The sequence below is a fragment of the Phascolarctos cinereus genome, unplaced genomic scaffold (genome assembly GCF_003287225.1).
Source record: "Phascolarctos cinereus isolate Bilbo 61053 unplaced genomic scaffold, phaCin_HiC Scaffold_2;HRSCAF=192, whole genome shotgun sequence".
NCBI lineage: Eukaryota > Metazoa > Chordata > Mammalia > Diprotodontia > Phascolarctidae > Phascolarctos > Phascolarctos cinereus.
The window spans coordinates 320,754,736-320,826,824 of NW_027555625.1; the positions used below are offsets into that span (position 1 = coordinate 320,754,736).

General features: G+C 41.1%; 1 long non-coding RNA gene across 1 annotated transcript; it reads right to left on the reverse strand.

The window, feature by feature from the left end:
• Positions 1 to 6,357: 6,357 nt before the first annotated feature.
• Positions 6,358 to 16,100, reverse strand: LOC110211336 (uncharacterized). The gene is made up of 3 exons (XR_002325363.2): positions 16,020 to 16,100; positions 13,581 to 13,651; positions 6,358 to 7,800 (listed from the first exon to the last, which is right to left on the reverse strand). It is a non-coding gene; the product is annotated as an uncharacterized LOC110211336 (long non-coding RNA).
• Positions 16,101 to 72,089: the final 55,989 nt, after the last annotated feature.

The following is a 72,089-nucleotide window of genomic DNA, read 5'->3' on the forward strand; positions in this document are numbered from 1 at the left end:
TTTGATTCTGCTCTGGACCTTACCTATTTCATAGGCTCTGCCAAGAGGTAAGTCACTTTCACTTATTTTTACTAAATCCAGTCACTAAATCTAAATATTTTCAGCCTTTACTTTGCTTTGAGAAATAATATCTGTTCTGAAAGTATTTCTGTATTTTTTTTACCACCTTATCACGTACTCTGAGAAGATCCATTAATCTTCCTCCTTTTTGAGGAAAAAGTATTATTGGGATGATGAGCCCTGTGTTTCATTAATATTGTATATATTTTTGTTTAGATACCATCTAAATCTGTTGCCATTCAATTTAGCATGCCAGGTGTATGTTGTCTAGTACTGGTTATGTATTAATTCCTCCAAATTTGTTCATCCCATTAAGCTTTGACTTCAGGAAGTCAGTCAGTCTTTTAACATGCACAGCTTTAGCTTTCTCCTTGAGTTCAAAGTGTCCTTCCTAGAGAAGACCAACATAATTGTATTACCTTGATCTATTGGTTCAAGTTTATTTCTACATTTAAACTAAAAGCCTAATCTTTATTCTTACTTGATAAAACATTAGGAATTTTATATTTACTGAGTTTGACATTTTGATGTCATTAGTAAAAGTCTCCATGAAAGGAAATAGTTGTTTTAATGTGTTTTTTAATGAAACCATATAGTGTGATGTCATCTATGTACATTAAGTGATTAACACAGTGCTTTTGGTATGATACTCTCTTTTGACACAAAGCTACTGCTCAGTTCTACTTGGGAATGATAATAATGGATTTCTGACTAAGCATAACCATACATGTCTTAAACTTGGTAGATATTATGTTTGATAACAATTGTCCTTGACATTTTTGTGTTCACAATGTATTTTAAATAGAGAACCATTTCCCATGTGGATGTCAAATACTCTAGAATTCTCACTATACTTGTCTCTGCTTTATTTTTTTAATGTACTACTTTGTAGTATATTCTGAAACTACAAGTGGAACTGAGTTACAGTACCATGATACTTTGACTGCAGAATGTTTGGGTACTTTTGGCTGTCTTCTTCAGTGGTCAATAAATCCATAAAAATGGGCTCTTTCCACACCTAGGACTTTTGGGCACACCCCTTTTGGCTCTTAAGCCAATATATTGGGGGGTTTGTGTGTGTTTATAGATTTCTTGAGCTTTTATAAGCTATGAATGCTTTATATAAAGTACATAAATATATAATTTCCCTGTATTTGAAGGAGTAACTTATTATAAATAGGTGATACCTTCAGTTCAGAAAGATAAGATCACTACCAAAGCGGGAAAAATTCCTGGTCCTGATGGATCCACAGGAGAATTCTATCAAACATTAAAGAACCATTAGTACTCATACTACACAAATTATTCTCAAAAATTGAGGAAGAAAGCACTCTACCAGATTCTTTTTATGAGACAAATGTAGTCCTAATCTCTAAACCATGGAAGGATAAAACACAAAGGGAAACTATAGGCCAATATCATTAATTAATATTGATTCAAAAATTTTAAATAAAATTATATTGAACAAATTATAATGTTTCGTCCAAGTAATCACGCATTATTATGAAGTTGGATTTATACCAGGGATACAAAGATGGTTCAACATTAGGAAAACAATCAATATAGTAATGTTTTAAAAATCTGAAATTATACAATTAGCTCAATAGATTCAGAAAAGGTTGACAAAGTGCAACACTCATGCTAAAAAATGCTACTATAGGCACAGAGGGACCTTCTTAATATCATTTTTAAAATCTATCGAAAACCAAAACACAAGCACCATATGCAATTGGGAGCACAGTAGAAACTGTCTCAATGAACACAAGAGTAAAAGAAGACTGCCCACACTATCCCCACTACTATTTAATAGCACTCCAGTAATGCTATCAATAGCAATAAGAGAATAAAAAGAAATTAAAGGCATAAAGATAGGTAAAGAAGAGAAAAATTATCCCTATTTTTTTTTTGCTTTTTGATAAGGCAATCAGGGTAAAGTGACTTGCCCAGGGTCCCACAACTAGTAAGTATCAAGTGTCTGAGGATGGATTTGAACTCAGGGCCTCCTGACTCCAAGGCCAGAGCTCTACACACTGTGCCACCTAGCTGCGCTTATCCCTATTTTCTAAGATATGATCATTTACTTAGAAAACCCTAGAGAATCAATAAATAGCTTCAACAAAGGTGCAGGCTATAAAATAAACCCTAAAAATAATTAAAATTTCTGTGTAATAATAACAAATCCAAGAGACAATAATAGAAATGGAAATCCCATTCCAAATAACTACAAAGGGCATAAAGTATCTGGGGATCAATCTAGCAAGGCATAAAAAATAATCTCATATAGATTCAATTAAAATAGGTTCCTTAAAGAAATAAAGAACAACTTACATAGCTAGAAGACTATCCAATAATATTGATATTCTACCCCCTTGTCTTTCATTGGTATTCTCAAAAAACTTCTCTGCAGGTGTTGTATTTTATGGTTATTTTTAGGAGTATTCCTAGATACCTTCTCTTCTTCATATGATCTTATACTGTCAAAAGCCATAGGACCTATGTTCAAGTGGTGAATGTTTTTACATTCTCTATCAAATATTGTGGGAGAATACATTCACTTGTGATGATTATAGCAGATACCAGCTTTTTAAATAATTCTCCATTGATATAGTAGGATTCATGTCATCAGACTCAAATAAGGTCATTTTCAAATTCCATTCTAAGTAGGCCATCTCCTTTTTAAAATCATTTAAGACGTGAGCTTTATTTTGTCATCTGCCTCATTATTAGGTAGCACTTCTAGAGTTTGAATTAAGAGTAGATGTTCAATGCCTTCAGGTTCTTTTGCTTTTCTCTCTTTAGATTCTAGTACTGCCCAATTTCTGCTCTTATTTTATCTAATGTGGTTTTAAGAATGGAGTTAGTTGGGGCAGCTAGGTGGTGCAGTGGATAGAGCTCCAGCCTTGGAGTCAGAAGGACCTGAGTTCAAATTTGACCTCAGACACATAACACTTACTAGTTGTATAACCCTGGTCAAGTCACATAACCCTGATTGCCCCCCCAAAAAAAAAGAATGGAGTTAGTTCTCATGATTCTCTCAAATCTTTATACAACTTGGAATTCAGAATGTAATAATAATTTAATAGCTAACATTTATATAGCACTTACTACCTATTTTGTACAGTTTTGATCTTCTTTGATCCTCTCAACAATTCTGGGAGTTAGGTGCTATTGTTATCCCTGTATTACAGATTAAGAAACTGAGGCAGGCAACATAGAAATTGAAAGAATCCACTGATCACCTCCTGAAAGAGATCCCCAAAAGAAAACTCCTAGGAATATTGTAGCTAAATTCCAGAGTTTCCAGGTCAAGGAGAAAATATTGCAAACAGCCAGAAAAAAGCAATTCAAGTATTGTGGAAACACACTCAGGATAACACAAGATTTAGTAGCTTTACATTAAGGGACTGCAGGGCTTGGAATATAATATTCCAGAGGGCAAAGGAGATAGGATTACAACCAAGAATCACCTACCCAGCAAAACTGATCATAATCCTTCAGGGGAAAAAATGGTCATTCAGTGCAGTAGAGGACTTTCAAGCATTCTTGATGAAAAAGACCAAAGCTGAATAGAAAATTTGACTTTCAGATACAAGACTCAAGAGAAACATAAAGAAGTAAACAGGAAAGAGAAATCTTAAGAGACTTATTAAGGTTGAACTGTTCACATTCCTGCATGGAAAGATGATATTTGTAACTCATGAGTCCTTTGTCAGTATTAGAGTAGTTGGAGGGAATAAAATATATGTATATGTAGATAGATAGATAGATAGACAGACAGACGGACATAGATAGATAGACAGAAAGACAAACAGACAGACAGACAGATAGATAGATAGATAGATAGATAGATAGATAGATAGATAGATAGATGGCACAGGGTGAGGTGAAGGTGAAGGGGTGATATCTGGAGAATAAAATTAAGGGACAAGAGAGGATTATACAGAGAGAAGGAGAAAGGGAGAGTAGAATGAGATAAATTATCTCAGATAAAACAGACAAGAAAAGGCTTTTACAGTGGAGAGGAAATGGGGGAAGGTGAGAGGGAATGAGTGAATCTTATTTTCATAGGATTTGGCTTAAGGAGGGAAGAGCATACACACTCAATTGGGTATGGAAATCTATCTTACCCTACAGGAAAATGTCAGGGGGAAGGAGACAAGAGAGCCAAAGGATAATAGAGGGGAGGACAGATTGGGGGAGAGGGTGTAATCAGATGAAAGCACTTCTGAGGAGGGACAGGGTCAAAAGAAAGAATAGAATAATTGGGGGGCGGGATAGGATGAAGGGAAATATACTTAGTTTTTCACAACATGACTACTATGGAAGTGCTTTGCATGACTACACATGTATAACCTGTATTGAGTTGCTTGCCTTCTCAAATGAGGGTGGGTGGGGAGGGAGGAAAGGAGAAAATTTGGAACCCAAAGTTTTAAAAACAAAAGTTAAAAAAAATTATTTTCACATGCAACTGGGAAATAAGATATGCAGGAAATGGGGTATAGAAATCTATCCTTCCCTACAGGAAAATTGAAGAGGAAGGGGATAAGAGAATGGGGAGAGAGATAGAAGGGAAGGCAGATTAGGAGAAGGCGTATTCAGAATGTATGCCATCTTGTGGTGGGGGAAGGGACGAGATGGGGAGAAAATTTGGAACTTAAAAGCTTTTGGAAGTGAATGTTGAAAACTAAAAATAAATTAATTAATTTTAAAAAAAGAAACTGAGGCATATGGAGATAAAGTGACTTGTGAAGGGTCATGCAGCTAATGAGTGTCTGAGGTTGGATTTAAACTCTGGTCTTCCTTATTCCAGGCCTTGAACTCTGTCCATTATGCCACCTAGCTTCCTTATCAACAAGAAGCATTATAAGGTCATACCTTCAATCGCAAATATTTCCAGTTGTGGTAGGTTGTAATGCTGGTGCATAACAAAAGCAGTCGCAGTCTTATATCTCCAATTCATTTCATGCACACTCATGATTTACCTGATTATGTGGTTAGGGCTGTCAAAATCAAAGCATTTCCAACCAGTGGAATACTGGTGTTTCAGATTTGGTCCAAAGTAACACAACTTCTTTTAGTACTCATCATGATCACCATGACAGTTCTAAAAAGAGCCAACCTGTAACTCTTTGCTGTCCCATCCATTTCTTAGATTTACAGAAGCAGTTACATCACACTGGATAAGGTGTTATCCCAATCAATCAATGACATCACCAAAGCCCAACAGGCTGACATTTCAGGGTTTCTGCAGGTTTTCATATATATACTGTAGCAGCCTCAAAACACACAGAGTGACTGTTGACATTCCCTTGCTTGACCATTGAGCATCTTGATGACTAGGACTGTTTGCCTTTCTTTGTATCCTCAGCACTTAGCACAATTCTTGGAATATATTATTAACTGTTTGTTGACTTGACTTGACTTGACCTCCAAGATATGGATGATGCATTAAGCTTTGAGAGGGTTGTTATTATTGTTATTTTGCCTGGAATGAGATGCAGCTTATTGACCTAGTCCATGAGTACAGCATTTTAGACGGACACAGAAGGAGGAAAATAACTAAGCCCAGAAAAAAAAATAGGAAAAAAATGATCTGAATCTCATTTAGGAAGTTGTATAGCATTTTCAATGATCCTCCCTACAAAAGCTCGTCTTTCTCCCACCAATGTTCTCCTGGTTCTGTTATAGATAGTACTGAAAATTCTGAAACATTGTGATCTCTAAAGAATCAAAATTGCCTATGACCCCAGAGGTAATGGGAGGACCTAGGGTGGGTGTAATTAGGCTAATTATTATATTACCAAAGAAGATTTGCTTGGGGGAAGAGTGTAAAAGGTGTCTTCCAGGACATAAATGACCTGAAAAGGAAGCGGGTGAGTCATGTCAGAAGAATGAAGAGATAACAAATGGACAGCCTCAGTGCTGTGCTGGTGTCAAAAAAATATTAAAGAAACCAAAGGAAGATTGCCAGCATTTTGGACAGAACTTTTACAGAGAACTTATGAATGAATGAATGAATGAATGAATGAATGAATGAATGAATGAGTGAATGAGTGAATTAATAAATTAGTGGATGAATGATTGATTTTTATTTAAAAAGAAACTTTCTAGCTTTCATTAAGTACCAAACATTACGCTAAGCACCAAGGATACAAATAGAAACACATGACCATTGCTGCTAACAGAGCCCACTTTCTAAAAGAAGGAGACAGCACACACAGGAAGGTTTATTTATTGAAAGCTATAAACAAGTTTTACACAAGATGAGAAAGCATAGAAGGGTTGTAATCTGTACCTGTGGAGAAAAAACCCACAGCAATAGATTCCCAGCTCCATTGATATGTATCAATATCATAATTGCTAGCATGCCATTATCCCTGCAGGTAAACACCTCAAATCATCCCAAAATGGTAGCACTCTCAGGGGATTTCTACTCCTTTTTTGTCTTTTTAGAATTAGTTTGGAATGATGCAAAGGCACAGAATGTCAGAGCTGAGGACAGTCATCAAATTTAATGTTTCCCACTTATAAAGGAAGACTCTGAGGATCAGAGGGTTGAAGTCACTTGCACAAGTTCTGGTTACTAAGTGGAAGAACCTGAACTCAAAACTAGATTATGAAACTCCAAAATCTGTGGTTTTTCCACTGTGCCACAAAGTAAGGTGTTAGGAACTTGTATTCCCAGATGATGCTTATGTCTCAGATGCATTTCATCTTCTGCTCTATTGAGTTACTGAGTGCGACATAGCACACTTATCTAGAACATGGGGAAAGGAACTATTTCTCCAAAACTTCAGGTCTTTGTTAACTCTGTTAATTCTACCCCACTGTGATTCCACCTATGTTGAGAACTCCTCATGAAGAAACTCCTTCCAAATAGGTACAAACCCAACTCTTCTGCAGTTGTGCTAGGCTCTTGGGATATAATGATATAATGATAAAAGTTGAAACAGTCCCTTGCTCTCCAGTTTACTGTTTCCTTGCCTATTACTGGGATGAAATACACTATGTCAAGCCTTGCTCTCCCTCCCCAGCTGACCTTACCCATCTACCTTCACTTAGGGTTTCAGGCTTTTCCACATGTTGAGGCTTGGGGAAGGCAATAGAAAGTGCCTGATTTAATAGCATTCAGTGTCAAGCACTTTTTCTGGTCCTTGTGTCTAATATCCTGATTCATCCCAGTCACCCAGATTTATTCTGTAGAGGCTTGGTTTCCATTTCTCTGTGCCTCCTTTAACTATCTCCAGTCCTGTGGACTTTGTAAGTCAGAATATTCCTTAAATCATGCCTCAGAGGTCCATTTTGATGTGTTTATTTTTACCAGTCAGCCAACCGACACATTTAGATCTCAACAAAGGCATTTAATTAAATGGCAATGTAATAATATCAACAATAGAACTTTCCCCCCATAAACCTTGAGCTCATTCTCCCACAAATATACACATACTCAGTGGGAAAAGTTAACTTGAATAGGATCACATGTAGAGCATCCATACATAGGGAGCAGCCAGAAGAAATATGCAAAGGGGCTATTCATGCCTCTGGTGCTGCAAAGTTGCTGATGTCTTTTCCTGATGTCATTGTTCTATTGTGTGCTGGATCTACTCCTGGACAGGCACTATTTCGTGGTGCTCTTTGGCAGGCGTGTGTCTCAGCTGCTTCCCTCTGGATACCTTTGCTGCTCCCTCTTAACATCAGGTCTCTTCTACTTGCTCTTCAGCTACAGTTATCTTATCTTTCCTTTGAAAATGTTTTAGTAATGGTAATTTTGTTTTTATATCACTGTCACTTGCCACTGTTACTATCCCCACTCCACCAATACAACCCTCCCCCATACCAAATAAGTATAATCAGGCAAAGCAAATTACTTCACAGACCATTTCTGAAAATTTTGGTCTTTTTTCAATTCCTATGGTCCACGTCTTTTCTACTGAAAAGTTAAAGGTATTTTTAACATCAGTCCTCTAACATAATGACAGTATGCTAGATGACCCTCAAAATAACTGAATAGAATTCCACACAAAATAACTGAATAAGATTCTATTCAGTTATTTTGAGAGTCACCTAACATACTGTCAATTATCCACTAGGGATAATGTGGTTAGTAAGCCTTTCATCTGTAGGAAAGACTACAGCTCTGTTATTCCTCTTTTAGCCATCTCTACCATCTATAAGGGAGCATAGTGGTTAGTAAAGTTCTCTTTTGAAATGTATGGACTTTACCTCTTTCTTCCTTCTATTGTGCTTCAGCTGTAGTTCTCAGCTGAACTTAAGGGCCACCCCCCTCTATGTGCTCTATTTACTGGAGATGCTATGATTAGTAAGCCTCTCAATTCATCCTCCCTACACCTTCCAAATAGCTATTCCTAAAACATAAATATGATCATGTCACTCTCCCTACACAAAAACTTTCAGTAGATACTTATTGGCTGTAGGAAAAAATACAAATTTCTTTCTAAATTTTCATTTTAAAACCTTCACAGTATGACTCCAGATAACTTTACAACTTTATTTCATATTGCTCTGCTTCATATAGTCTATATTCAGCCAAGCTAGACTACTTAGCAGCTCTTGAACTTAATATTCCAGCTCTCACCTGTGCAGTCTCACATGTCTCACAGACCATTCCCCATGCCTGAAATCACTCCTTCCTCAGCTCTATCTCTCACAATAGCAATCTCAGAAAAGGACCTTATAGTCCTTCAATGTTCATCTCAGATACCACCCTTTCCATAAAGTCTGATCTCAATCCCACCAAATATTATCATTCTCCTCCTCCTCAAATTACTTTAATCTCACTAGTGTGTATATTGAATGGCTGCAAAAGAATGTAAGCTCACTGAGGGCAGAAACTATATCATTTTTGTCTTTGTATCCCCCACACTGAAGATGGTGCCTTGAACGTTGTAGATATTTAATGAATGTTTAATTGAATTGTTTGCTTAGGATCAAGTTGGCTACCTTACTATTCCCCTTTAGTTTCCTAGCCTAAGTTCCTTATGTTTACTTCCTGATCTGACCTTCCTGGAATTCTGGACCTGTTGTCTATATGGACCTAGTTACGACCCACTCCTACTGACCTTGTTGAAGCTTCAGGGCTTGAGCTGATCAGTCAGTCAGTTAGTCAATAAGAATTTATTGGCAGAGCCAAGATGGCAGAGTAAAAGCAGTGACTTCCTTGAGCTCTCCCCTAAACTCCTCTAAATACCTGTTTACAATGGCTCTCAACAAATTCTAAAGTAGCAGAACCCACAAAAAAGACAGAGTGGGACACATTTCCTGCCCAAAACAGCCTGAATGACTGATCAGAAAGGTATACCATATCGGGTGGGGAGAAGAGCACGGTTTGGCATGGGCACACAGGCAAACCAGGCCTCAGCAAAACTGGAACAGGCCTCAGAAGACTGAATCACAGGCAGCTGTGGAGGTTTCTTGACTCCTCAACCCACAAATGCCAAAGACAACTTAGAAGGTCAGTGGGAAAAGTCTGTGACTGCAGTGAGAGAGAAAAAATCTCGGTCTCAGCTCTAGTTCCCACACATGTCCCTGGGGTGACAGCTGCTTCCTAAGCTTCCAGCCCACAGACTGAGGTGGAATCAGGTGGCTGATCAGAGGGGGATTACAGGGATCTCTCTGCTGGTGCAGGATTCTCTTGCTTTGCCCATGCTTGGATCTGGGTCATAGCTCTGGGTGGTGGTCCTGGGGCGAGGAGGAGTGCTGGCATCGTGGAGCCTGTAGTGGTGGTGCAGAGAAAATCCTCCTCACAGTTCCAAGGCAAAAAAGAGTACTTGTGGTCACTCATAGACCAGAGCACAGGCCAGGAAAGGAATAAACACCTCACCCTTGATCATGCCACCTTGGAAGAAGTGAAAATTTACAGGTCCCTAGAAGTGTCTCTGAAAACAGCTACACAAAGCCCCTGAAGCTTGGGACAGTACATTCTCCACACTGAAGCAGACCCCTACCTTAACAAAGAGTTTGTAACTCAACTAATTGACTGGGATCATGAGCAAACAAAGGCACAAAAAAAGTCAGACCATAGAATCTTTCTTTGATGACAAAGAATATCAAAATATACCACCAGAAGAAGACAACAAAGTCAAAGCTACTACATCCAAAGCCTCCAAGAAAAATGTGAATCATTCCCATGCCATGGAAGAGCTCAAAAGGGATTTTGAGAAGCAAGTAAGAGAAGTAGAGGAAAACTGGGAAGAGAAATGAGAGTGATGCAAGAAAATCATGAAAAACAAGTCAACAGCTTGCTAAAGGAGACCCAAAAAAATACTGAGGAAAATAACACCTTAACAAATAGCCTAACCCAAATGGCAAAAGAGGTCCAAAAAGCCAATGAGGAGAAGAATGCCCCAAAAAGCAAAATTGACCAAATGGAAAAGGAAGTCCAAAAGCTTACTGAAGAAAATACTTCCTTAAAAATTAGAATAGAGCAATTGGAAGCTAGTGACTTTATGAGAAATCAAGACACTGTAAAACAAATCCAAAAGAATGAAAAAATTAAAAACAATGTGAAATATCTCATTGGAAAAACAACTGACCTGGAAAATAGATCCAGGAGAGAGAATTTAAAAATTATTGGACTATCTGAAAGCCATGATCAAAAAAAGAGCCTAGACATCATCTTTCAAGAAATTATCAAGGAAAACTGCCCTGATATTTTAGAACCAGAGGGCAAAATAGAAATTGAAAGAATCCAACGATCACCTCTTGAAAGATATCCCCAAAGGAAAACTCCTAGAAATATTATAGCCAAATTCAGAGTTCCCAGGTCAAGGAGAAAATATTGCAAGCAACCAGAAAGAAACAATTCAAGTACTGTGGAAACACAATCAGGATAACACAAGATTTAGCAGCTTCTACATTAAGGGACTGCAGGGCATGGAATATAATATTCCAGAGGGCAAAGGAGATAGGATTACAACCAAGAATCACCTACCCAGCAAAACTGAGTATAATCCTTCAGGGGAAAAAATGGTCATTCAGTGAAATAGAGGACTTTCAAGCATTCTTGATGAAAAGAACAGAGCTGAATAGAAAATTTGACTTTCAAATACAGGACTCCAGTGGAACATGAAAAGGTAAACAGGAAAGAGAAATCATAAGAGACTTATTAAGATTGAACTGTTTACATTCCTGCATGGAAAGATGATATTTGTAACTCATGAGACCTTTGTCAGTATTATGGTAGTTGGGGAAAAAATTATATGTGTATGTATATAGATTCAGATATATAGATAGATAGATCAATAGATAGATAGATCAATAGATAGATAGATAGATAGATAGATAGATAGATAGATAGATAGATAGATAGAGGGCACAGGGTGAGTTGAAAATGAAGGAGTGGTATCTAGAGAATAAAATTAAGTGGTGAGAAAGGATTATACTGGCAGAAGGAAAAAGGGAGAGGTAGAATGGGGTAAATTATCTCACATAAAACAGACAAGAAAAGGGTTTTACAGTGGTGGGGAAGTGGGAGAAGGTGTGAGGGAATGAGTGAATCTTATTCTCATAATATTTGGCTTAAGGAGGGAATAACACACACACTCAATTGGGTATGGAAATCTATCTTACCCTACAGGAAAATGGCAGGCAGAAGGGGACAAGAGAGGAGAAGGATGATAGAGGGAAGAAGAGATTGGGGGAGGGTGTAATCAGAAGCAAACACTTCTAAAGAGCGACAGGGTCAAAAGACAGAATAGAATAAATTGGGGGGGCAGGATAGGATGAAGGGAAATATACTTAGTTTTTCACAACATGACTACTATGGAAGTGTTTTGCATGATTACACATGTATCACCTGTATTGAGTTACTTGCCTTTTCAGTGAGGGTGGGTGAGGAGGGAGGAAGGGAGAAAATTTGGAATCCAAAGTCTTAAAAATACTTGTTAAAAAAAATTGTTTCCACATGCAACTGGGAAAATACAGGAAATAGGGTATAGAAATCTATCCTGCCCTACAGGAAAATAAAAGGAGAAAGGGGATAAGAGAAAGGGAGGAAAGATAGAAGGGAGGGAAGATTAAGGGAAGGAATATTCAGAATGCATGCCATCTTATGGTGGGGGGAATGATAAGACAGGGAGAAAATTTGGAACTCAAAATCTTGTGGAAGTGAATGTGGAAAACTAAAAATAAATAATTTTTTAAAAAAAAATAATTTACTAAGAACTTACTAGGTACCAAACACCATGCTAAATGGTAATGACTTACAGTAACTGCCGCATTCCTTCATGTCCTGCCAAACTCTCACTTCTGTTCACTTTCCCTACAAAGTCCCACTGAACTCATTGTCTTTCCCACTAAATCCTTCCCCCTTTCCAAACTTCACTATCCCTGTCCAGAGCACCACCATCCTCCCAGTCCACCAAGTTAGACATCATCTTTGACTCATTACTGTCTCTCACTCCCCATCTGTTGTTAAGGCTTATCAATTGCACATTTGTTATCTCTCTCAAATATACCCCCTTCTCTCTTCTGATACAGCCACTACCTTGGTATAAGCCCTCTTCACCCCACACCTGGACTATTGCAATAGCCTGCTGGTTGATCTGCCTACCACAAGTCTCTCCCCACTCTGGCCCATTCTCCATTCAGCCACAAAGGTGATTTTCTTGAAGCTCAAGTTTGACCATGTCCACCTCATACTCAGTAAACTCTAGTGGTTCCTTATCACTTCCAGGATCAAATACAAAATCTTCTGTTTGGCATTCAAAGGCCTTCTAAATCTAGCCCTCTCTTTCCCTCACCTTTCTAACCTTATATTTTATACTGCACCACATACTCTTCAATCTAGTGATCCTGCTGGCTTCTTTGCTATTCCACAAACAAGACACTCCATCTCTAAGCTCTGGATATTTTTAATGGCTACCCCCTCCCCATTCCTAGAATGCTCTCTCTCTTCATCTCTACCTTCTCCTTTCCCTGACTTCCTTCAATTCCTAGATGAAATTTCACCTTCCACATGAACCTTTTTCCAATCCCTCTTAAATCTAGTTGCCTTAAATCTATTTCCTACTTACCCTATATACATACATATGTGTTTGCTTGTTGATTCCTTCATAGATTATGAGCTCCCTGAGAATAGGGACAGCCTTTTGCCTTTCTTAGTATCCCAAGTGCTTAGCACAGTGTCTGGCATGCTTAATAAAGACTTAATAACTGGCTGACAGGTGTGTGACAACTTGGAGCTTTAGATTAGGACATACTAGGAAGCAAAGGCCAGGTACTCTACAAGACTTAGCATGGATAGACACTCAATGAGAGTGATTGGCACAATGTTCAAGCATGTTGGCTCTGCCAGTCAACTGTAGAAGGCACCATGAGAATGGGCAGCTTCATTCCAGTGGTTTTGCCTTCTTGGAAGTAGGGGCTAGAGTTACTTAACAATTTTCCTCTGTTCCCCCACCATAACTTACCTACAGCAAGAAAGAAAAACAGCTTTATAGACTCAGATTTTTTCTAACCTGCAGCAGGGGGGTGCAAGAGACACACTTGGCATAGCTTACCTGGAAATATGGGAATAGGATCCTTGGTTGGCATGCTGAATATGATACCCAGTAAAATCTTGGTTAATAAGCTGGAATAAACAGAGGAGTCTTTAACCTTTGCTTTCTTTGATAAGATTACTTATCCAACTCTGGCCACACCTCCCCTTACCTTAAGACTAGCTGCCTGGAATTAGCCTTCATTATGGGGCCTGTCAGGGATCTCCCAACTCTAGTCTCAGAACTCAGGCTCCAGTGAGATATTCCCTATACATTTGTGAAGTGGTAGGAAGAATATTAGATGGAGTAAAGAGGCTGGGAACCAGATACTGTTCAGACTGGGTGAGATGCTCCCTAGATATTTGTGAAAGGGTGGAAAGAACATTGAAGTTAGAGTGATAATTTCTGATACTGATGAAAAGGTGAGTGAGTGGAAAGTGGCATGGCTCTTTCCTGCTCCTCACTTATCTGTGCTGTGATCCCTGTATGCTAGTCTGAAGGGTGCCCTTAGATCTCAGATATGGATTCTGCTTTGTAGCTGCTGCTGGACCTCTAACCTTTATCCAGGGAGAAAATAAAAAGTATGGTTCTTGACTTCTAGGAGCCCATATTCTAAAGCAAACCACTATATACCATACAAGATACATCAAGAAGGAAGAAGGGAATCTCAGAAGGAAGGCCCTGGGTGGGGGAGTTGAGAAGAAAGAGGGAAAGTGATTAGGAAAGGTCTTTTGTAAAAGGTAGAATTGGTGTGATATTGACCATTCCTTTCATCTCTCTAGTCCTGTTTCCTCTTTTATTTTATTCCTCTAAAATAAAAAGGTTGAACTCAATGATCTGGAAGCTTTCTGTAAGCTCTCAATTCTCAAATACAAAGGTAGTCCTTTGGAGGCCTTTCTTTTCAGGGCTCCAGAATCAGAAACCAATGGGCCAATGGGCCCAAACAATCTTTTATTAAGCACCTATTATGTGCCAGGCACCATGCTAGGAATGCAAAGAAAAACACAAACAGCCTCAGTCCTCAAGGATCTTCTGTTCTAATGAGGGAGACAACTTATAAAAAACTGGACAGCCACAAGACACATACAGAGCAAACAGACGTAACCTGAGAAGGAAGGACTTCAGAAGATGAAGTCAGGCTTTCTGTACACAGGTCTCCTCCCTCTTTGAATGTGGGCTTCCCTCACTTTCCTTGTCTAAACAGAATGAGATATCTACTGCCTTTGGCTTGTATCAGTCTTCAGAGGTTGCAGTTGCCCCAAGACAGGAACACCCTCCTTTTGCCAAGGGATTCACTTCACCCTCAATCTGTTTTGCTTCAGCCTGGAACTGACTGTACATTTTTTAATTAAATTTTTGACATAGTCTTGGGATTGCTCCAAAAAAAAAAACAATTCTAAGCTTTCTGGGAGGGGAACACAACTTGGTGGGGACAGGAGGAGGCAGGCATGAGGGAAATGAGGGAGTAGTCCCTTCTCTTTTTCCTCACTGTAAAAACAAAGGGCTTTTGGAGACTGTTCTGAGTTGGTTCTTTTTCTTTTCCTTTTCACACTAGCAGGACTCACCCTTCTGGGTTCTTCTGCCTCCCAACCCTGACAGGCTTTAGCTCCCCTTAGGGACTAGTGGAGAATGAAAGAAAGCCTGCATTCAACAGATCCAGCTGTCTGGGTAGATGGACTTAATGGGTTACAGAGGATCATAGATATAGAGGTGGAAGGAACCTTGGAGGCTATCATCAAGTCCAGCCTCTTAATTTTACAGATGAGGAGACCGAGACCTAGAGTCATTTTGGTCAAAGTCATATGGTAGCAGAACAGGTATTTGAACCCAGGTATTTACCTAACTGTAAATCCAACACTATTCCCACTACATTATACTGTATACCAAAGCCACAGAGTTAGTTCCCTGCTCCCTTGAATCTATTCTTCTGGAACCCATTATGACAGAATACATATGGCATGTAGAAGGAACTAGATAAATGTTGAATTGAATTGGTAGCATAAGGGTCTTTGCCTGCATCCTCTTCATCCCTACCTAGTCCAACGAGGATTACATGCAGGTCTTGTAAGTCTGACACTAAACAGATGGGATCTTAGTGCTAAATTAGAAATCTGGAAGCCTTCCTTGAAGTCTCATTCATAAATCATGTACCTCCTTAAGCTCTGTAATGTGGATAAACAGAGTGATTCCCTCAGAATTTCCAGGAATGAATTCAACTTGTCCTAATTAAGTACTAATTCTAAGCAGGCCTTGCATTCACAGCTATGGAAGACAGAGAGATTAATAAATAATATGGGACTCTAACCTCATGGAGCTTATAGATTAGTAGATGAGATAATAATGTCTTCCATTTATCTAAGGACTTTACAATCTACAAAGAACTTTCTGAAAAGATGTATACAAGTAACTAGTATTCAGTTATGGTATTAATGTAGAGACTCCGAGTTAGAAGGGACCTACAAAGTCATCTGGGTCTTCCTGTAGATGAGCAGGAACTCCTTTACAACCATCTTCAGCAAAGCAAGTAGATTCCAGCCCTCACTTGAATACCTACAGGGATGGAAAATTACTAATCAAGGCAGGCAATTCTACTTCAGGACAATTCTATGTAACTACCCAGCTCCCACCAAAGTGGAGTAGGAAAGGAGCAGAAATAATGCCTAACTGGTAGAGAGAATAGTGAGGAGATACTGTGTAACTGTGTAAGACTTGGAGTGGATGGCAGTTTCCAGAGACTCTTTGGGAGAAAGACATAGTGAGAAGCTGCAGACATGTAACGGAAACTATATCTTCAACATTTCTCTGATTTCCCAGTTGCTTCCCCAGAGACTTCAGAGAACTTCCCCTTGATGAGATCCAGTCTTTTCTCTTAATCTGAGCTGCAATCTCATCTCACTCTTAGCTAAAGATTTCATTCACTCTTGTACATTTTCTGATATATTCTAATCCACAGAACTTCTCTGATTTCAGTTTGCTTTTTTGCTTGGATAAATGAATTTCCTTACTGTCCGCTATTTGTCATGGTCTTTTGTATAACAAGAATTTGGTGGAAAGGAGTTAAACTAGTCAGCATAAGGCCTTTCCCCCTTAAGAATAATTTTTTTGAACTTCAAAAAATCATATCCCTAAACCAGCAATATCTGTAGACACAGACAAAAATAAATCTAGTTCAATGCCCTGTTAGAGATAGGTGGAGGAAGGAGCACATATTCAGCCATGATCCTTCTCTTGATTCTGTCAAAAAGAAAATCTCAGTCTCTATTGGAGAGAGGTAGGCCAAATTCCTAAGATACTTATTCATGCTTCACTTTATACACATATCTCTCTATTTAAACAAGCAATGTGGACAGACATATCTTACATGGGCCCACATAGCCTACATCTAATCATCAGAAAGTTTTTCCATTACTATTAACAAAATCTGCCTTCCACCCCATTGCTCTTCATTCTGCCCACTGAGCCAAGCAGAGCAAAGCTAATCCATCTTTCCCATGATACTCTTTCAAAAAATGAAGACAGCTATCATATCCTCTCCCCACCTCCAACTTCTATTCTCCAGGCCAACCATCCCCAGTTTCTTCAACTGATCCACATTTCTCACAAGAGGGAAGAAATAAGTCACTGCTACCCCAACATAACAGAACATGGCACCCTGGCTCTCTGTGAATGATTGTATCGAATGTTCTGGAGTCCTTGACAGAATCAGAGCCCCAACAGACCTATTCCCTTTCATAAAACTGATCCCCCCCAGACAGCTCAATCCCCTGGAGGGTAGAAAGGGAATGTTGTTGATGTAAAGATTCACGGTGAAACAAAAGAGGGACAGAAAGGAGAGTCCAGGAAAAAGGAGAATCTGACAGCATCTGAGGGAGCTGTCAGAATTCTCAGGAGACAGAAGTTAAGAACTGTATTCTCCATTGCTCATGAGGCACATGAAGTACAATTTCTCTGCAGAAAAAATATACACAAACTCTGTTCCAGTTGAATGTTCTCTGAGCTCTGGATTTATGGTTCTCATGAGGCAGAGTGATATAGTGAGGGTAGGAAGGGAGAACACTAGACACTGAGCAGAGAGACCCAGATTCTAATTGTGATACTGCCTGTAACTCCTGGTGTAATCATGAGCCAATTACTTCTCCTCTCTTGGGCTTAATTTCCTCATCTGTACAAAGAAGGGGTGGTCTGGAATAAGCATAGAAAAATGGAAAGGACACTAGATTTGAGGGCAGAGAACCTGGGTTTGAATCTTACCCTTGTCACTTATTGTATCATCTTGAGACATAATACAATGGGGAAGCCATTTTTATTTCTCTGGTTCTAATTTTCCTCATGAGGAAACTAGACTGGATGACCTATGGGGTCCCAGTCAGCTCTAAATCTATGTTATTGTTGTTGTTTGTCCTTTGTTCTTGAAGAGGACCATGACATCAGAGAGATGATGGCACAACATGCAAGTGAATTGGATTTAAGTGAGAGAGGGTTGCACAAAGTCACCACCCTCACTTTCTCTTCTGGAGCCATCTGGGTCCATTGGCAAGATATAGATCAGGATGACTGGAGATGGCCCAAGATGCAGTGGGAGACCTTGGCCTTTTCAAGCTTAGGTCTTTCCCGGGTCTCAGTTTGACTGAGGCAATGCTCATTCAGTGATTAAGACTAGATAAGAAATGAAGCAGAGAATTAGCATGATTAAAAGATCTAAGATCCTTCGAGTGCTAAAATAGGGTTATTCCATTTTTGTCGTCCCCCTTTCCTCAAGACAGTGTGCTTCTGTTCACATGCCCCAGTTCTCCAAAGGGAAGACTACAACCTCTCTCAGGTGTCTTCCTACTTGAAATCTTATGAGTCTAGAATACTAGGACCCATAGCATTGCTCCTGATCCTTAAGAAAACTAAGCTTAAAGGTGTAGAGTCCAAAGTTCTAATCAGTGCTGTACCTTGCCCCAGAAAAGTACAAAGAGGCTAAGTCTCTCACTATTCCAGTCCGGCTCACCTGGGTCTATGCCCATTGTCCTCTGTGTTAAGTATCAAACATAATCAGAGTTCTGCTTTCGACCACCCCGGCATAAGCCTTTGCTGCCTCACACGAGCCTTCTGATTATCTTCCTGCCTCCGTGGCCCCCCACTCCAATCCATCTGCCACTTGGCCCCCAAAGGGATTTTCCTTAAAGCACAAATCTGACCCTACTCAACAAACTCCAGTCCCTCCTTATTACCTCCAGGTTCAAATATAAAATCTTCTATTTGGCATTTATAGACTTCCTCATGAGATGACCCTTTCCTCCATTTCCAGTGTTCTTAACACTTTCCTTCCTTCCATGTCAGCTACATTCTAGTGACATTGACCTTGTTATTCCTCACACATGAAATTCCACCTCACAACTCCTGTCTCCCACCCATTCCTGGAATGCTCTCTGCTCACCTGTGCCTCTTAGATTCCCTGGCCTCCTTCAAGACTCTGCTTAAATCCTTCCTTCTGTAGGAAGCCTTTCCCAGTCCTCCTTTCCCCACCCCACCTCCAGCTGCAAGTGACTTCCCTTGGGAGATCACCTTCCATACACACTGCATTGTATATACATAGTTATTTCTATGTTGTCTTACCCAGGAGAATGAAAGCTCTATGGTTAAGGGACCACATTGTTGCCTTTCTTTATATCCCCAGCTCTAAGCACAGAGCCTGACAAATAACAAGTCCTCAATAAATGCTTGTTAACTGATTGATTTAGATCCAGGAGGAACTTCAGAGGTCACCCAAGCCAACTCTCTCCTTTTGTAGATGAGGAAGCTGAGACCAGAGACATTCAGTAACTCTGCCGAGGTCACACAGGTTACTAGTAAGCAGTAGGGCTAGAATTTTATCCTGGGTACGCTGACTCCAGAACCAGCATTGTGGCCATTGTGCCAACTGCAGGGCACCGTGCTTGGTGCTAAAGATGCAAAGATTTTGAAAATGGCACAATTCCTGTTCTTGGGGAAATCAGTGAAGGAGATAAGAAGTGAACGCAAACAGATCTGATTCTAACCATCTCTGCTGATGACAGGTGAGGGTGTTCTCTCTGCAATATCCACACCAGGCCAGTGCTTCTGTCAGTGTCCTAGCTCCTCGTCTGAGATTCATTCACCAAATGTTTACCAGCTTGGACAAGGAGGTGATACAGAGTGATAATTAGTGCAATAGAGTGCCAGGCCTAGAGTCAGGAAGACCTGAGTTCAAATCCAGCCTCAGACACTTACTAGCTGGGTGACCCTGGGCAAGTCATTTAACTGCTGTTTGCCTCAGTTTCCTCATTTGTAAAATGAGATGGAGATGGAAATGGCAAACCACTCCGGTATCTTTGTCAATAAAACCTCAAATGGGGTCACGAAGCATCAGATGGGACTGAAACTATTGAACAACAGCAATGTTCCAGTTCTATTCTGGCATAATTCTATACAAAGTAAAGAATTTGTATATTCTATACACAGGCAAAAGCCAAGCAGTTCTTGCCCTCAAGGAACCTGCATTCTCTTATATCCCCTGGGGCCCTCTCACACATTTTGTAATGACCTTCAATTGTTTTCTCAATAAATTCCCTTAGAAAATTTCAGAAAGCTTTTGAACAAGATCCTCCTCCTTGACTTCAACTGTTGGCTTTGACTCTCTCCACTCCTCCCATAAATGGAATGCAAGTCCTCTGTACAATCTGTGCTGTGTAATTGGGACATGGTCCAAGTTGGAGGCACCTGATGGGTTCCATTTGGCCCTTTCCTGCACTTCTGACCATTTTGCAGATTTAGAACAGAAGAGATCCTCTGGAGCAAAGCCTCTTGCTAAAAAAAAAAAAAATTAGCTAAGCCCCTCCAATGACAGGGACTGAGGAAGCCAATTCTACTTGTCCCAACGTGTGGTACAGTGGAAAGAATACTAGCTTTGGAGTCAGAGGAGCTGAGTTCAAATCTCAATTTTGCCACTTGCTGATCTTGTGTAAGTCACTTAATTCTCTGTGCCTCTGTTTCCTCCTCTGTCAAAAAAGAGTTATATTAAATGACCTCTAACTTCCCCTTCAGCTTTAAATCTGACTGTGCCTTTGCAAAGCTCTGTTAGCAAGCCCTTTCTTATACTCAGTGGGAAATCTACTTCTCTGTGATCTCCAACCAATCACTGCTTTTCATTCCGAGATGTGGGGCAAAACTAAATATGTCTAAACCCTCCCCAACTATGGCTGCCCTCCAAATGTCTGACAACAGTGATCTTCATTCCCTAAGGCTTCTCTCCTTCAAGCTAAATATCTTCAGTTCCTTCAACCAAGCCACCAACCCTAGAGAAATCAGAGTCCCGGGAGCTTGAAGCCAGCAGCTGTACTTCTCCGGAACATCAGGTCCCAGGATTGCTTCACCCCCATCTGAAGGGGAACATGAAAGTTTGACTTCTTCCACTGACCATAAGAAATAGTTCTGTTTTTGTTATGTTTTGTTATGTTATGTTATGTTATGTTATGTTTGGTTTTGTTTTTAAAGGAAAGGCCAGAAATGGAAGTAGGACAGAGCATGATGGCCTTTCCTCCACTACCTTCTCTTTTATCTAGAACAGTTGGCCAATCAGAAGTGCACCTGCCAAAAGAGGAAGGTTTGATAACTCTTGGTGTAACAGAGGCACTTCCTTAAAATCCATATCTCACCAAGAAGGATTAGGGGGAGCCATGGCCTTTGAGAGAAAAAGAGAATCAACCCAATAGTAAAACCCAGAGGGATAAACACAGATCAGAACCAAATCGTAGCTTCCTGCACACAACCTCCAATCCTGGATAATTCCAAATTCATTTGTCCATAGAATACTCAGGGAATTGAAATATATTGCCAGAACTTATTGCAGTATCCTCCCCCACTTCTACTCTGGAGCCAGGGGAAGAAGAACATAAATTGTCTCTTTCCTCCACACAAATGACTAAAACTCATATCTGACCACGTCATTCCCTTCCTTGCCTGATCCCTCTAAACTCCAGTAACTACTTATTACTTCACAGAGGGTACTAGTAAATATTTAATAACCAGCCCCCTGACACATGTTTAAGTTTAATCTGTATAATTAAAATTTTTTCTATCATAGAAAATTAACAAAACAATAAATCAATCTCTGATTTATAGCATTTGCCAATTTCCAAGCTGTAAATGTTCACACAGAAATTTAACAATCAACTCTTGCCATCAAGTTTGAGCGGGCTCCAGCATGCCCTTGCTAAGATTTAATACAAACAACTCTGTCATTTAAAGCCCTTTACAACCTGTCTACACTCTCCTTTTCCAGACTTATTATACCGAACTAGCCCTCTTGCTATTCCTTGCTCAGAATGGTCCATCTCCCCTCTCTATATCTTTGCATTATTTTCTGTACCTGGAATTTACCCGATCTTCACCTCTAATCGATGAAATCTGTAGTTTCCTTCAGCGTTCAGCTCAGATGCTGCCTTCTGCATGAGGCCTCTTCTGCTCTCTCTCTAGTTGCTAGTGCTCCCCCTACCTTGTACTGATTTTGTACATATTTCCCATATGCTTATTTTTGTGCATTGTTACATGTGTACATGTTGTCTACCCTGTAGAATAAAAATTATTTGATCATGGACCTGTGTTTCATTTTTGTCTCTGCATCCCCAAGCCTAGGAGAGTATCTGGCATGTGGTAGAGTCTACCTGCAGCCTTGAGAATTCATGTGCCCATCTAGGTCCTTGGGTTCAGCCCCTCTGACTGAGTCCAAGTTTTACGGAACAGATCCTTTTATTAAGGCGCTTTGTTCTGTGAAGTTTAGATTCAGTCAAAAGGCTGCACTTGAGGACCTAGAAGGCCACATGTGACCTTGAGGCCACAGGTTCCCCACCCCTGTGGTAGACCAATCATTTGAGAAGTTAAAAAAAACTCCACAGTTCAGGGTTATGTAAACCAGAAATCTTTCTGAATTCACAGAATACTAGAGCTGAAAGGACTCCTAGAGATCATCCAGTCCCCTTAAAGGATCCATACTGGGTGAGCAGTCAATATTTGGCCAGTAGTATAGCACAGAAGCTACTTGTCGGTGATAAGGTATAACCTAAATATTATTTCATTACAATTTCATTACAAAGTGCCAAATTGGAAAGAGAGGCCCAAAGAGAGGCTGGGCATTGGGGATGAGGACGATGATACATTTTGCTGCAGTTCAGACAAGAAGAGCATCTAAGGAGTGCCCTGTAGTGGGGTTTCCATTGTCCTTCTCTTAGATGCAGCCACTTCTTGTTTTCAATATTTGCGTTTTCCACATGGAAAGGGTTCAGAGCAAAGGAAGGGGTGATGACTCCAGGGCATTTTTACTAGTGATATATTATGTTCATTCTTTTATTCCTTCAACAAGCATTTATTAATTGCCTAGTACATTCCAGGCATTATGATGGGTAAAGTAGTATAAAAATGAAAGCTTTTGCTTTTAAGGAGTTTATTTTCTATTGGAGTGGAAAGGAAGCAGGAGAATGACATGAACTCCTAAGTAAATAGAAAATCTAGACAAAAAAAATTCAGTCATTACCCCAGGGGATAGGAAGGAAGAAGGAACCAGCAACTGAGGGGGTCAAAATTGGCTTTGTATAGGAAGTAGCACTTGGAATGAGCCCTGAATGAAGTTAGCAATTCTATAATGGAGAGAAGGCCAGGCATAGGGAATAGATTGTACAGAAAACTGTACAAATGCATGGAAAAGTGAAAGTCCTGTGAAGAGAACAGAAAGTAGGTGAGTGTGGTTGGAACATAAAGTGTGTGGAAGACAATGATGTGAAACAAGGCTGACGAATTCAGCTGGAAAAAGACAGTGAAGAGCACTGGAGACAGTGGGGAGTCGCCAGAGGAGTTCACATCAGCAGAATGACATGGCCAGACCCAGGTTTTAGGAAGTAGCAGTTATGTAGAGAAGGGATTGGAAAGAGAAGAGATCCCAGGCATGGAGACCAATGAAGTCTCTTCTGCTGTTGCAGTGGCCCAGGTAAGGGGTGATAATGGCATATAGTGGTGGTGCCAGTAGAGAGAAGGGTAGAGATTCAAGAAATGTAGAGGCAAAATCTACAGGAGGTAGCAGCTGATTAGATGGAGGGAAGGGGGGAGGGCAGGGAGAATGAGAAAGAGAGATAAGCTAAGGAAGACTCCTAGGTTGCAAAGCTGTCTGGCTATAAAGAGAGTGGTGACTTCAATAAGAATAGGGAAGTTAGGGAGAGGATCTGGTATTTTGCTTTTTTGGTGGCGTTTCTGTTTTGGTTTGGTTTGGTTTGGTTTTAGCTTTTTTACATTCTTAGACTTCCTTCTTGCCCCAAGCGTTCCCATGAGATGTCTCTGCCCTAAGGCCCATTCTCAGGGTTGACGAGTGCCTACCCCAGACCACCACTTCCTAAGGGAGCCCAGTCGTCATTCTCACTTCACTCCAGCTCAATTCATTATCTGGGTTTCTCTAGCTTCTTACCAACCACCTTGGCCTTCAATGTCCCCCTTCCATCAGTTTCCAGCTCCCTTCTGTGTGCTGTCTTCCTCCATTATAATATAAGCTCCTTCAGGGTAGGGATCTGTCTTATTCCCTCATATTTATATCCCCAGGAGCTAGCACAGTACCTGGTACATAGAAAGCACTTAATAAACTGTCATCTATTTATCTGTCTGTCTGTCTAGCTAGCTAGCTATCTGTCTGTCTGTCTGTCTATCTATCTATCCATCTATCTATCTATTTACCTATCTATCTATCCATCTATCTAAACCTCACAGAATCCCGGAGCTAGAAGACATTTCAGAGATAATCTAGCCCAAAGCTGTTAAGCTTAAATAGAAACAGGGGCCACTAAGCTGTACGTAAAGCTCCTTGTCAGCTGCATATTGATTTAGAAAACCACATATTATCTATATTCCACATATTAATATCTATATTCTGTAGTATTTTTATTTTGTTAAGTATTTCCCAACTACATTTTGGTCCAGTCCAGCTGCAGTCTGGAGTGTTGCAGGCTGAGACAGCCAGTAGGGTAGTTTGATGCTTCTGCTTCTAGCTTGCCCTCCACCTGGACAAGAATCCTCAGTCCAGCATCCCAGACAAGTGACTGTCCTGCCTTTGCTTGAAGGCCTCTTCTGACCATACGGTGTCTCTATATCTGTAAAATGAGGATACTTATTCTTATACTGCCTCCTTCACAAAAGGTTGTTGTGAAGGGAGCCCTTTGTAAAATCTAAAGTGCCAGAGAGGTATGAATGACATTACTTCCATACCCTGGCTCTTGGGCCTCACTGACCCAAGTCAACTTCCCAGGGCATACTTCTTTTATTTTCAAGGCAAAGACAAATATGAGCACATCAGAAGTTTATAAAAAAGAAAAAGCAATCTACCTAGTCCCAGACCAGGGAGCTTTAAATTTCCAAAAATGTGATATTAAGCTATCGTTTGCCTAGAAAATATAGCTTGTGGTCTGGAGTATCTCTGTAGAGATCTAATGGAAAAAGGAAAGACAAGAGTATATACTGGAATCAGATAGGGAACAATCAGATGTGGCAGACCCCTGAGGTCAGAAAACCAAAAAGCTTGGGAGTGAGACTATTCTTCTTTGGACATACTTTGGAGCTTCTCCTTTTCCTATTTTTAAATTTCCCTGGGCCTTGAGCGTAGGGCCTGTCTTTGCTTTTGCCCCAGGAGTTGCCATAGTTCTTCACACACAGTAAGCGCTTAATAAATACTTTTCCATTCACTTCTTCATTCACCCATATGCTCTCCTCCTCCTCACCAAGGAAATGCAACTGCCTCAGTTATTTCCATTGCCTTTAAAATCATAAAAATTCAACCCACCAAAAGTCACCACCAAAGGTCACCAGAGAAAACTCCATTGCTTACCCATGTACTTTCATTTTGAAGAGGGGGAAACTGAGGTCCAGGTAAGAAAAGGCCCATATACAAGTTAATGATAGAATCAGAGCTAGAACCCAGGTCTCCTGAATCTTCTTCCTGGTATATAGTGCTGCCTCCCCCTCCTATTGCTCCCCCATTGTCAGAAGCAGAGAGCAGGGCATGAAGGGAATGGCTCCCAACTCGAGGAGAAAAGGTAGGTAAAGGAAATGTCCAATGGCTGCTATCTGCTTAGAAAAGTGGCCCTAAGTTAGGTCAATGGGGACTTTCCAAGAGGCAGCAGGGCACTAGATAGCTGAGGAAAGTGGCACCAAGAAGAGGGTTAGAGACTTGAAAATAAGCAGTATCTGCCATGCACAATCACTAGGCACTCTGCCCTGCTATACCTCTTTCTACTCACCATTGCTCCTGCATATGCACCACCCGTCTCAAGTAGGCCAATGCCAATTTAGAAATGACTTCACATACCATGGTAGTGAAGAAGTTAGGCAGCATTAGGTTAGACAACCAACCCACTCTTGCAGATGGAGGGGTAAAGCCCTAGACAGAAACAAGAGATCTGTAGATCTCTGTCACTCCTGACCAACATAAGCATAATAGTTCTGTTTTCAAAAGACAAATTTTCAGACCCAATCTTGTATCCTACTCATCACACGCCCATTATTACAATTATTCAGAATGCACTTTCACAACTAAGGTTATAGTCTGCTGAGCATTGGTACTAAATAAGGAATTTCTCAGAAGTCATATGGATGAAATCCAACAAAGTTGGCAGTTATGAAGAACAATAGTAACACAGGGAGTTCCTCCTTAAAGGCTTCACTTCTATTGCTTCTGAATTTTTTTTTCTTTTATGATTACCATGATTATGTCTCAAAGTCAGTTCCTTTCTCTGGGCCTCATTTGCCTAGCTATAAATTGAAGGGGTTGGATCTGATGATCTCCAAGGAGTTTTCTGCCTCTAACTTTCCATGATTTTAACCTACTCTTCTTTCAATCATCTATAATTCAGGGACTCATTTACAGCATAATATGTCTATACATTTCCCCAAGGAAACTATGAGTTCCTCAAGGGTGGGGCTTTATGTCTTTGACTTCCCTAGAGTGGTATGAACAGGGTTGGGTAGAAGGTTGGTACTCAGCAAAGACTTGCTGAAAGGACACGTCCTCTCAATTGCTATCTGCAGATTGCCTCCCAGATAAAGTTCAAATTCCTCTGAATTCAAGGTTTTCTACAACTTGACCATCAGACCACCCACTCAGCCTTATCACTCCATTTTGAATACTTGATACCACAACCAAATTGGACAACTCTCTAATTTCTGAATATGCCCTGCACTTTTGTGCATTTGCCCATGCTGTTCTTCGATCTGGAATGTCCTTCCTTCCTATCTTTTGACAAATTCTTATCCATCTTTTAAATCTCACATTAAATACCAATGAGTTTCCAAAGCTTTCCCTGATCTCCTAAGCCATTGTAGTTACCCATGGGTGGCCAGACTAGTATCTTCCAGGCAGTTTCAAATGGTCAAAGAGGTGAGGAACAGATAGAAAAGTATGAGAAACTCTGAAGTGATTTAATTGTCTCTAAATGACCTATTGCCTTTGATTTCTTCCCACTGCATTCTTCTCATTATATATTATTTGCACCTCTCTAAAGTACATATCTTAAAATATTATTCATTATAGTTATTTATATTTATAGCAGCCTCCTCCTAGACTCTAAGTTCCATGAGGGCAGAGATCATATCTAAACCTCGTATGGAGTCCAGTGTTCTGTACACAAAAGGTGATTAATTAATATCAGTTGCATTTATCATATTATATTAAAGCTATTTTCCAGAAGTATCTTCTCCCAGCCCTCATTCACACCCTCTACTCCTGTATTAACTCCCCACCATCTTTCCCCTCTACCTGTGTCTGCAATGAACCCCTCATTACCAGAAGCTTCCAGTGCATCATGTAATAACATAAAACTGTTTCTCTTTTCAAAAAACTGAAATGCTCCAAAGATGTAAAGGGTGGATTCCGCTTGTGTGGCTATAATCTTAGAAAACATCTGCTACATTTGTGTGGCAAATGAAGTCTCTTTAGAATACAGCCTTTGATTTTGGTAAAAGACAAATCAGGCCACGTGTTTTTGTTCTGAATGCTTCTCATCACAGGAGGAAATTTTCTGCAGCTTAGAGTCTGAATATATGAAAAAATGGATTTTTTTTAAACAAAGAGTTTTTGCTTAAGAGTCAACAAGACTCCTAAAAGTGATGAAACTGGTTCTCTGTTCCTGTCCCCCTCTTTCCCTTTCTCATCTTTCTTCAGAGATTTTAAAGGGGTTTTCCCTAAAGCCAAGGGGTGACCTCAGTTTTTTGATCTGGGATCTGGAACTGGAAGCTCTCAGAACCTCCAACCCCAGAGCCAGAACCTCCCATGTGTCCTGTTGTCCAAGTACTTTCTGAACAAGCTTCTCAAAGATCGGGGGATGCTTCTTTCAAAATATTTCCAGACAAAAATGGATATGAGAAGACCTGTCCCTAGGGACCAAGTCCTCTTCATTCCAGTTGGTTCCCCACATAGGAAGAATGCAGGACATTGTGGCCAGTTCCTCAGATCAGCTAATGTCATTTTTTATAAGAGACCTCATCACCAAGGTCATTGTGAAGAAATGGATTTTATGGAATAAGTAAACAAGTCAATAAACATTTATTAAGCACCTACTATGTGGCAGATACTATGCTAATGGAAATTAGTGCATCTAAATCTGTATCTGTTCTCTTTGACCAGTTATACATATATAGGATCCTCTTGTCTCTCCATCACAAACCAGGGCACACTAGCACTCATGGTCCAGCAGAAAGAACACTACTCTGGAGTCAGAGGATCTGGGCTGAAATCTCGCCTTTAATACTTACAAACTGTGTGACCTTGGGCAAGTCACTTAACCTCCCTAGGCCTCAGTTTCTTCACCTGTGGAGAGAGATGAACTAGATGACCTCTTAGGTCCCTTCTAGGGACCCATAAACCTCAGATCCCAATGTAAAGCTACGATAACGTTCCATAAATATAACCTAGAACAAGAGTTATTAACCTGGGATCCATGGACACTCAAGAGTCAGTAGATAGATTTCAGCAGGTCTGGGATTTTTAAAAACATTTTGATAACTATTTCAATGTAACTGTTGTCATTTGTATTTTATTTTATGTATTTAAAAACATTAGGGCAGGATAGAGTGTCAGGCCTGAAATCGGGAAGAGTCATCACCCTAAGTTCAAATCCAGCCTCCGACACTTACTAGCTGTGTGACCCTGGGCAAGTCACTTAGCCCTATTTACCTCAGTTTCCTCATCTATAAAATGAGCTGAAGAAGGAAATGGCAAACGACTCCAGTGTCTTTGCCCCCCCAAAAAAAAAACCAAATGGGGTCCCAAAGAGTTGGAAATGGCTAACAACTGAACAGCAACCTCAAGTTTACAAACGTTATTCTGAGAAGGGCTCATAGGCTTCACCTACGGATTGCCAAAGGGGAGCATTTTACAAAAAGAAATTAAAACCCCCTTACTTAGAGCTTCATCATCATTTTACGTTTGTACGGTATTTTAAGGTTTACACGGTGCTTTACGTATCAATCATTCATAAGCATTTATTGAATACCTGCTGAACACCAGCCACCACACTATACACTGGACTTACAAAAACAAAAATGAAACAGCCATTGCTTTCAGGGAGCTTTCGTACTCATTGGGAGATAATTGGTACATATAGAAAAACCCTAGGACTTACATGCTATTGGTATTAGCATCCCTACAGTAGATGAGAAAATTAAGGCATTTAGAGGTTAATCGACTTGTCCACCATAGTCATACAACCAATTCATGTCTGAGGCAGGAATCAAACACAGGACTCCCTGATTACAACCCCAGCACTCTTTCCTCTATGGCTTCGAGATTTCTATTTCTAACCCAAGTCTTCTGACTTTTTCCAACAGATGATTTTGTCTTTTTTAATGTATTCCCTCCCCTTCTAACTCTTCCAGACTCACTCACAAGGCAGGGCTTTGGATTATTTGGGCTTGTTCTGCTGCCACGGCAGAAACCGGACTCAGATTCCAATCAAGGGTGTGTGATTTCATCCTTACATTTGACAGACCCTGAGGATACAGCGCAAGGTCCACAACAGAACCCGGCAGCTTCGTCAGATCAAAAATGGTCGCCATGGGGTTGGCCCCAGACGTGGAACCCAAGTCAGGATCAGACCAGGACATTCTGAGAGGCCCATTTCTCTAACTTCTTAGTTGAGTAACTTTAGAAAAGCCTTTCAAATTCTCAGCAGCTAGCTGATGCAGTAGATAGAACACTGGGCCTGGAGTCGTGAAGACTTGAGTTCAAATGTAGCATCAGCCACTTCCTAGCTGTGTGACCTTGGTCAAGTGACTTAAATTTCTGTTTGCCTCAGTTTCTTAATCTGTAAAACAGGGTAAATAATAGCTCCTCAAATGGGATTTGATAGCTTAGCACAGGGCCTGGCACATAGTAAATGCTACATATATGTTAGTTATTATTATGACTATTCTCTGGGCCCATTTTCATCATCTGTGAAATAAAGGAAGTTGAACTAGATCAGTGGGATCAAACTGAAATAGAAATGGGAGCCACCAAATCATACACAAAAATCCCTGTGGATCTCATACTGACTTCACTTTGAAATGTGGTATGATATATGTTTTATTGTATTTGTATCTATCTGTTAAATATTTTTCCATCACATTTCCAACTGGCTAGAACCACACTTGGGACTGTAGTAGGTTACATGTGTGCTGCCCATATGTGATCTGCCACATATTTGACAGCTCTGAACTAGAATATCTTGAAAGTGCCTTCTCACTCTAAATCCTGTGATCCCATGATGGCACCACCCCCATGGCCCTCAGCCCTGGCTCTCAGGAAGTAACCGAAAAAAGGCAAAGTCCAATAGCTCAAGTTTTAACCTTCCAGGCTATCTCCATTGGAGTCTGTCTGCGTCTCTCTCTTCTAATGAAATGAAGTGAAAAGTCTAGTCACTCAACCGATAAGCATTTATTAGGGGCCTACTATATGCCACCACTGAGGCTAAGTCCTGTGGATACAAAAAAGCAAAATATTCCCTGCCCTCAAGGAGCCTACATTCTAAGGGGGAGACAATAAGTACATATATGAGTACACTCAGAAGAGATTTAAGATGAACCCAAGGTAGTGTAGGAATGATGGAACTGGTGAAGGAAGGGGAGAGGGTTGAGTCAAGAAAGACTTCAATGTAAAAGGTAGCACCTGAGCCATGTCTTAAGAGAAACTGGAGAGTCCAAGAGGAAAAAGGGAGGAGGGAGTGCTTTGGGGAATAGCCTGGGCAAAGCCATGAAGACACAAGTTAGCCATCCATTTTTTTTTCTAAATATCCAAATACCTGGTTTCATGTAGTCACATGCATATGACCACCCCTATGAGTATTTATATTTCCCTAATTCTGAAAGTGCATCAACATAGTCACCAAATAGATTAGATCAATTCAATTAAACAACCACTATGATCTGAGAAGGAAAGTATGATCAGTCAAATTAATAAAAGAGTGGAATTGACTGCCCAGATTCAATCACGTGTTCATTTATTCATTCATTCCACAAACATTTATTAGGCATCTCCTTGCAGGGCACTGTGTCAGGGATTGAGAGAGATACAACGTTTACATACGACACAGTCTTAATACAACACAGTCATGCATTGGTATTGTTGATCTCTGGTAGCAAGACTGGTAAATTCCAGGATGTTATTTATAGGAAGTGTTAAAAGGGGGAAGAAAGAGGGTAGGGATAGAGGTTGGGAACCGCTGGGCCTCTCAAGACAATAAATTATTTTGCTTTCTCTAAATGAATGAACAAAACCTTTATTAGATATTTACTATATGCAAAGCATTGAATTAAGTGCTGGAGATACAAATAGAAAAAGTCCCAGCTGGCAAAGAGCCTCCATTCTAATGGGAGAGACAATACATATGGAAGATGTCAGCTGTAAGACGAATGGGAGTGTCCCAGGGTCCTTAGGGCACAGCAGCAAAGCAGATAGTACTGATTCTTCTTTAATGTCATTCCCACTGATAAAAATCGTATCAGTTTCTGATGTTGAGCCAAAGTGCCAAGGACTTTGGGGAAAAGAACTTTCTTTTCTGGGTTTTCAATAGATGTGGTTGCGGCACTGACAGATGTTCCCAGGCTACCTCTCCACCGGGATGATGTTGAGAGCATTGGACTGGAAGAACTGCTATTCCAAAAGCTCTTGGGTTCAGCTTCCTGGGCTGTTTCTATCTGCATCCAAAGGGAGACGGTGGTGAAGGTGATGGTGGTGGTCCTACTTGCCTGGGGCATGCTGCCTCCTTTCTCTCCCTGCCCCCTGCTCTGGCTGGGTTATGCCTGCCCTTGTACCTGCAATTGGTTGGGAATTGGTGAAGGGGAAGGAAACAAGCATTTATAAATAACTAAGTGCTTTACAAATATCTCATTTGATCCTCACAACAATCTTGGGATGTAGGGGCTATTATTATCCCCATTTTATGATTGAGGAAACTGAGGTAAATATAGATTAAGTCACTTGCCCAGGATCACATAGGTAGTAAGCGATTGAGGTCAGATTTGAACTCAAGGTTCCTGACTCCAGGTCCAGCACTCTACTCACTGCACCCCATCTTTCTGGTGGTGTTGGCTGGCTCTTTCTTCACTGAAGTTGCTGCCCCAATAATGGTTGTGAGGGCTGGGCTGGAACATACAGCATTAACTTCCTGGAGGGAGGTGAGGGAGCAAAAAAAAAATCTTTGAAGCCAATGAGAGGGAATTTATGAGTTACAGTGAAAAAAAATAGTTGCTATTTGTTGGAGTCTTTAAGGGAGGATTCCATCTCATAAAAACTTGCGGGGAACCTGGCATTTTCAGGGAAGTGAACATTTCCAGACCCAGACTCCAAGATTGGCAAGAAGGATTGTAGTTGGTGATAGTTTGACCACCCATTTCAAACTGGCGGTTCATTTTATCTCCTTAGTAGTAAGAGCCAACAGTACAGGGTATGTTTTTTCCTGAATGGACTAGATCTAAACATCATTCTCTGATAAACAGCACTCAGAAAATGGCAGACCAGTATGGCGCAACAGCGGGAGTCCTGGGCTGGGAGGAGGCCCAAACCCAGGAATTTTTAGCTTCTTTTGTGCCACGGACTCTGTGGCAGTCTAGTGAAGTCTATGGACCCCTTCTCAGAAAAATGCTTTTAAATGCTTAAATTTAAGAAATGGGATTACAAGGGAAACCAATCATATTGAAATACAATTGTATATTTATATATACGTACACATACACATACACGTATGCATGTGTGTACATATATAAATGTACAATATATAGTATAGTATATATTATATGCCATTAATATGTGATATAAACATGTAATTATATATAATATATACAATGTATTTTGTAATATGTGTGTTTATATACGTATGTATGTGCACATGTGTGCACACATGCCATGCTCTAATCACAGATGTGCCGCTAACTTTCGATTAAGCAAGATACTTCTTCCCTTTGGGCCTCAATTGTCCCTTTGTAAAAGGTCAGGTTAAACTAGTTGAGCATTAGTATTCATTCCAGCTCTACCATTCCATCCTTCCATGAAGCTAGCTTTTAAAATTCTCATCTACTTTTGCATTGGTGTTGTTGAAAGTAGCATTTCTTGACAGGTAAAGTTAAGTGTTCTGTGAACCAGGCAGCTGGCTTTCCACAAGAATGTGTGCCCTCTGATTCGGACTTTGGATTAAGGCAGAGAAAACTCAGCTAGTTACCGGCTAGTGACCTAACTCATCCTCCAAATTGGTAAAGTCTCTTCAAAACTGGGGGCTGGAGGAGAGCCCATAGGAAATTAGCTTCATATGAGGAGAAAATAGATAGCTGAAACAAACTTTTAAAAATCTGAGACTCCCCACAAAAAAAATTTTTTTCTATTTCTATGACAATCAGTGATGTGCTATAATTTATGCTGACTTGTGCTAGGCAGCTAGATGGCACAGCAGATAGAGGATTGGCTTTGGCACTGGGAAGATCTGAGTTCAAATTCTGCCTCACCTACTTTCTAGGTTTGATACCCCTGAATATGTCATTTAACCTTTTTCAGCCTCAGTTTCCTCATCTGTTAAATGAGGATAATAAGAGCACCTATCTCCTAGGGTTTTTGTAAGGACCAAATGAGATCATGTATGTAAAGCACTGTATAAAGAAAATGGCTATAAGCAGCCACTTCTTGCAGGAAGCCTTCCCTGGAATCTCCCCAGTTAGGGCCATCCCTGTCAGGCCTCTCCCAGCACCTGGTTTCCATCCTTCCACGGTATTTATGGGATCACAGACCCAGAGCTGGAAGGAGCCTCAGCAGTCATCTTGTCCATCTCCCACATTTAAAAATAATGCAACTGAGGCCCAGGGAGCAGGACCAAGATCACACGAGTAATAATCCACAGAGACAGGATCTGAACTTCTAGGTCCTCTGACTTTGGCTTTCTTTCCGCTATGCTAGGCTTCCTCTGTATCACGCAATGCGGCATATTATAGTCACGTGTTTGTGTCCCTTCTCTAGAACACAATGAACTCCTTAAACTCATGGACTACGAAGTCCAAGGACTTAGCTTGGTCACTCCATTGGCACCCAGCATAGGCCCTCCCCTTCCTGCCGCACACCACTGTTATCGTAAGGAAGGGGGAGACACATGGGCCTTTCCCTCGCACAGAGGACTGGGCCTTTGGGTTCTGGGCTCGGGCCCACTCACGTTTGGAGGTCAGGGCATTTGGAAACCTCATTACCGAAGCGTTCTCACTGTTTGAACCAGGAATTTGTCAAGCTATCAAAGATAAATTGATCCTGATTTCCCCACTGCCCCTGTTGAATTGAGCAAATTCCATTTATTGTCTTCGAGGACCTCTTGCCAGTAATTTCTTGCTCTGTGTTTTCCTCTTGAGAACTTTGACATAATCAGCTCCATCCTGCAGCTTCATAATCACATTGGCCTTCCCCTGCCTCTCTCCTCCTTTACCAAGAGCATAATCTTTTTTGCTATTGTTGTTGTAACTGCATCCCATAGGCCTGGGAGAGAAGATATGCCCATCTCTTTGTGAATTTCCCTTTCTATTAATAATAATAGTAATGATAACTAACATTTGTACAATACTTACTAAATGCCAGGCACCGTGCTAAGTGCTTTACCAATATTATCTCTTGTTGATCCTCACAATCACTGCTGGAAGTGGGTGCTGTTATTTTATAGATAAGAAAACTGAGGCAGAGAGAGGTCAAGTGATTAGCTAGTGAGTATCTGAGGTCAGATTTGAACTTAGAACTTAGAACCTCCTGACTAGCACCCTATCCACAGTGCTACCTATTAATGTCCTAAGCTTGTGTCTATGCGTGTAGAAGAAATGGAGAACTTGGTGTGAATTGTCTGGCTAATTAGCCTCTATTTCTCATTTCATTGAGCATTGCGGACCCTAAATGGCCCGCTATTTATAACGCTAAAGTTTGTTAACCTGGAGGGGATAGAGAATTCTCAAATTCTCAGATATGTACAGCAGGCTTGAACACACAATGAAATGAAATAGAATTCTCAGTAGAACACCACTGAGCTTCCTAGAAGGGTGTACCTGACTCAGGCTCAGTGCTCCCAAAGTGTCCAAGAAACTACACTGATTTTAATACTTCTAAAGATCCCCAATATCATTAGTGTACATAATCGCTCTGCCCTCCATCTCCATCTAGGGCAAATTACTCCATCTCCCTAGGCATGACTCTGGGGGAAAGTGGAGACCTGTGGAATAAAAAGAGCCACGTCTTAGGGTGTGGAAGGGGCAAGTCTGGAAAAGAGGCTATCTGTCTGATGCCAAAACAGCCATTCATCCCAGGGAAGACATCAATCAAACCAGGTATTTGGCAGCATGTGAACCCCAAAGAGATTCCTGGAATTTTCACTTTTCAATTGGCATTTATGTCAATGGTCTCTGCTTGGTTCATCTAACCACAAATTGCTATGTAGGGCAAGTCAGCTTGGCAGTGGAAGCTGCATAACAAGGCACACACCTACCAACCAGTGCAAGGCCCCAGTACCAGATGCCCTGAACGCCGGACTCCCCCACAAGTCTCTTTAGCTCTTCTCAGGCCCTGACCCGGACAGCCAAAGTTCCCCAAGAGCACAGAAGGAGGGAGGAAAAGGTAAGGAGGAGAGAGAGAGAGAGGGAGATGTGAAGAGCCAAATAGAGAGAAAAAGAAAGAGACAATGAGACAAGGAGAGTGACTAATCAGAGGAAGAGACTGAGACAGGGAAAGTCAAAGAGATTGAGGAGAGACAGAAATGGGGAAAGAGGAAGAGAGACAAGGGATGACAGAGAGACAGAGGAATTGCCAGAGAGGCAGGCAGAACTTTCCTAACCCAGGTTTTATAACTTGGCTTCATTCAAAGACATCTGATTCTGTCATTCTCCACTCTGTAGGCTCCTGGATGTTGACAAAGCCAAACAGTGTCTGTGGTTGCAATCGCTCTGCATTGTGGAACCATCTCCAATGTCTCATTAAGTGAAAAACATGTGAATACAACCACAGACAATACCAGTTACACCCGCACTGCACGGTGTCTCTCCCTGAAAGCACATGTTATGGAATCCACCCAAGTCAAATAAACAAAAGAAGATTACCTCCATAATGACCTAAAAATGAGCTATTTGTTCTCAAAGAGGGATCCCTAAATAACTTCTTCTCCCTTGAAATGAAGCTAAAATCAAAGGGATACCTATACTACCTGGAACTGGGGCACCAGAATTGTTAATATTGATGTGTTCACATTTATTACAATAACAAGATTGGGCTTTAGCTACTGGGTAATAGGATTCCCCCCCACACTTTTTTTTCTTTTTTAGACTATGAGGTCTCTTAATATAAAATCATTTTAGCAAATTTCCAAGATGCCATAATCCATGACATTTTCCAAACATGAAATTTTTAAGAGTTGCCTATATCTGTGATTCCAAGGAGCAAGGCCCCTCCTCAGTGCTCTCCTACCCCTCCCCCACCTTGGCAGCACTGTAACCACCACTGTTGTTGTTTTCATCTTTGTTCCCCAATATCTTGCTAGTAGCCACTACTAGGGGCCAGGACAGGCCACCAGTTGGTAATGGTTTCATGGCTTCTTTCAGTGACATAAACCACTAAGCATACATGGGACGTGATAGTGGAGCCCATGTAGCATCCAATATGACCCACTTTTTCATGGAATTGACCAATGGTCTGGTTAAATTAATGGCATCATATTATTTAATTGAGTTGGAAAGATATAGAATATAATTTCCCATTTATAGCAGGGACTGTTTTGTTTTTATCTTGGCATATCTAATTGTTAGAATAAGGCATTGCAAACAGTAGACACTTAATAGAGGTTTATTGAATTGAATTGAAAAGACCTCAGAGAGCGTGTAGAGACAGTTCTTAACCTACCTTGGGCGGTAAGACCCTTTCTCAGAATGATGTTTTTAAAAATTAAGTGACAATCTTTAGTTAGAGGCCAGTGAAAAGCAAGATGTTATTTTTCCCATCCAAATACAAAAACCTCCTAAAAATCTATCCACACACTCCTTAGGGGTCTGTGAAGGCCCTGTTAAGAATCCTGATCTACAAAGCATACTATTTGCTCTCTCTTTTTTCCTTCTGTTCTGTTTTGTTTTTTCTTTCTTGTGGTTCCTCCTATTGGTTCTAATTCTACTTTACAACATAACTAATGTGAAAACATGTTTCATAGGAATATATATGTAGAGTCTATATCAGATTGCATGCCATCTTGGAAAGAGAGAAGGGGAGGGAGGGAGAGAAAATTTAAAACTAAAAAGCTTATGGAAATGAATGTTGAAAACTAAAAATAAATTAAATTTCTTTAAATGGGCAAAAAAAAAGAATCCTGATCTATGGCAACATCCTCGTTTTATAGCTGAGGAAACTGTGACTCCAAGAAGTTGAATAGTAGAGCCAAGGAGCCTAATTCCTCATCTAATTCTCTAGCTATATTGTTAGAGAACCCATAAAGACATAGGTATGAGTAGAAAGAAGAAGGAATAAATGAACAAATGAATGAATGAATGAATGAAAAAGCATTTATTAGATTCTTACTGTTTGCCAAGAGCCATACTAAGTACTGGAAATCCAGAAAGCAAGATAATCTCTGCTCTTAAAATGATCGCATTCTAATAAAGGGAGACTATAAGTGTGCTTGTGTGCATGCATATGTATATTATATATGTATATGCATATTATTTATGTGTGTATATGCATGTATGTGTATGTTATGTGTGTATATTATATATGTGTGTGCATATGTATATTATATGCATAGTATATGTATATGCATGTATGTATATATAGCCTCCCTTTATCAGAATGATATATATGTATATACACATACATATTATATATTTTATTAATATGTATGTATAAATTTTATTTGTATATGAGTGTGTATATACATACATATATATATATAAATACAGCTATATCTATGTGTATGTATACATTTACACATATACGTGCATGCAGTTAGGTGATATATGGATACAAAACTGGGCCTGGAGTCAGATAGACCTCAGTTCAAATTTCCTTCAAACTCTTACTAGTTGTGTGACACTGGGAAAGTCACTTAACCTTATTTGCCTCAGTTTCCTCATCTATAAAATGAATTGGAGAAGGAAATGGCAAACCACTCCAGTATCTTTGCCAAATGGGGTCACCAAGAGTCAGACATGATTGAAAAAACTGAACAAAAACAAATATATATAGATATGTGTGTGTTTTTGTTGTATCTGTGTGTGTGTGTGTGTGTGTGTGTGTGTGTGTATGTGTGTGTGCATGTGGGTCGTACTGTAAATCATTTGGAAAGCCCCAGCAGGCTTTAGGGTGCAAACAAATAGACTTGTTTTCTAGACCAGTGGTGTCAAACTCAAGTAGAAATACTTGCTACTAATCCATACATAAGAGTCTCTGTGGGCTGCATATCAACTTAGTTTTACATTTTAATACTATATACATTTTATTGTATTTTTATTTATTTTGTTTTAAATTTCCCAATTATATTTTGGTCTGGTTCAGCCACACTCAATGTGGGCCATGTGTTTGATACCCTTGATGCAGACACTGTAAGGAAACAGGCAGCCCAGGAGTGCAGTGCTTAACCTGCAAGCCTGAGCCGGATCAGGACATCTTCAAGAAGGTTCTTCCATGGTGGTAATGCTCCTCTCGCCCCAATCTGGGAGGCTGAATGGAGCAATGAGCCCTTCTCACTTATGTTTCTGCTTCTTCTCCCCTACTCCCTGGCTCCTAATCTCTGTGTTTCCAAATGAAACCCTGGTAAGGTTTATCCCCTTGGCTTTGGCCCAAGGTTCCAATCTATCATGACCATTTTGTCATCCAACATGAGTGATCCCTCCTCACTTTCTGTCATCCACAGCTTTGATGCTTGTGCTGTTCTCATTTAAACCAGTAATAAAACGTGTTGAACAGGACAGGGGCAAGTTAGAGTTCTGTGGCACAACACCAGAAAACTTCATCCAGGTCGGCATCGAAAAATCAATCAACACCCTTCATGTGCTTATTAAACAAATCTTAGCCATACAAACATCATATCCATAAGGATAGCGTGAGAGACTTGGTCTCTCTGAAATTGATCCATAATAGATATGACATTCCCCTGACAGATCACTCTGGAAGTCCTAGTAATAACCTATTAGACTGCAAGCTCCATGAAGGAACAGGCTTTTTTTTAATCTTTGCATCCACAATGCCTAGCACAACATCTTAATATTTGGTACTTAATAAAGCTTGATTAAATTGAATTATACTGAAAAAAGAAACAATATTAGTTTGGTGTAACATTATTCCTGAGTCCTTGATAGTTGCCAGATTACCTATTTCTTATCTAAATACTCATAGACCATTCATTTACTTAACTATTCAAGGGGAAAAAAATCTGTTAGAGAACTTTTTTAGGGATCATTGTCAAGCTTTCTTGTCTACAGATGCCAGAAACTACCTCTTTGAAAAGTCAGGATATTTGCTCAGCTCCCATCTTTTAGCACCACTGATACTTTCTTTCCATAATTTCTCAAAAAAATCACCAGCATTAAGAGGCAACATAGCGTACTAGAAAAGAATCCCAGATTGAGAACCAAAGGACCCGAGTCAAATTTTGGCTTTGCTACTTATACTGGCTGGGTGACCTTGGGTAAGTCACTTAAATCTCTGGTTCTCATTCTCATGTGAAAAAATGATGGGGTAACTACATAATGTCCAAGGTCTTACCCATCTCAGCAGCTTATGGTTCTATAATTACATCTACTTATCCTTTCATCATTCATCTAGAAAGACAATGTTACATAGTGGATAGAACACTGGAACTGGAGTCAGGTACACCTAAGTTGTTTTACCCTAGGAAAATGATTCAGCTTCTCTAAACCTCTAAACATAAGCAAAATGAAAATAATAACAAATAAGGTCAAATGAGATCACTTAAGTAAAGTAATTTGCAAAGCTTAAAGTGTTACATAAATATAAGCTATTGTTATCTGATCCTGGAAATTTAAACACTTTTACTATGGCTAGGTATTCTCTTACCATTTTATCAGCAACTCCCTCTTTGTAATGTTTGGTTTAAACTTCACTTTCTGAAAATTAGTTTCCTCCAAAGAATATGGAAGCAAAATAAGAGTTGAATAGTTCCACTTTTTCTCTATCGATTACTAACATTACACCATCATCCCCTTTCCTTGTTCTTACTCTGAACATAGATTAAAAATAACTTTGTTATGTTTAGCATTATTTTTTTCAAACCTCAGCTTATTCTGGAATATAGACTAATGCTATTCTTATGACTCCATTAAATTAATTTATCCTAGTTGTATCTCATTGCTTTAATAATTTTTATGTTTTTCTTAATCTGAGCTCATCAGAGAGCTTCCTATGTAAACTCATTATGTTCTTAATCTACTTTCCTTTTATCTTCAACATCAAGATTATTCAATATTTTATCATCAGATGCACTTCTTAGTCCTCTTGAGCCTTTATAAATAATGCACCCAAAGTCATGGAAGATGTCCTCTGGTCCTATAATACTTGGGCTTTCCATTGGTTGTCTTTCTCTTTACCTGAGTGACCCACTTCCTTTTCTAATCACACATGTCTTTGTTGTTTACATGCCTCTTCTTACATGCAAGACACCATGGATAACACTTTGCAGGATCTTTATACCTACTATGAATCTTTCCATTGCTTTTTGAGATGTTTATAACATTATTAATTCAGGGATCACCTTATCTTATGATATGCAATCACAGAACATGACTGGGAGGATATTGGTATGAAAAAGGTTTTTGCGCTAGTGAGCTATTTGGAAATTTAAGGACCTGAATTCTTGAAAACTCTGCCAGTAGCACACAAGCACTGATAAGTTTCCTGTAGATATTGGAAGCTTTAAAAAAAAAAATCAGTCTTCAGGAAGTACTGGATACTTGTTTCAGAGACCATAAGATAGCAGTAAGATTGCCAATCTCCTTCCCATCATCTCATCAAGCATAGATGAGAGGAGACTAACATAGCAAAAGAAGTGTCAGTCAAGGAAAAGAGATGAGGCATGCACTGAAGAAGAAAGCAGGGCATGAAGAGCCCACTTGGGCCAAAGGAGATCTCTCACGGCAATAACAGGAAGTAAATACAGAAAGTGTCAAAGAGTAGGATTTGGCTGTTGGGACTGTAGCCAACTATATCAGATTTGAACTCAGGTCTGCCTAACTCCCAGCCCACATGCTATCCATTGTGGCACCTAGCTTCCTCTTGTCTTTTTAACAAGTAATATCTGTCACAGCTCTGCCACTTACTACTTATGTGATGACCTCAGGCAAGTCACTTCCTCTACGAACGTGGTTCCCTCCTCCTATGAAAGGTGGGGGTTGGTCTAAATAATCCCTAAAGTACTTGAGGCCCCATCATGTGAAGAGCAATTAGAGAACTGGGGAGGTTTAACCTGGAGAAAGAAGTCTCAGGGAGGATGTCAAATATTTCAAAGTCTGTCCTATGGAGGAGGAAAGAGGCTTATTCTGCTTGTTCTCAGAGGGCAGAACTAAAAACAGTAGGTGGACCTTGCAAAGAGACAAATTTAGGCTCAATATTAGTAATAATTTCTTAATAATTGGGATTGTCCAAAAGTTGAATGGACTGCCTTGGGAGGTAGTAGGTTGCCTCTCATTTGAGCTCTTCAAGTAGAGACCAGATTCCTATTTCTTGACTACACTATCATGGGGATTCCTTTGGGGTTAAGGTTGGATCAGATAGCAGCCGAGGTCTCTTCCAACTGTAACATTTGATGATTCTGTCATTTTGCCCTGAACCCATTAATCCCATATTTGTAACTTACAGGCCTTCTGTTAATTATTATGCTACCTGTTTGTCCTAGACAAATGAGGGTTAATTAACAAAGAATAGTGATGTGAAGCCAATTTTATTCGGGGTCAGCCACCGTGCTGGGGAGATCCCCAGTATGAGGCCTGGCTGAAGAGTTGGACGGTTGACTCAGTGTTGCTGGGTTGGGGATTTTGTTTATCTTTCTTTCTTGAACCATCACGTCAGCACATTTTCTGAGACAGCTGCCCCTGCTGAGTGCTACCTCCCCCATTTCATTCTAACCTTTTAATGAAAAATAAACCTCTAGCCAGGTCCATTAGGCCAGTTCATTAAATTAACTGTTGTTTTCATTGGAGCTTCTGAGAGGTCACTGCCTACAGCTGTGGAGGATGTATTTGGTACAACATGCCTGGCCCAGCTGGGCACTGCCTAAATGGTCTATGCCCATCCCTTACAATGAACCCCATCCTTCTCCTCTTGTCCAGGACATCTCTTTCAAGCATGGGATATACTGATAAACTCTCTGCTGGATCCACACATGAATACTAAACTTCCACAGAACCACAGACTCATACAATTGCAGAACTGTGAGGACCCTCACAGAGTCTAGTCCAACCTTTAGCCAAATCATTAATTCTACCCATGATGTCCCTAAGAAGTGGTCACCTAACCTCTGCTTGAAAACCCAGTTAGACCTAACTGTGAGAAAGTTGTGTGTGTATGTGTGTTTGGGGGTGGGGAGTGAGTGTGTTTTGCCTCCCTCATGCTGAGGTGACATCTGTCTCAATATAACCTCTATCTTTCTTTCTTAGTTCTACCCAAATAGTGACTTGCCCTTAGAGGCCAAGCATGACAAGTGTAATCCCTTTTCCATATAATAACCTTTCAAATATTTAAAGGATTACACATGGCCTTAAGCATAATCATTATTTAAATAGCCCCAGCAAAAACTCTGGTACCCAGAGGCTAAGAGTACTACTTAACAGACCAGATTGTTATTTACAGACTAACACAGGGTTGGGATAGTAGCCTTATCTTTAATTGTGGCTAATTCTTCCAAAAGAAACCAAAAAATTCCAAAAGTCAGGAAACTCTCTATTGAAGATATATCATTCACCTAAACTAAACCCTCTAATTTTATGGAACATACCTTTTTTTTTTTTAAATCAATGACTTAACTAGGATTGAGTCTGCTTGAGGAAAGAGGAGATGGAAAGTAAGCTAGATGCAGAGACTGGGAGACAGACTACCATACGTAGCCCCCACCCTCATCCCCAGTATATGCTGCCTATTCTATATTTAGTAAAGGGAATCCCTGTCCTAATGATCTTCTAAGAGACAAGATAATTTTAACATTAGCATTTAGATCCCAGTTGTGAATTGGGCATTATTTTAACTAATTTTTAAATTCTCTCTGGTTTCTTTTGGGCCCTACCTTTTCACTTTCTGGTCCAGGCACACAGTCCATAGCTGATGGAATAGAAGACACTGTGTCCCCTGGCTCTAGGCAGTGGATGAGAACCCTGAGATATGACTGGCCAAGTGTTTGATCAAGTGTGTTAACCAAGCAGCACCCTTCCACCCCAACCCCAGCCCTTCAACCCCTCTTTGAATAATCTTTCTTATACCCAGATGTGGCTAAGTCACTCCTCAGCTGAAAAATCTCTAGTGGTTCCCTACTGTCTCCTGAGTAAAGTTCAGATTTCTTCACTAGGCTTTCAAGTCCTCCTATAATTTGGCACCTCTCCAGCTTTATCTTATTTGTTTCCCTTCCACAAACTCTGTGCTAAGAACAATTATAACTACCCTCTGGCCCTTGGAAAATACCGTGGATTCTTCTGCCCTTTGCCTTCACTCACGCTGCTCATAGCCCTTCTCTGTCCTAACATCTGCAGGTAGTGTGCACAAGTGGTTGCACCATGCACAAAAGAATCTATGGAAAGTCAAATGCTCTGACAATGTCTGCAAGGGATGATTTGCAAAGAGAGGCTGTCAGAGACTGCTAGGAACAGGATATGTAAACCTTTCCAGCATCATGGCTTGACATAATGTCGTAACAGAAACACCCAATCCAGAGACCAGGATGCTACAGGTACGCCATGTGGCCTTGAGCAGGTCGCTTCCCATCTGGGCCTTGGTTTCCTCATCTTTAAAATGAAGGGGTCAGACTCAAGCTTCTCAGTGGTCCCATTCTGTTCTGAAATGATGGGTTCTAGGACCTTTCATAGTTCAAACATTATGGGATTATAGAATTCCTCAAAAGCCTGAACTTTGCATGATTCATTTTCTTCTACAAATTCCATGTTCAGCTCTAATAACAAAAAAATTATAAAAATGGCTGGATCTCACTCTCCCCAGAACCGTCAGATTATAGGAGCTGGTCAAATAGGTCATAGACTAAGAGGGTTGTTTTTTCAAAGATCCCCATGCCAAATCCTTCTCTTTCTCTGTATCTCTTTCTGTCTCTCTGTGTCGGTGTGTGTCTCTGTCTCTGTGTTTCTGTGTGTGTGTGTCTCTGTCTCTGTCTCTGTCTGTCTCTCTGTCTAGGTCTCTGTCTCTGTCTCTCTCTGTCTCTCTCTCTCTCTGTCTCTCTGTCTCTCTCTCTCTCCCCCTCCCCTTCTAAAGTGAAAACAACCACCATCCCTGTCTATCACCTAGTCTAGCCTGTGAGTCTTCAGTGCTCTGATCATCTCCACTGAGAATTTAGACCAAAGTATTCATAGCAGCACTTTTTTTGTAATAGAAACAACCAGAAACAAGTGGATGTCCATCGATTGGGCAATGGTTAAACAAATTGTGGTTCATGAGTATAATGGAAAATTACTATGCCATAAAAAACAATAAGTACAATAAATATAAATAGAACAAGGGCCAAACCCTGGAGCATGCTTAGCCTTGCTTGTCCTCATTCCAGGAAGCTTTGGGGCCTCTTTCTGGACAACTGGATATTTCTGGCCATAGTGGCACAACACTAAAATTTTGGTATGATGTGGCAAAACTTGAACAGTCCTTTGGTGCTCCCCAACCCCATGACATTGGCAGGGGATTGAGGCTTGGTGTCAGTTAAAAGAAGAGATCACTGCCCATCTAGATCCTTCTTCCTTTGATGCTCCAGGTAGCATGTTTTAACTCTAACATCTTGGGTAAGTGTTGGGAAAAGGCTAACCCTCTCCACCTCAGCATCATAGAAATGTTGCCATGGTGGTAACTGTGTTCCTGGCTGCCTTTTCTACTTTTCCATCTGTTCTTTCCTCATCTTAGGTAAACAAGTATCTCTCTCAAGTTGGATGTGTCCAGGATTGGAGGCAACCATTTGCATTCAGAAGTCCTGGATCCCATTAGATTGGAGCCAAATGGCCTTTGGGTGATTCTCTAACAACTTCAATGCTCTTAGAGAGCATTAGCCCAAGCCTGGCTGTTTTTCCAGAAGAAATGTATTGGTAGAGAGCTGAGGTGAAGTGTAAAGCACCTAATTAACAGTTCTGTCTGATGTTTCATGTTCTGGTCAGGTTTAAGTATCATCCTCCCAGTAGAATGGAACAGTAGCTGCTGAATTCTGTTTTAAGTGGTTCTGTTCATGGGCACCATGATTCTTTTATGTTTAGCATCTCTTTTGTGTGTAGAAACAAATTGCCTGTCCCAAGCTTGATTCCTGTTGTACATTGAGTCCCTTCTTTACTCTCCTCTTTTGGAGGAAACCCCAAATATGACCTGTAACCTAAACTGCAAGTAAAATTGTCTCAGTGCATAAAGATGAGAGTTTAATGAGCCAAAGTTTAAGAGAACAGGGAATCTAATTCTCCTTTTGTTATAGGTTAGGCTCCCCAGAACTGAACCTGGTCCAAAATGCATACTGGGAACAGAACAGGGAGTAAGAACAGTTCCTCGACCCTGTGGGCCCAGGAACAATTTTCAAGGTTAGAAAGAGAAGCATGACTTACATGAATTGATACTGGTGAAGTAAGCAGATCCAGGAAAACAGTATACACAATTACTGCAACAATGTAAATGGAAAGAACAATGACAAAATAAATAAAACTGAATGTTTTAAAGTGTTAATGACCAAGCCTGCCCCCCCCAAAAGAGGTATAAATACTCTCTGCAATTGTTTCTTTGCAGAAGTGGGGAACTATGGGTGTGAAATGCTACACAGCATGTCAGATTTTTTGATATGTTGATTGGTTTTACTGAACCCTTTTTTCATTCTCTTTTTCCTTTCTTTAAGGGGTAGCTGCCCGAGAAGAGGAGAGGGTAAGAATATACACTAGGAAATATAGGTAATATAAAAAATATATACAGCAATATTTTGTTAAAAGAAATAGGTTTTAAGTTAATAGCATTATCATTGGATGTAGGGATTAAAAATGAGAATATCTGGAAGATCATACAAAGCCCATGAAACGTGTACATTTATTTTTCTTACTCCAGTATGGGAACAGGTCCATATGGACCTTCCAGTGTAGGAACCCTCGTCCATCACAGACAGCAGTCTGCTAATGGCTTAGTAAATCTTAGAAAGCTATCTGAGGTTCACATGTAGCAAAGTTAAGTTTGGAAATCAAGTCCTATGATTATCACAGATTCCCAAAGTGGGCAGTACTGCCCCCTATGGGGCACTAGAATGATGGGGGGCATACTAGCCTCCAGTGTAATTGGGAAGACATTGAATAAAAATAAGGAGGTGGTGGAAGCATAAGGAAAGAAGAGAAGAAGAAAATTTTGAAAAACTGTTCATACATGTTTCATCTGTTATGTAATAGAGTTAAAGTGGTAGTGATTACATTTTTTTCCAAATAAACATAAAATGCAAGTTATAACTGATCAGTGGTCAAGTCTGCCAACAGGTCTGAACAAGCAAGTATGGGCAGGTCACATTGCCTGGAAGTCCAGCAAGCATCAGCAGAAATATGTGCATATAATGACATATAACGATGATGCTACACTATTATGTGACACAATATTGCATCATCAAAATTTCAATGCAGGAAAAAAATCACAAATTTACAATAATTTATTAAATTTAAGATGTGTCTTTTTTAAATTTTATATTTTTTGAAATGATGCAAATTTTAAGAAAAACCATTAAAGGGTTAAAGAAAGTAGGTTTCTAGGGGGGTGGCGAGTAATTTTTTTAAAAGGGGGTGATAGGCCAAATAAGTTTGGGAACCTCTCCTCTAGACCCAGTGCTCTTCCCACTATACTAAATAGTCAAAGGACCGCTCCCCAAGTTGGGGTTTGCTCTCCATTAAGCTTCCTTCACATCAGGACACTGGTACAGCCTCAAATCCCTTACTCTTACCCCTAACTTTAAGTATAATTAACAGGTTTCTCCAGGAGGCCACATATAGATAGCCTAATTTGGAGTCAGAAAGACTTAAATTCAAATTCTACTCCTTGCACATATAGGTTGTGTGACCCTAGGCAAGTCACTTAACTATTCAGTGCCCCAGGGACTTTCTAAGAATGTTTAGTAGCAGAGCAGCTATAGATGTATGCTCTCTACACCTATAAAATCACGTCAAGTCCAAAACACAAAACAAAACAAAAACAAAAAGAGGGGTCTTAGGTAAAGGGATGGGTTTTGAGTAGGGGAAAAAAGAGGACCATACTCTTTCCTCTCTCCTTGGCTCTGTTCTCTTCACCCTCAGGGAAATGTCAGAGCAATTCCAACCCCGTAACTAGCTAGTTGATCTCTTGCCCCCAAGTTTAAGCAGTATTGCCTATCTCAGGGTCAGGATGGGTGGTGGTTCCTTGGCCAGTGCAGGTCCTGCTCCTTCCCCCTCCTCTGGCACCTCCACAATAGGTGCTGCCATAATAGCAATACTTTGCCCCATCTTAGCCACCCAGTGCAATTGCTCCCAGGGAACCTTTCTAAGCTAACTCTATATTACAGACGGTGAACCCAAAGTACAACAGGGCAGCGGCAGAAAGTCTCCTGGCAGGGTAGGACCTGGTGAGTCAACAGGGCTGGAAACCCCAGCGTTGACCCGTGGGAGCGGCTTCCCTCTGGGGGCAAAGGCCGATCCGTTTGCGTGAAGCTTTTCAGGAAAGAATCACCTGAGGGAATAAACAGGTAAAGGAGGGCAGTTGAGCAAGTTCAACCAACCCCCAGCCCTCTGCTCAAAGGTGGAAAGAACACTGATGGTTGAGGGTCAAGGCAAGTCAGGAGCTGACATTCCACAGCCTCTCCCATCAGGCCCTTTACAGACTGGAGTCCCTCAGGCTCCTGCTTCCATTCTTCCACTGGTGCTCTGAGATCCTCCAATGCCATAGGCCCAGAACAGTGAGAAGTCAGTCTTCCTTCTGGTTCATGCTATGTGGAGTGAGAAGACTTGGTAATTGTAACAATAACTCCTATTTCTATGGCATTTACAGTTTACAAGGGAATTCCCTCACAACAACCCTGAGAGGTAGACAAGTGGCATAAATGTTACGCCCATTTTATAGATGAGGAAACTGAGACTGAGAGGGGTTGAGAGACTTGCCCATAGCCAGTAAAGTGTAAAAGTTGGGATTTGAATCTGGTTCACCTGGCCCTAATCCCTGTGTTTTGTTGTTGTTGTTATTTGCCCATGTTATACCTGGATGCTTTAATCAACAATCACTGATGATGCTATTAACAGGGAAATCTAAATGATGGCCAGGACAGACCATAAAAGCTATGTCTTCATAATGGTCCAGCAGCAACACATACCTCAAAAGCTTCTATCTTCACACCAAGTAGTGGGCTCTCTAGGGACCCAATGATGACCACAGACAGCATCTAACATCACTCCCTCTTTGCCTTCTGCAAGGATTGAGTATGGCATCTCATCCACTTTCCTATCAAATTCTCCCACTCAGTCTAGTCACATGATTTCCTAAACTTACTGGAATGAGTGTCTTAGACTCCAAGTCTGTGAGATTGTAGATAATTCTGGCACCTAGTACATGGATACAGGTTCATTCTTTCACCTGCATGGGAACAGGCAAATACATGCCGTGGTTATGCCCACACAATCCTCTTAATTTTTTTCAGCATAGATAAACAACACATAATTCTTTCAAGAACTTTCACATCTACAAAGCACTTTACTTACAGTAAACTTGGTGACATGAAGGATTTTATACCCATTTTACAAACAAGAAAACTGAGGTTCAGAGAAAGTGAGGTTACAAAGCTAATAAATGTCAGAGTCAAGATCTGAACTCAGATCTCTCCCAACTCCAAGTCCAACACAATTTCCACTATGACATGCCTCTGTCTAATAAATCAGATAATGAAAGCCAAAAAAATAGAAAAAAAAATCCACTGTAGGGCTTGAATGGTCCAGACTGTTAACCTGAATGTAATGAATTCAATAAATGACAGATCTCTCCCTCATTTTGTGCTGTGGAGATGTGGCCTCTGCATGTCTTTTGGGATTCAAGTTGGCAGGTCAGGGTGCCACTGATTATCATTGTGGTAACTAGCTGAGAGGTATCTGATTCGTATGAATCTTACCTTGAGAAACTTTGGGGTGTGGGTTGAGTTGCTGTTTGGTCCCTGGTTCAGCCCCAGCAGATTTAATAGCTGCCAGGAGAGCCCCAGGAAGAGTTTCACAGGCAGTGGAAACGTGCAAGGATCAGACTGGAGATGTTTAGTCTAGAGAAGAGAAGACATCAGGAAAGAGGGGGGCATCATCACCATGTTCAAGTATTTGAAGGCTTGTCATATGGAAGAGGGATTAGGCTTGTTCTGCCTGGCCCCAGAGGCAAAACCAGGAGCAGTGAGTGAACGTTGCTGAGAGATAGATTTCAGTTCAATCAATGGAAAAATTTCCTAACAATTAGAGCTCTCCAAAAGTTAAACGGGAGGCCTAGAAAGATGGTGGGTTCATCAGCACTGTAGGCCTGCAAAGGGCTGGATGACCTCTGGGCAGCGATGCTGCAAAAGTATTCCTGTTCAGGTATGAGCTGCAAGTGAGACCTCTGAGTCCCCTTCCAGCTCAGGGAATATGTGATTCTAAGATTTTACGATGTTGTTCAAACAAAAGAGACAGTAGCCCAGACATTTCTTTCTTTTTTCTTCCCCCATGATGAACTCATTAGAGCCTGTGGAGACATGTGAATAAGGCAGGGCTGCCCCAGCCCCAGCCCTAGACAAAGAGTTTCCCAAGTTGGGGTGGAGCATGGAAGAGAGGAAGCTGAGCTGGCTGAATGCCCTTTGGAGCTATAGTCCTGGGCCTCCCGACCTATTCTTCCCATGGAGGCCATCACCATTGCTCCGTGGATGGGATTAATGGCAGCTATGCATACATGGACATAGCATTTTTACTCATAGCCCCATGTGCTCTGCCAAAATCACTCACATGCTTTTGCTCATAGATATGTAGACACACACGCATGTACTAACACAATCACAGAGGGAAAAAAAAGAAGAAGAGGAGGGAAGGGAAGATGGGGGATAGAAGAGGAAAGGAGGATAAAGCAGAGAATAGAGGGAGAGGGGAGGTAATGAGAGAGTATGGAGGAGAAAAAATGAGAAAAAAGAGGTAAAGAGAAGGCAGAAGAACAAGAAAAGAATAAAAATAACAGGAGTTGATATTTTACATCATTTTTTTAAAGTTTACAAAGTACTTTATATGCATTATCTCATTTGATATTTACAGCAACCCTATGACAAGTTTACAGGAGAGGAAACAAATTCAGGAAGGCTTTGACTTTCCCAGAGTGATATAGCTAATAAGTGTCAAAAGCAGAAGAAAGGAAGCAATTAAACTTTTTTAAAATGTTTTTAAAAAATTTTAAGATGCAATTGGGGAGTAAAATAAAATATTATTTGAAAAAGAAAAAGAGGTGAAACTCATCTATTTAATGATTATTTATATTTAATCCTCCTGGAAGACTAATCTGTCTTATACATAGATACTATGTTCGAAAATTTTCTGTGGTTCCCTATTACCTCTAGAATAAAGTCTGAGTTTCTCTGCCTGGCATTCAAAGTGCTCCACAATCTGACAATGTCCCACCTATCTACCTAGTCAGACCCATCTGGCAGCTAGATGGCAGGGTGGATAGAGGGCTGGAGCTGGAGTCAGGAAGACATCAGTTCAAATCTGGCCCAGACACTTGCTAGCTATGTGACTGTGGATGAGTCATTTAATTTCTATCTGCCTCAGTTTCTTCATTTGCATGAAATGAGAATTATAATAGCACCTACTTTCCCACAGTTGTGAGGATCAAGTGTGATAATATTTGTTAAAGCACTTTGTAAATCTTAAAGTGTTACATAAATGTTAGCTATTTTTATTTCATTCATTTCTATATATTCTTCACTCCAGCCAAACTAAACCATTCTGTCTCTGTCTACTCTCCCCAGCCCTGAACACAACACTCCCTATACCTTACATTCTCTCCCTACCTCTTCATCTCCTAAAGTCCTCTCCTTACTTTAAAGGCTATCCCAGTCCATCATAGCACTTTTCCCACATTTAAATTCATACCAAAAAAGGCTTAATCAATAATACAAGTAGAACTGGCATAGAACACAGATTGGAGGAGGGCTAGTAAGGAAAGGGCATAACCAGACCTCAAATGGGAAGATCTTTGGACCAAAAAGAAGAGGTTTCAATGATGGTTGTTCCTAGGCTGTGGTGTTCCCAGCTTCCTTCATTCTCCATTATTCTCCCTAATCAGTATGGGAGACAAGTAAGGTCTTATCTCCACCACCTCAAGACTACTTACATTAGTGTAGTGAGCCTGCATCTCCATACTAGGGTAATGGAACAACAACACACAAGAATTCCGCATGTCATGACAGCCTATTATTATACGAGAGCAGGACAAGGTCAATGTGTCTTGGTGTTACGGTATTGAGGACTCATCCGGATTCTTCTGATTGGTCTTCTATGAAAAGTGCTGCCTTTGTCTTATGTGAACATTTAATTATAGGAAGAGGTAGAAAAAGAACATTCATGTGAGAAAACACACTTTTGGACAGTTCTGAGGACCCAAGAAAAAACAGAATGACAAATAAAAGTACTGAGATCTCTCTGAAAGCAGCTCAAAGCAAAACTACTGATTGATTGTAAAAATGACTGCAGTGCATCGCTTTCCAGAAGCTAATTTCAAGAGTTTTTAATTTGTTGCTAAAATTTTTACAGCAAAAAAGTTTGTGGGACTATGAGATCTTTGTATGAGAATTAGTTGTGTGGTCTGTGAGAGAAATATAGATTTTGGATGATGTAGAAATGTGAGTTTTGTTCTCACTGTAAGGCAGAGGTGAGTCCATCTCACATCAGAACACACTGATCTGAAGCAGAAAAGTGAGTAGACACTAAAGTAGAATCCAACCAATTGAAAAGAGAAGACACATGGAGTCTCAGACAAAAGAAAGAAGCTCAGAAATCAGAGTAAATGGAGCCGTGACCAAAGCAGATGAAGAGCAGAGCAGCTGAATTGACAGAACTTGGAACCTACACTACCCCTCTGCCAGGGGGGAAAGAAGGTAAGCTTTGCTGCAGGGAACCGGTCAGAGGAAAGTCTAAAACTGAGAGATGGTTGAGGGAAAAGTCTTATTCCTCTGTGGTTTGAAGAGTTGATAAGATTTATCCGCCTTGCCCTCTGGCATTGTCAATGGCCTGGAAACAGGGAAAATCTTTACAGTTTTTAACCTGGGTCTGTAGATTTATTTTGAGGGAATCCATGACTTAGATGGGGGGAATCTGTATTTACACTATTCTCTAACTGAAATTTAGCATTTCTTTCATTTTTTAAAAAACATTGTTCTAAAAAGGGTTCTATATCAAAACGGTCCATGAAAAAGTTAAGGCCCCCTATCTTAGAGGCTTTACTGTGTTACCATCTACTATCCTTCTGGCTGGAGAGGGAGAAACACCTCCCAACTCAGAGAACAGAGATGCACAGCTCTGTAGATCCAGGCTTAAGGAATAGGTCTGTTGCTGAAAGAATATAATGCTGCTGTTTGACTAAAAAGCTTATCACGGTTCCCCAAGCTTTGTCCAGAAGAATTAAGAGGCCCAAAAGACTGACAGTCCTGCACAACAAATGGCTTATGACACAGATTGCCTCCTAAAGATACCAAAACTATCAAGGTCTCAGTCTGGAATTGTAAGTTGCTCTGAGAACCTAGGCTTCCCTAGTCGTGTGCCTAACTGCGAGGTTTCTATTACTTTTTGCATCTTTTCCCCTCTTCCAATGACATTCTATTCATTGGTGGGACAATGCCACGCAAGTTTATGGGAGAAAACTTCTTGACTATTCTTACGTTTGCCTCTTCACTTAGTAAATATTTCATGTTTAAGAACTAATAGTGTCATTGTAACTGATTTGAGCAAATGGAAAGTACACTGTTGGGGGTTCCAGAATACAGTGAATAGTAAACATATCTTTTACAAAAATTTTAATATTTTATTTTTCCCAATTAAATATAAAACAATTTTAACCTTCATTTTTTTTTTACAATTTTGAGTTCCAGATTCTCTCCCACCCTCCCTCCCCTCCTCCATCACTGAGAAGGCAAGCAATTTGATAAAGGTTATACATGTGCAGTCATGCAAAGCTCATTTCCATATTAGTCATGGTGTGAAAGAGAACACAGACAAAAAAAAAAACAAGAAAAATAAAGTAATAAATGGTGTGCTTCAGTCTGCATTCATATTCTTTCTCTGGAGGTGGATAGCATTTTTCATCATAGGGTAGCCGTAATAACTTCACAACACAAGGTTACCTCTAGGATCCTGAAAGTCCACTGTAGTTAGATGAAGTGGTGGCTGCAGCCAGCTCCAACCCCCCCACACATTTCCCCACCCCAGAGCTGCCATTGTGAGTGAAGGTTGGGGTGAGTGACCCAGCCAAGAGAGTAAAAAGGGTGGATCCAGTGTCATACCAGGAATCCATGCATATGAGATCCACTCGTGTTACACACAGTGAAACATTAGGGATTGGCCAAGGAGGCTCTCCAGTCCCAGTCTACAAACCTGTGGCATCAAAGATTCCAGAATCACAGAATTTAAGAGTTGAAAGAAACTTGACAGCCACCTAATCCACTATAGCACACCCAAGGAGTAGCTGTTCAGCCTCTGCTCCAAAATCTCCAAGCAAGGGGAGCTCACCACCTCTCAAGGTAGTCCCTTACAATTTGGGGCAACTCTAAATTGCCACGAAGTTTTCCGGATATCAAGTCTAAATATGCCTCCTTGTAATTTTCACCCATTGGTCCTGGTTCTGCCCTCTAGGACTAAACTGAACACATCTAAGCCCTTCAAACACCCAAACACAGCTCTCATGTCCCCCAAAAGTCCTCTCTTCTCTAAACATCCCCAGTTCCTTCCCCTAATCTTCAAATGGGCCTTCCCCATCATGATTGTCAATATGAAAGAATCTAGAAAAGGGCGGGCAGAGGGGTTGAGGAAGTGGTATTTCTAGAACAGAAGCAGGTAACCCCAAGAGTAGCTTCTCGCTACCCCACTTTCAAAGGCAAAAACAGGTTTTTGGACTCCCACAGTGCTAAACTCAAAGGCTTTGTGCCCTAGGAAGCCTTTACTGATCCTCCATGACCTCTCTTCAGCCCTCCCGTTATACTTTTTTTGTAACTTTAATCCTTTTAGGTAATATGGTACTTTTTTATTTGTGCCTGACTCTCTACTAAACCAGAACTAGCTCAGGACAGCTGGCACTTAGCTCCAAGGTGTGAACAGGAGGGGAGGCTGCGTGTTCCAGGGCTGTGCTGAAACCAGCTCCCACTGGCTCAGCAGATGATTATTAAATTTTCTGTGTGAGCATTTACACCTCGGAAATCTTCAAGTGCTGCAAATCACAGTTCGATTCATTGTTTTATTCACTGAAATTGCTGGAGAAAATATTTTAATGCAGACAAATCTTAAAAACAATTTTTTTCCAGAGAGTCAGTTGTTATACACTTACCGGCACGCCTCCCTTTGGCACTCTGAGAGGCACATAAGGCCACTCTGAGGACCGAGGATAAGCCCCCTCGTTCACCCACTTTCTCCTGCCCCTAGACATCTTCCCCCCACTGCCACAGTGATGGACTTAAAGAACTTAAGCAAGGGACGGACACACACACACACACACACACACACACACACACACATACACACACAAAGAGAAAGAAACAGAGAGAGAAACACAGTACCAGAGAGACAGAGAGAAAGACAGAAAGATAATGGCAGAGAGAGAGAGAGAGAGAGAGAGAGAGAGAGAGAGAGAGAGAGAGAGAGAGAGAGAGAGAGATTCTCAGAACTAGTAGCAGGAATCATCTGAGTTAATATGCTGGCCTCATGGTATACAAGGGTCTGTGTGACTCCCCAAGTGTACCAATATGCCCTCCTTTCCAAAGAATTTGCTTCAGGTGCTGAAATGACCAGTTACAACTCAGGTCTTATCATCTTACCACAGAAGATGCTATATGTGCACGGGGACCAGTATTTTATGGAAACATTGCATCTTCCTCAACACTAGCCCCAATAATCTGATTAAATACTAAGCATTTAAGGTGTTTGTTGAATGAATAAATTTCCAATACAGGGCCTGCTGAACCCCCTAAACTACTCCTGACACCCTATAGCCAGATGGTCCTGCTCAAAATTCTCTTTCTGTAAACTGTAGTGGAGCTGGTAAACACAGGTTATCCAGGCCCCCTTTGCTGACAGCACTGTTTCTTCTCTTTTTTTTTTCTTTTTAATATCTTACTTTTTTTTCCAATTACATGTAAAAACAATTTTAACCTTCATGTTTTTATAATTTTGATTTCCAAATTCTCTTCCATTCTCCCTCCCCTCCCTCATCATTGAGAAGGCAAGCAATTTGATAAAGGTTATATGTATGCAGTCATATATGTGCAAAATGTATTTCCATATTAGTCGTGCTATGAAAGAAAACAAACAAAAACACAAGAAATATATAAAGTTAAAAATGTGTACTTGGATCTGCATTCAGACTCCATCAGTTCTTTCTCTGGAGGCAGATAGCATTCTTCTTCACAGGTCCTTCAGAATTGTCTTGGATTATTGTCTTGAATAAAATAGCTAAGTCATTCACAGTTGATTGACTATTGTATAATATTACTATTACTATTGTACAATGTTCTCTTAGTTCTGTTCAATTCACTTTGCATCAGTTCATGTAAGTCTTCCCAGATTTTTTTGAAAGCATTCTGCTCATCATTTCTTATAGTATAATAGTATTCCATCAAAATCATATGCCACAACTTGTTCAACCATTCTCCAATTGATAGGTATCCCCTCAATTTCTGATTTTTGCCACCACAAAAGAGCTGCTATAAATATTTTTTGTACATATAGATCTTTTTCTTTTTTGTTTTTTATCTCTTTGGAATACAGATCTATTAGTGGTATTGCTAGGTCAAAAGGGTATGCACAAAGGGGCAACTAGGCGGCTCAGTGGATAGAGCTCGGGCCCTGAAGTCAGGAGGACCTGAGTTCAAATCCTGCCTCAGACCAAACACTTGACACTTACTAACTGTGTGACCCTGGGCAAGTCACTTAACCCCAATTGCCTAAAAATAAATTAAAAAAAAAACTGTGGGGCAGCTAGGTGGCACAGTGGCTAGAGCTCTGGCCTTGGAGTCAGGAGGACCTGAGTTCAAATCCAGCCTCAGACACATAACACTTACTAGCTGTGTGACCCTGGGCAAGTCACTTAACCCCATTGCCTCATCAAAATAAAAAAAGGGTATGCACAGTTTTATAGCCCTTTGGACATAGTTCCAAATTGTTCTCCAGAATGGTTGGACCAGTCCACAACTCCACCAACAGTGTATTCATGTCCCAATTTTCCCGCAGCCCCTCCAACATTTGTCATTTTTCTTTTCTGTCATATAAGCCAATCTCGTAGGTGTGAGGTAGTACCTCAAAATTGTTTTAATTTGGTATTTGCACCAGGGACCTGAGAGCAGTGAGTCCATAGTATATTAGAAACAGGAGCCAGGTTTCTTGTGACACACATTTGAAACAAGCATTTGCATAATAACATCAAGCTGAGAGTGTTTAAGAGTATGTTTATTATAACGGTAGCATGTATATACATAAGGAGGCATGTGTATGTGTGATTCAATAAATGAGCCTAAGTACTTTTGCTTGGGAATTTATGAGTACTCATAGATGTCTGCATGTGAGATTCAGGTATGTGCATGAAAATATTTGTTTACATATACAAGAGGCAACACAAACTGTCCCCACCATTGGAATGACCCTAATCCTAACCCTGGCACAACATGTTAGAGCACAAGCTTCTTGTGAGCAGAGGGGAAGGCTGTGCCTTCCTGCTGCAGGGCTCCTGTGGAATCACTGTCCCTGTTCCGATGCATTGTTTTCTGGGCTTGTGTAAACTCAGGAAGATTTAGCTTTGAAACAGGCTGACTGTGTGAATCCCAACAAGTTATTTAACTCTGAGCCCCCAGACAACCTTCTAAAATGATGAGCTACAAAGCAGGAGCCAGTCTGTATCAGGAAAAGGAATTTACTCTGTGGGATTTCCCTATACCAAGGTGAAAACAAACAAACAAACAAAAATACACAAATGCCTGAGGTTTGTAACTGGCAGCATGGTACCAGGAGAAAGGCCCTAGACTTAGTGTCCTGACACCCAGGTCCAACCTCTGATACTCTGGCTGTGTGACCTTGGGCAAGTCACTTGATCAGATGGTACCTAAAAGAGTGTATGAAATCTAAGCCTCTGACAGCCCCACTGAAGGCTAATTGCTGAGAGATACCTTTCCAGACACTAGCAGCAGCAGGACAGGCAAGCCTTCCAGTGTTGTGGCCTAACAGTGTGGGGTAACAGCGATATCCCTGAACAAATCCACCAGGGCTCTAATCCTGGCCCTGCCACCGACATGCTGAAAGTCCCAGAGGAATGTCACTTTCTCATCTGAAAAGTGGGGACCGTACCTCCTTTACCTACTTCATAGAACGGTTGTGAGGAAAGCAACATACTTTGTCAATGCATACTCTTACTGTTGGGCACATGTTTGGGTCTATGTGGATATACCTGTATGTGTATTACCAAATGAAATTTTTAAAGAAGCAAAAAAACAAAACCCTTCCATAACAAGATACCTCAGTAAGCTACCACCTCTGACTTCTATGAGAGACTGTCCACCTTAGCCATCCAAACGGAAATTGGTACACACTTGCATAAATAAGTATATGGACCTATAAATGTTTGTGTGGCTACGTTTAGCTTCCAAAGTACCCAGGTGTCAAGCGTTATGGAATCTGGAAAGACATCCGATGCCTTGTATATGTGCGCGCGCATGTGTGTGCGTACACCAGCTGACTGTGATATTTACAAGCCTTTTCACACAGAAGTCTCCAATGGCTGCAAACCAGTTTACGTCGTGGAAGCCTGGGGCATAAAACCCTCTTCCAAGCTGGAGCCTCCAGGGTCATTAACAGAGATGGGATACTGCAGGAGTTTATGGGAATTCAGTACCACACATGCCCCCAACTTCTTCCCAGCTGAGCCATTTCCAAACATCGGCCTCGCTCTGTGCCTACAAGAGAATCCTGCCATAGAGACTGCATCAGTGGGATGTCCCAAACACTGGCTCCCTGGCAACCCACGGACAGACATGCTTTGTCTGTTGGAGGGAAATCAAGCAAACAGTAGATGAGTTCATCTCATCCCATTTAGTTATATCAGGACCAAACATTTAATGACACGTAGTCTATGCCAAACCCTGTGCTTCCTGCTGTGGGTGTGGCCATCATCATCAACAGCACCGTCACCCATATGAAATGTCAACTTGTTAAAAATTTTAGGAGAATGGTTTTAATAGCTGTTGCCATTTCAAATTCTCATAACCTCCAAACTACGTCAAATGAAATGTTCTCAAAATATAGAGACCAAGCAGAAAAAATGAAAACCGTGTGGGAACAAGATGCTGTACAGACCATCCCTGTGGTCTGGTCTGATATAGTAGTGGTCCCAAAGATGCTTTTAGTGAGTTTATACAAGATGGACTTATATCCCAACACTTTCATTCAATTTTTTAAAATTGATTAATTTATCCATCTGTGCAATAGTTAATCATAAAAGAACAGTAGGATACAGACTTGCCATAGGAGCATTTCTATCTTATCTCCACTGAACATAATGATGAAAATTAAATTAGTAACAACAATAATTATAATATTGTTACATGATTTGCCCAGGGTCACCCAGCTAATAAATGTCTGAGACAAGATTCAAAAATGGATGGGGCAGCTAGGTGGCACAGTGGATAGAGCACTGGCCCTGGAGTCAGGAGGACCTGAGCTCAAATCTGGTTCAAGTCTTGATACTTACTAGCTGTGTGACCCTGGGCAAGTCACTTAACCCCAATTGCCTCACCAAAAAAAAAAAAAAGATTCAAAAATGGAAGTTATTAGAAGAAATTTTAGGCTTGATATCAGAAAAAAACTTCCTACTAACTAGAGTTATCCCTAAGTGGAATAGCCTGCCAATGGGGATATTGGGTGTCACCTCATTGGAGGTCATTAAACAGAGACTGGGTGTTCACTTGTTTGATATGTTATCATGGGGATCCCTTTTCAGGTGTGGGTTGAACTGGATGACCGCTAAGGTCCTTTCCAGCTATAAAATTCTGCAATTCTGTGGAAGCCAAATTGCCTAGACTCCAAGTCTCAAAGACTATTCATACCACTATGCTGGCTCTTACTGGAAAAGGCCTGTCTGTCTATCAGAAATCTCACAATCTAGTAGGCGAGATACGACGTTGATAAAAACGGGGTCATAAAATTGAGAACTAGAAGAGACCTTAGAGGCCATCTAGTTCAACCCACTCGATTAGAGAGGATGAAATCAAAGTTCAGAGAAGGGGAAGGGACTCCTCCAAGGTCAGCTATGGTATCTGTAGCTACTGTAAACAAGTAGATCTGCCAAGTTTCTAACCCAGGTCCCTGGCTCCGAACCCTGGGCTATTTCCATCACATTTTACTGCCTCTTCTACGCTGAGTCAAGGTAGAGTAGGACATATGAGGAAAGAGGGACAAAATGCTATGAGAGTGTGAAAGAAACAAAGGTCTAATGCTTCTCTGCTTCTCCACAGGGAGAGGGGAGGAAGGAGATCATTCCAGGTGGAGACAACAGCAAAGAAAGGGAGACTGGGAGAGAGCCTGGGGTGGGTGGGGCCAATGAAAAGATTCACCCGACTGGAGTGGAGGGTGAACACTGAGGAGTACTAAAACTGGATGAGTGGATTGAGAGCCAGACTATGGAGAGTCTTGAAACCCAAGGAGAGGGAGACAGGGAGCCATTGAAGGCTTTTGAGAAAGGTAGTGACATGATTAAAGTGGGACAGCAGCTGGGGTGTAGTAGAAAGGAGATACTCTCTGTGTTTGAATGTTTGCTCTGCTATTTACCACCTCTGTGACCCTGAGCAAAAGCCCTTCACCTCGACTGGCATCAGTTTCCTCATCTGTACGATGACGAGGGATGAGCCAGTCCCTAAGGAATCTTAGGATCATAAATCTAGAGTTGGAGGTCATTTAGTCCAACTCTCTTGCTTTACAGATATGAAAACTGAGCCCCAAAAGGTGAATCAATCTGCCTAGGGACATACAGGCAAAAATGGTAAAGTCAAGATTTGAACCCAGGTCTCTTGAGTCAAAGGCCATCACTTTTTCCATTGTACCATCTGACTTTTCTAGTCTTGCTCTACATCCTGCGCTATCCAAGGGAATTTGGGTGGGCCTGAACTGACTTGTGTGTACAGAATAAGGGAGAGACTTCCTAGTGTGAGTGAAGATACCCTTTAAGGACTGCACCTTGTTTTCCATCCTGATGCCCCTGACCACCAAGGAGATAATTGTGCAATTTAGTCAAAGATTCTGATTCTCTGCTTTTACAAACTTCTGGACATGATATCAAATCATGGAGTTAAAAGGTATCTCAAAGTAGTCCAATTCCTAAGTGAAGCCCAATATTACTAATACAGTTAAATTCAACCAGAGTTTATCAAGTGTCTACTGTATACAAAGCCCTGTTCTAGAGGCTGAGAGTACAGAGATCGATGAGACGGAGACCTTGCTCTTCAGGAGTTTAAGGGGGCTGGGTGTCAAATACACAAATAACTATGACCCAAGGGAAAATGAGATCAGCAGTGAGGAGAAATTTGAGTGAAGAAAAAACATTTCCACTTAGGAGAAAGAATGGGAAGATTCTCCTTCTCCTCTCAGGAAAGGCTTCGTGAAGAAGATGCCATTTGAACTTGAAGGAAAAGAGAGATTTCGATACACGGAAAATGGGGTGGGGTATCCACAGTCTATTCCAGGCATGGGGCATGTGGGTAACCAATTGACCAAAAGGTATTTATTAAGAACCTAGTATGTTCCCTGTACTGTGCTAGGCAGTAGGGATATGTAGGGTAGCCACTCTTACAAGTTTCTGGGGTGTCCCTGGAAGCTTGTAGGAGGAGGCTAACAAAGACAAAAAGTAGTGTAAATTCTACCAAGGGAAACCACACATATATAAATATACACACAGTACCAGTGGGATACTGGCAATTGAAGGAATCAGGAAAGGGCTCACGTAGAAGAATGGGACATCTGAGCTGAGTTTTGAAGGGAGCTAGAAGTTCTTACACCTGGAAGGAAGGCATTACAGATATAGGAGACAGACTCTGTAAGGGAATAGAGAGGGGAGCTGGAAGGATGATAACCAAGACAATTTGGCTGGAATGTAGAGAGTGAAAAAGGGAGTCATAAATATGTAAACAACCTGGAAAAATAGTCTGGAGCTACATTGCTTTAAATGCCAAAAAGAAGGCTTCTATCTTAGCCTAGAGATAACAGGGAGCCACTGAAGTTTTTAGAGAAGGGGAATGGAACACTCAATACTATGCTGAATGTCACTTCAGCAGCTGTGTGGATGATGGATTTGGCAGGGGAGAGATCTGAGACAGGGAGATCAATTAGGAAGCTACCGCAATAGTCAAAGCACTGCTGGCCTGAGCTGAGAAGGCTGTAGAAGGGAGAGATATTATGGTAGTACAATGGACAAGATTTGGCAAATGATTGGGTGTGGGGGTGAACAAAGGAAGTGAAGAGTAGAGATAATCGAGATAGCCCTTTAGTGACTCAATTCATTCCCTTTTGCGGTAGTTCTAATAATTAAGAATTTTCAGTCTTGTATTGAATAAAAATTTACCTTTTAAAACATCTGGATGACTGAGTGAAGTCTTTGGGTGCTCCCAGACTCTGCCTCCATCCTATGAAAACGCTGAGTGGAAAACCAAACAGTTCAACAGGCTGCCTGGTGTCTCGGTCTGTATCACCTCAAGACTTCTCACCTGACTGCTTAAAAAAGAGAGTGGCCATTTATATCAGAGTCCCCAAGCCAGCGCAATAGGATACAGACTGGTGGGAAAACGTGATGATTAAACACTGTCTTCACACACGCTGTGTTTCGGCTAAGCTCACAGAGTGACCTCCCCAAGATAAGTTTAGTTTGTGTAATTCTGTGCCCCAAGATGATGATTATTAGACCATATTATCATATATATTTAATATACATTATTAATATGTATCACATATATTTAAAAGAAATAGCAAGTTGTACATAATAGATTTGCAGTTTCATGTACAATCATCTTTTTATTATGCTATTTGTAGAAATGCTTGTTTTATTCCAGAAATTAAAAACAATTTCTTAAAAAAATTAAAAATCATATTATCCCAGGTAGAAAGCTAGAAAGGACATCTAGTCCAAACCCCCTCTTTTACAGAGGAGGGAACAGACTCTGGCTTTGCCCAGGGTTACCCTAGTAAATAGTAAATGAACCAGGTCCTAAGATCCTAGATTTAAAATCAGAAGAGACCTTAGAGGAGAGTGAGTCCAAAGGCTTCAGTTTACAAATGAGAAAACTGAGGCACAGAAATGTCAAGTGACTTGTGCAGGGTCACGCAGCTAGTACCTTATCTAGCTAGTACACCACACTGCCTGTTACTTTCCTGAAGCCAGACCATGTACTCCTTCTGTAGTACCACCATGCCGCCTGTGATAGGACATCTCTTTGGGAATAATATCCAGGCAGTAGACACAGAAAATTACTTTGCTTTAGGTCAAAAATCATTGGTTAAACAATTCTTATAGTCTAGGAGGGGCAGGTAGGTGGCAAAGTGGATAAAGTGCTAGGCCTGGGGTCAGAAAGACCTAAGTTCCAATCTAATCTCAGATACTTACTACCCTGGGCAAGTCACTTCAACCTGTTTGCCTCAGTTTCTTCATATGTCAAATGAGCTGGAGAAGGAAATGGCAAACCGTCTTTGCCAAAAAAAAAAACCCAAATGTGGTCGCTACTGAACAATAATAAATAGTCTTGGCACTGTGATCATCTCCGGGCCACACATATAGAAAGATTATAGCACCTACTCTCAAACAGTATACAATTTTCCTGAGGGGAATGGGAGAAGGAGGGGGCATACAACACAAGGGAGAATGTGATAGGGTATGCTAAGTTTGGGTTTTTGTTTCATTCAATGGGGAATTCAGCAAATTGATGGATTTTTCTTTAAAAAAAAAAAGAATGGCTTATGTATTTTTTTTCAATTAACAAGCATTTATTTTCTTTCCCCTCAATTTAGAAGAAAAATAAAACCCTCATGACAAATAGACATAGTCAGACAAAACAAATTCCCACATCGTCCATGTTCAGAAAGTATGTTTCACTCTGCACCTTGAATCCATCAGCTCTCTGTCAGGAGGTGGGTAATTGCTGGCTTTTTCACGGCCTTGTATGGACTCCCTTAGGCCAAGCCCACAGTGAGAAAGGCGCAGAAAGCAGCTGATTCTTACAGATCTCAGGGACTTTCCTCAGAGTTCAAGAAGGGCCACTTTTCCCTGGCTGCCTCCTAGGCCTTCTTCTGGGTCAATCCCTGTCAATAGGAGCACAGAGCGGGCCAGGACTGAGCACAAGGACAAAGGAACTGAGAGGAAACCGAGATTCTGAAAGCCTTGATCTCCCATCATAGAACCAAAAGCTGTCAGAGATGGAAAGGGCTTTAGAAACCTCTAGTCCATTTTTTTCTCATTTTTCCAAAGGTACAAATCAAGAATCAGAGAAATAAAGAGACTTCTCCAAGGACATCTGCTTTCCTAAAGCAAAGCTAAGACTAGATTGCCAGCCTATGGGATAAACTTAACCCCTCCCCCTCCACAATAACATAACCCTTCCCCCTCACAACACACAATTTCCATTTATTAAAACTCCTCCATTCCTTCAAGGCCCAACTCAAATGGCCCCTCCTTCATGAAGCTTTCTGTGATTTCTCCTTCCTCTTCTTAATCTCACTAGATCATAAGGCCTCAGTGCAGGGGCCTCTCTTGAACTGGTTTCAGCATTCATCACCCATTTGACAGCTTGTTACTTTATTTAATTCAATTCACCCAATATCTATTAAGTGTTTGTTATGTGCAAGGCACAATAGTGCTAGACACTGGAGATGGAAAAACAAAAATAGATGAATCCCTGCCCTCAAGGAGCTCACATTCTGTTGGGTGGATCCAATAAATACACAGAAAAATAAATATAAGGTAGTCAGAGGAGTGGTATAATCATGGGTGGAGACCAGAAAATTTGGTACCAGCAGGAAGTAGAACCTAGGTGTTTATTCAATAATTCTAGGAGGAAGAAGAGGAAAATCAAAGCTGGAAGCCTGTCCTAGGTCCCCATTCACACACTTGCCTATTTAATTGTTTCCCAGCCAGGCATATACCCCACTACTGCTCTGTGAGGGCATTGCCATCTCTGCATCCCCTTCTGTTGCCACCTGCCTGTCTGTGTCCAAGGAGGTGAGATTGTTCTATAGGGGAAAAAAAAAAGAATGGGTAGGACTATGTTGGGGGTGGGGGGAGACCAAGAGGAAAAAGCAATTTGGAGATTCCTTCTGTTTTTTAGAAGTTCTTTCTTTTTCCAACATCTTTTTAAATTTTCAGTTTAATTTCCTCTAACAGTTCCATGATAAATGCCTCACACAGCTGAAAATTTCTGTCAATCAGGTTCAATATCCAATGGTTGTTTGGAGGTCAAGAAAAAAGCTACACACACACACACACACACACACACACACACACACACACACACATCACTCACACTCACCAAACGGACAGATGCAAACCCAAACGCATACACTCACTCCATCAAGGCCCCGTTGGGTTCTCACTCAAAACAGCAGCTCCTCGGTGCACACACAATTCATGTCCTCCCCAGAATGAGAAGACTTGTCGGGTTCCATCTGTGGTTTTTCAGGTGGTAATTAACCTTTGCTGGGATGGCTAAGCTGGCCCAGTGAACGTGGATCCAAACCGACCGTTTCATCGAGTCGAGGCCATGGCTCAAATGTAATTAACTGTGACTTATACACCAGTTGCTTTAGTGTGATGTCAGCTCCTGCACATTGTTTATTTTAATTAAAACAGAAATTGCAGGTCTTGAGCGCTTGTAATTACAGCCCATGGACTAAATTTACCAAGGCCCCTAATTAGCCTGAAACATGTCTACCTGACTCGAGGTGTGAGTTAGAACATGACTAGTGCAGAGCATTACATGTGCAGTGATGGAGACACAGTCAAAGGGATGATGGGCTCAGAGCTGCTGAAAGTAAACTTCATCTGGTGTTTCAAGGCTGGGCCCTGAAGCCCTATCTCAGTGCTCTTCCTTAGCTGCACACCAGCGACGGCAGCAAACTCAGGCAAATTCTTGGGTCAGCTGGCTCCCCCCACCCCCACCCCAAAGACATACTCACTCTGAGGCCTCCCGTGTGTGGCTGGATCAGAGGTGGCCTCTAGCTACTAGGGACAAGTCCATAGAGGGGAAGCGATTTGTCCACAATCACAGAAAGATTGGAACAGTAGAAAGATGACTGCCTCTAGAATCAGCAGACATGGGTTCAAATCTCACCTCCGATATTCACCGCCTGGGCCTAGATTACTTGGTCTGTAAAATGAGGTGTTGGAACTCGATGGCTTCCAGTCTAGGTCTAGGAGTCCATGATGTCGGGTCCTGTGACTCTAAATTCACCAAACTCTCTCTACAGCAAACACCAAGAACCCACCGGCTTCTGTCAGCTGGCAATTCATTAGTCAAACTCAAGCCAACTGGGGATTAACACAACTATTTTAAAAATAATGGTACCTGACATTTGTGAAGTGCTTTACAAAGAGCACTTTAGAGACATTATTGCATCTGATCCTAACAAAAGCCCTGTGAGATAGGTAGCAAAAGTATTATTCTGCCCATTTTACAGATGAGGACCAAGGCTCTTGGGAAATCATGGAATGTTGTCAGCAAAGGAAAGCCTTCAAACAGCCAGCAGGGGACAATGCCAGGGACAGTGGAACTCCTGGCTCCTTTTCCCTGTGGTATTGGCAAGGGTTCAGGAAATCAGCCCTGTGCTAGACCCTGGACATAAGGTTTTGTGAGACCAGCAGGGGGAGTGAATTCTAGCAAAGCGTCTCCTGGTAGAGCAAGAGGTGAGTATGAAAGCTGAGTGTGAGAATCCTGGAAAGTGCCTGGCCACTGATTTCCTTCCTAGCTTTGGCTGCATATCCACTTGCCACCAAACTAAACATCAGTTAACTGCAGATTTCCTTGCAGCCACGTGAAGGCCTGTCCATCATCGGTCTTGTCCGATTGTCAATGGGACAACAGGTACAGGTATTCATCTGCAATGACGTCAGCCGAAAGGTCAACATAAACAGTTAAGTTTACAAAACTTGGAAAAAGTACGTTTTGAATAAGACCAAACCCAGCCATGCGTCTCCAGTGTTCCTCTTCTGCCTGGCATTCAAGGCCATCACCTGCCACTACTTTATCTTTCCAGCCTTAGCTCACATTCCTTCCCTCTAGTCGGTCAAATGGCGGTCCACAAGCATTTATTTAGGGCCAGGCACTGACTATTGCCAGGCTTTGTACTAAGCCTTGGGGATTCAAAGCAAGAAAAAAGCATCATCGATACCCTCAACACTCTTATAGTCTGATGATGGGTGAGACCACATTCAAATAACTAGGTACGACAAGGTATATATGATGTAGAGACTAACTCAGAGGGTCGGCACTGGGGGTGCGGGAGGGAAGCTTCCTGCAGAAAGAGGGGTCTGAACTGAGTCTTGAAGCAAGACTAGGAAGCCAGGAAGCCTCTATGTACCTTAAACTCTAATCAAATAGAGTAACTCCTTTCCCACTCCCAAACATACACTTCATTCTCACGTCTCCTTCCTTCTGCTCCAGCTCTTCCCCAGGTCCAGAGCACCTTCCCTTGCCTGTCCTCTTTGCCTATTTAACTCTACCCACTCTTTAAATCCCTGCCTCCGGTACTTATTAGCTATGTGACCCTGGGTGAATCTCTGTGTCTCTGAGCCTCAGGCAGCTCTTTAACACTGATCCACTAAGTTATAGATCAGCGGTGAGCTGTACTGTTGGAAGGAGCTTCTGCACTGGTGATGTAACAGCTCTTTGAACATTGCCATATTTGACCTCTAAAACTCTGCAGAAATGGCTCCTCTTCCAGGAAGCTTTACCTGATCAACCCCAGTGATTATCATCCTTCCCCTCCAGAATTCTCACAATTTTGTAACTTTGCACTAATCATATACTATTGTTATATAAGAGCTATTTGTTTTGGCATTTTACCCCCTACTAGATAGAGGTTAAGCTCCACAAGTACAGAGACAGCTACACTTATCTGACCTTCACAGGTCTTCCCTAACCTCCCCCAGCCCAGAAGAGGGCTTTGAGGAGAGACTGAGTTCCATAAATATCTGTTGCTACCTAAGGGCAAAGATCTAGCTACAGGAGCAGTAATAGCCACAGCAGCAGTAGCAGTAGCAGTAGCAGCAGCAGCAGCAGTAATAGCAGCAGTAGTAGTAGCAGGAATAGTAGAAATAGAAGCAGTCGTAGGAGTAGCAGAAGCAACAGAAGAAGCAGCAGCACTAGCAGTAGCAGTAATAGTAGCAGCAGCAGCAGCAGTAGCAGTAGTAGTAGCAGCAATAGTAGAAGCAGCAGAGGTAGTAGTAATAGCAGCAGCAGTAGCAGCAGGAATAGCAGAAAAAGAGGAGGAAGAGAAGAGGAGGAGGAGCAGGAGTAGGAGGAATAGCAGTAGTAGCAGTAGAAGGAGGAGTAATAGCTAACATTTATATAGCATTTACTATGTGATAGGCACTGTGCGAAGCACTTTACAGTTATGCTCTCATTTGTTCCACACAACAACCCTAAGAGGTAGGTGCTATTATCTCTGTGTTATTGATGGGGAAATTGAGGCAGACAGCAGTTCTATGACTTTCCCATGGTCACACAGCTAGTAATGTCTGAAGCCATGTTTGAACTCAGGTCCTCCAGCCTCCATTCCAGTGCTCCAGTCTCTGTTCCCCCTAGTTGCTTTAAGCAGTCGTGTTGATAGCCTCTTTCATGGAAGCAGTGTGGTTCAGTGGAAAGAACACGGACTCTAGACTCGGAAGACCTAAAATGGAATCCCACCTAGCACACTTACTACTCAACTTCCCCATACTTTAGTTTCATCCATTGTAAAGTAAGGGGACTGGATTAGATGGTCCCTGTGGTCTCTTCCAGTACTAGATCTGTGATTCTATGTACTTTGCAGGAGAAAAATATCTGTCTACTCTGAGAGAAGAGATTTTCACTCATAAACAAATAAGAACATATGTGGCAATACATGTGGAATCCTTTATCTGCTGTTTCTTTATTAAAGACATAACTCATAACATATTAAAACTTTAAACCATACTTAGAGCCTTCTGTTCAGCACGAGGTGCCCATGCTCTGCATTCTCCAACATCATTATCTAAACCAATTTCCATTTGGGAGGGGATCAGGGAGAGAAAGCCTTTTCATGTGTGTGTAATACATGAAGGCTGGTCTTGGCTCTGCCACAGAGGTGGACTAACTCGTAGGCGCTGTGCTGCCATAACCCTCCCTTCCACATTCATGAAGATGGATGTTGTCGGGGATTTTGGCCATCTCAGATTCTTTATGGATGCGCCATATGACAACTTTGCAAGTTTTCTGGGGAGAAGTCAGGGCTTCAGGGGCAGGCACAGGAAAGCCTTATAGCAATGCCCTTGATGGCTGTGCTCAGCCTACAAAGTGTCGGCCCAGCCTCATGGTGCCCTGCATTTAGTTGGCTTCTTCGTGAGCAAGAAAGTGGGAGTACAGGAGGAAAGGTGTCAGGGTATGGGGTGAAAAGCTCAGGTGTAATTGGGAGATCTGGGTTCAAGCACCAGTTCTGACTCATATGATTATGTACTTCAGAGCTGGAAGGGATCTTTAAAATCATTTAAGAGGTAATCTCTGAAAGGCAAAATAGGAGAGTGCCCAAAGCCTATAGAAAACCAGGAAGAGCTAGATTCAAAACCCAGCTCTGCTACTTACTACTCACATGACCTTAAGCAAATCACTTAAACTCTCTCTGTCTCATTTCCATTTGTAAATTGAGGGGGGAATGAAGTGATCCCCAATGCATTTTGCATCTCTGTATCCTGTGGTTCTATGATGACATATACATGTTCTTTCAGTACTCTGAGAAGGCAGCAGAACATTGGCACTAAAGTCAGAGGACCTGGGTTCAAATCCCACCTCTGACACTGATCATTTGCTTGACTTTAGACAAGTCACTTAGCCTTCTTTGTCCTGTTTCCTCATCTGTAAAAAGAGGAAGGGGAATGGATTAAATGACCTCTGAGGTCCCTTCTAATTCCAAATCTATCATCTTATGATACATCTTGAAAACCAGAGTGATGGAATGGATAGAGGACTTGATTTAGAGTCAAGACTTGGGTTTGAATCCTGTCTCAGACACACAGAGTTTCTGAGTGTCTGACAGAATGCCTGACTCTGGGAAAGTCATCTGACCTCTTTAAGCCTCAGTTTTCTCATCTGTAAAATGGTAATAATAATAGCACCTACCTCAGCAGATTATTATAAGGATATGAATAAATATTATGAGGATATAAATAAAATAATACATGTAATATGCAAAATAATACATATAAAGCACTTTACAAAATTTAAAGTAGTTTATAAATGTGAAGTAGCCAAATGAGGAAATTGGTAGATAATCTTGAAGTCCCTTCTAGTTCTGACCATATTTGAGGACAGATGTGGCACATTGATTCAATTGCCAACAGGAATGACCACCTGAAACCCCGTGATGATTTGTTTACCTATTGGCTAAACCCAGTGTAGGGAGTATTTGGTTATAACTTGACAAAGAGAATCATTAATGAAAAAATAAGCCTGATGACAAATAAACTCAGATTCAGGTTTCTGAGGAGGAGGGTGGCATTTCACACCCCAAAAATGCATATTCTCAGCAGGCATCTATGAAAGAGCTCTGTGAGATCACACATTGAGAGCTGAAGAGACCTAAGAGGCCTTCAAGTCAAATCCTCTCATTTTACAGGTGAGGAAACTGAGACACAGAGAGGCCAAGTGTTTTTCCCAGGGTCACACAGCTAGTAAGTCTCCGAGGCAGGATTTAAACTCAACTCTTTCTGACTCCAAGTCTAATCCTCTGCCTAATGCACTCTGCCGCTTCTAGATGGGAAGTCTACCCCATCAGATGCAGACTTGGGGTACTTCCCCTTGTCAGAGGCCAGGGAGGGTGACCACTGTCCTCTGCCTCATCTTCAGGGTTCTCTCTGTAGATCTCCCCAGAACGCTAGGCCTGGAGGCAAAGCCAGTTATCTTGCCTATGTCTTTTCACCCTAGAGAGAAGAATCAATGTCATCCAGGCTTCCACTGACAAGACAATTTTCCATAAAATTCAATTCATACACAGTAACTTTTGTAAAGGCAAATTTCAGCGTTCATTTTTTAGAATTTTGAGTTCTAAATTTTCCACCTCCTTCCCTTACCTCCCCCCTCCCTAATACAGTAAACTATTTGATACAAGTTATATATGAGCAGTCTTGACTTTTAAGTAGTTATCTGGCTCTCTCTTGAAAAAAAAAAAGGGAGGGGGATGTATGTTTGACTTGAAACAGACGAATAACACCTTCAGTTCTCTTGTTCATTTTTTAAATGTGCCCCTGGCTAGATGCTGCTACTGAAGGTAGAAGGAACCACAGGTTTGTTTGGCCCTTCCCACATCAGTACAGTAGACTGAAAAGAACCCTAGGTTTGGAATCTGAGGGCCTGGGTTCAAAGTCTAGCACTGATATTACTTGTGTGACTTTGGACCTCTACCAGAGTCTCGGTTACCTCTTCTTTAAAGTGGAATCATACTGGAACTGGATAATCACTGTCCCTACCTCATTTTAATTTGATGTTCCTATGAAACCACAAAGCACCATCTTGACTTTGAATTCCCATACTAGCTTTTACAATAGTTCATGTAACAAAGCATGGAGCTTTGCACTAAGTCCATAGCTTGGATACACTCTGTCTGTCTACTGGTTCCGCCCCTTCTTCCTACAGTTGCTAGTCGGAAACCTAATTCCATAGAAGGAAGACAGATTTAGTGAAGGCAAGGCCAGAAGGCTGGAGAAATGTGCCCAGTTTTCAGTGGGCTGGGTCATCCCCTGCCTCACTGAAAAAGAGCTCCTGTCAGCTGGTTTCCTGTCTCCTGATTCAGGATATAATGAAACAGATTGATTCAAAGTTATTTCTGTATTTTCTCTATGTTGGGTTAGAAGTCAGCAGTAGAAGGTTGCATAAATTATTCGGTTTTACACACCTGAAGTCCTGACCTGTAGAGTTTGGTATTCTAACACATGCAAATGACATGAAAACTATTGCTTTGATTCAAGGGCCCTGGCATTATTAGTATTTATTTTAAGTATAGTTGTAGCACTGAGAAACAACATGGTCTAGGGGATAAAGGGCCAGTCTGGAAATCAGGAAAACCTGGGTCAAAATCCTGCTTCTAACACACACTGGCTGGGTGAAATCACTTGGTCTGTGAGTGCTTCAGGCAATTCTATCAATCACTAATACTAGTGGCTAGAGTTTTTTTTTTCTTCAAGCACATTTGCAAAATGATTTACATATATTTACTTTACGTTATTTGATCCTCACATCCTCTGCAAGCAATTAAGTGCCTATTATGGGCTAGGCACCTGAAGATAAAAACAAAAAGGAAACACTTCCTTCCCTAAAGGAGCTTGTATTCTGTTCAGGAAGACAACATATACACATATGCGTATCT